We start from the raw sequence: 72,089 nt of genomic DNA on the forward strand, positions 1-72,089 counted from the left end.
GTCTTTTGTTTTTGTTTTGAACGGCCAGTGTCGGTTGGTCACAGTCAGTGTGCTCCCTGCCGCCGTTGGATAAGCAGCTGCAGCAGCAAGTCGTATACTCCTAGCTCACTCATTTCTTACATAGTTTAATTCTTAATTTCTTTGCGTGTTTTTGGTACTTGCATTGTTTGATACATAAATTTCGGGCGTATTATAGTATTTGAGAGTTGTAGCATCGCGTTTTAGTACCTGAATAGTGTAAAATCGCGTAGTCTCCTTCCGCTGCCGAGCAGTGTGTCAACAGTGCGTTAGTAGCAGCATTACTGCATTTACTAGGCAATCTTGTATTTTAATAACCGTTTAAATTTTGTCGATTTGTTTGCGCTCTCTGTAGATTAGTTCAGACGTTCCTTGCAAAACAGTTTTTAGCATGGATAGGGACTGCAACTGCTGTGTTCGGATGCAGGCTGAGTTGGCATCCCTTCGCTCCCAGCTTCAGGCAGTGTTGGCTTCGGTCACACAGCGTGAGGCTGTTGCCAATGGGCATCACTGTGGGGGTCCGGATGGGGGTTTGTCGGGGACGGCCAGCTCGTCCCACGCATCCCCCGATCGGACTAAGACTGTGGTTGCCCGGGATACTGCCCGCATTGAGGCTGATCCCTCACCTGTGGTAGAGTGGGAGGTAGTCTCAAGGTGTGGCAGGGGGCGAAAGACATTCCGGAGGGCTGAACGGAAGGCCTCTCCAGTTTGTCTGACGAACCGGTATCAGGTTCTGTCTCAGGCTGATACTGATCTTCGGCCTGACATGGCTGCTTGTCCTGTTCCAGAGGTTGCCCCTCAGTCTGCAAGATCCGGGCGGTCGCAGAGGGTGGGCTTACTGGTAGTTGGGAGCTCCAACATCAGGCGCGTAATGGGGCCACTTAGAGAAATGGCAGCAAGAGAGGGGAAGAAAACCAATGTGCACTCCGTGTGCATACCGGGGGGAGTCATTCCAGATGTGGAAAGGGTCCTTCCGGATGCCATGAAGGGTACAGGGTGCACCCATCTGCAGGTGGTCGCTCATGTCGGCACCAATGATGTGTGTCGCTATGGATCGGAGGAAATCCTCTCTGGCTTCCGACGGCTATCTGATTTGGTGAAGACTGCCAGTCTCGCTAGCGGGATGAAAGCAGAGCTCACCATCTGCAGCATCGTCGACAGGACTGACTGCGGACCTTTGGTACAGAGCCGAGTGGAGGGTCTGAATCAGAGGCTGAGACGGTTCTGCGACCATGTGGGCTGCAGATTCCTCGACTTGCGCCATAGGGTGGTGGGGTTTCGGGTTCCGCTGGATAGGTCAGGAGTCCACTACACGCAGCAAGCGGCTACACGGGTAGCAGGGGTTGTGTGGCGTGGACTGGGCGGTTTTTTAGGTTAGATGGCCTCGGGCAAGTACAGAAAGGGCAACAGCCTCAAAGGGTGCGGAGCAAAGTCAGGACATGCGGGGACCAAGCAGCAATCGGTATTGTAATTGTAAACTGTCGAAGCTGCGTTGGTAAAGTACCGGAACTTCAAGCGCTGATAGAAGGCACCGAAGCTGAAATCGTTATAGGTACAGAGAGCTGGCTTAAGCCAGAGATAAATTCTGCCGAAATTTTTACAGAGGTACAGACGGTGTTTAGGAAGGATAGATTGCATGCAATCGGTGGTGGAGTGTTTGTCGCTGTTAGTAGTAGTTTATCCTGTAGTGAAGTAGAAGTGGATGGTTCCTGTGAATTATTATGGGTGGAGGTTACACTCAACAACCGAGCTGGGTTAATAATTGGCTCCTTTTACCGACCTCCCGACTCAGCAGCGTTAGTGGCAGAACAACTGAGAGAAAATTTGGAATACATTTCGCATAAATTTCCTCAGCATGTTATAGTCTTAGGTGGAGATTTCAATTTACCAGATATAGACTGGGACACTCAGATGTTTAGGACGGGTTGTAGGGACAGAGCATCGAGTGACATTATACTGAGTGCACTATCCGAAAATTACCTCGAGCAATTAAACAGAGAACCGGCTCGTGGAGATAACATCTTGGACCTACTGATAACAAACAGACCCGAACTTTTCGACTCTGTAAGTGCAGAACAGGGAATCAGTGATCATAAGGCCGTTGTAGCATCCCTGAATATGGAAGATAATAGGAATATAAAAAAAGGGAGGAAGGTTTATCTGTTTAGCAAGAGTAATAGAAGGCAGATTTCAGACCACCTAACAGATCAAAACGAAAATTTCTGTTCCGACACTGACAATGTTGAGTGTTTATGGAAAAAGTTCAAGGCAATCGTAAAATGCGTTTTAGACAGGTACGTGCCGAGTAAAACTGTGAGGGACGGGAAAAACCCACCGTGGTACAACAACAAAGTTAGGAAACTACTGCGAAAGCAAAGAGAGCTTCACTCCAAGTTTAAACGCAGCCAAAACCTCTCAGACAAACAGAAGCTAAGCGATGTCAAAGTTAGCGTAAGGAGGGCTATGCGAGAAGCGTTCAGTGAATTCGAAAGTAAAATTCTATGTACAGACTTGACAGAAAATTCTAGGAAGTTCTGGTCTTACGTTAAACCAGTAAGTGGCTCGAAACAGCATATCCAGACACTCCGGGATGATGATGGCATTGAAACAGAGGATGACACGCGTAAAGCTGAAATACTAAACACCTTTTTCCAAAGCTGTTTCACAGAGGAAGACCGCACTGCAGTTCCTTCTCTAAATCCTCGCACAAACGAAAAAATGGCTGACATCGAAATAAGTGTCCAAGGAATAGAAAAGCAACTGGAATCACTCAACAGAGGAAAGTCCACTGGACCTGACGGGATACCAATTCGATTCTACACAGAGTACGCGAAAGAACTTGCCCCCCTTCTAACAGCCGTGTACCGCAAGTCTCTAGAGGAACGGAGGGTTCCAAATGATTGGAAAAGAGCACAGGTAGTCCCAGTCTTCAAGAAGGGTCGTCGAGCAGATGCGCAAAACTATAGACCTATATCTCTGATGTCGATCTGTTGTAGAATTTTAGAACATGTTTTTTGCTCGAGTATCATGTCGTTTTTGGAAACCCAGAATCTACTATGTAGGAATCAACATGGATTCCGGAAACAGCGATCGTGTGAGACCCAACTCGTGTTATTTGTTCATGAGACCCAGAAAATATTAGATACAGGCTCCCAGGTAGATGCTATTTTTCTTGACTTCCGGAAGGCGTTCGATACAGTTCCGCACTGTCGCCTGATAAACAAAGTAAGATCCTACGGAATATCAGACCAGCTGTGTGGCTGGATTGAAGATTTTTTAGCAAACAGAACACAGCATGTTGTTATCAATGGAGAGACGTCTACAGACGTTAAGGTAACCTCTGGCGTGCCACAGGGGAGTGTTATGGGACCATTGCTTTTCACAATATATATAAATGACCTAGTAGATAGTGTCGGAAGTTCCATGCGGCTTTTCGCGGATGATGCTGTAGTATACAGAGAAGTTGCAGCATTAGAAAATTGTAGCGAAATGCAGGAAGATATGCAGCGGATAGGCACTTGGTGCAGGGAGTGGCAACTGTCCCTTAACACAGACAAATGTAATGTATTGCGAATACATAGAAAGAAGGATCCTTTATTGTATGATTATATGATAGCGGAACAAACACTGGTAGCAGTTACTTCTGTAAAATATCTGGGAGTATGCGTGCGGAACGATTTGAAGTGGAATGATCATATAAAATTAATTGTTGGTAAGGCGGGTACCAGGTTCAGATTCATTGGGAGAGTGCTTAGAAAATGTAGTCCAGCAATAAAGGAGGTGGCTTACAAAACACTCGTTCGACCTATACTTGAGTATTGCTCATCAGTGTTGGATCCGTACCAGATCGGGTTGACGGAGGAGATAGAGAAGATCAAAAGAAGAGCGGCGCGTTTCGTCACAGGGTTATTTGGTAACAGTGATAGCGTTACGGAGATGTTTAATACACTCAAGTGGCAGACTCTGCAAGAGAGGCGCTCTGCATCGCGGTGTAGCTTGCTCGCCAGGTTTCGAGAGGGTGCGTTTCTGGATGAGGTATCGAGTACATTGCTTCCCCCTACTTATACCTCCCGAGGAGATCACGAATGTAAAATTAGAGAGATTAGAGCGCGCATGGAGGCTTTCAGACAGTCGTTCTTCCCGCGAACCATACGCGAGTGGAACAGGAAAGGGAGGTAATGACAGTGGCACGTAAAGTGCCCTCCGCCACACACCGTTGGGTGGCTTGCGGAGTATGAATGTAGATGTAGATGTAGAATTTCTGTGTTTCATCGTCAATGTGAAGGTCCATGGAATACAGTAAACCTGAAGTGAAGCATCGGAATCTAAAACTGGTCTCACAGGAACGGCTCAAAGCAGAGACAATAAGAAGAGTCAGTCTTCTTGTACTTAAGTCGGCATTGTGCCTTTCATATTTAATTCCGATGCAATTTCTGTGTTTCATCGTCAATGTGAAGGTCCATGGAATACAGTAAACCTGAAGTGAAGCACCGGTATCCAAAACTGGTCTCACAGGAAAGGCTCTAAACATAGACAGTAAGAAGTGTCAGTCCTCTTGAACTTAAGTCGGCATTGTGACTTTTGTAATTCATTCCGATGCAATTTCTGTGTTTCATCGTCAATGTGTAGCCCCAAGGGATACAGTAAACCTGATGTGAAGCATCGGAATCTAAAACTGGTCTCACAGAAAGGCTCAAAACATAGACATTAAGAAGAGTCAGCCTCCTTGTACTTCAGTCGGCATTGTGCCATTTGTATTTAATTCCGAAGCAATTTCTGTGTTTCATCGTCAATGTGCAGGGTCCAAGTAATACAGTAAACCTCAAGTGAAGCATGGGAATCTAAAAATGGTTTCACAGGAAAGGCTCAAAACATAGACGGTAAGAAGAGTCAGTCTTCTTGTACTTAAGTCGACATTGTGCCTTTTGTATTTAATTCCGATGCAACTTCTGTGTTTCATCGTTAATGTGAAGGTCCATGGAATACAGTAAACCTGAAGTGCACCATCGGAATCTAAAACCGGTCTCACAGGAAAGGCTCAAATCATAGACAGTAAGAAGAGTCAGTCCTCTTGAACTTAAGTCGGCATTGTGACTTTTGTATTTCATTCCGATGCAATTTCTGTGTTTCATCGTCAATGTGAAGGTCCAAGTAATACAGTAAACCTCAAATGAAGCATGGGAATCTGAAACTGGTCTCACAGGAAAGGCTCAAAACATAGACACTAAGGAGATTCAGTCTTCTTGTACTTACATCGGTATTGAGGCTTTCGTATTTAATTCCGATGCAATTTCTGTGTTTCATCGTAATGAAAAGTTCCAAAGGATACAGTAAACCTGAAGTGAAGCATAGGATTCTAAAACTGGTCTCACAGGAAAGGCTCTAAACATAGACAGTAAGAAGAGTCAGTCTCCTTGTACTTAAGTCGACATTGTGCCTTTTGTATTTAATTCCGATGCAATTTCTGCGTTTGATTGTCAATGCTAAGGTCCATGGAATACAGTAAACCTGAAGTGAAGCATCGGGGTCTAAAACTGGTCTCACAGGAACGGCTCAAATCATAGACAGTAAGAAGAGTCAGTCTTCTTGTACTTTCGTCGGCATTGTGTCTTTCATATTTAATTCCGATGCAATTTCTGTGTTTGATCGTCAATGTGAAGGTCCATGGAATACAGTAAACCTGATGTGAAGCATCGGTATCCAAAACTGGTCTCAGAGGAAAGGCTCTAAACATAGACAGTAAGAAGTGTCAGTCCTCTTGAACTTAAGTCGGCATTGTGACTTTTGTATTTCATTCCGATGCAATTTCTGTGTTTCATCGTCAATGTGTAGCTCCAAGGGATACAGTAAACCTGATGTGAAGCATCGGAATCTAAAACTGGTCTCACAGGAAAGGCTCAAAACATAGACACTAAGGTGATTCAGTCTTCTTGTACTTACATCGGTATTGTGGCTTTCGTATTTAATTCCGATGCAATTTCTGTGTTTCATCGTAATGTGAAGTTCCAAAGGATACAGTAAACATGAAGTGAAGCATAGGATTCTAAAACTGGTCTCACAGGAAAGGCTCTAAACATAGACAGTAAGAAGAGTCTGTCTCCTTGTACTTAAGTCGACATTGTGCCTTTTGTATTTAATTCCGATGCAATTTCTGCGTTTGATTGTCAATGTAAAGGTCCATGGAATACAGTAAACGTGAAGTGAAGCATCGGAATCTAAAACTGGTCTCACAGGAACGGCTCAAAGCATAGACAGTAAGAAGAGTCAGTCTTCTTGTACTTTCGTCGGCATTGTGTCTTTCATATTTAATTCCGATGCAATTTCTGTGTTTTATCGTCAATGTGAAGGTCCATGGAATACAGTAAACCTGAAGTGAAGCATCGGTATCCAAAACTGGTCTCACAGGAAAGGCTCTAAACGTAGACAGTAAGAAGTGTCAGTCCTCTTGAACTTAAGTCGGCATTGTGACTTTTGTATTTCATTCCGATACAATTTCTGTGTTTCATCGTCAATGTGTAGCTGCAAGGGATACAGTAAACCTGATGTGAAGCATCGGAATCTAAAACTGGTCTCACAGGAAAGGCTCAAAACATAGACACTAAGGAGAATCAGTCTTCTTGTAATTACATCGGTATTGTGGCTTTCGTATTTAATTCCGATGCAATTTCTGTGTTTCATCGTAATGTGAAGGTCCAAAGCATACAGTAAACCTGAAGTGACGCATAGGAATCTAAAACTGGTCTCACAGGAAAGGCTCTAAACATAGACAGTAAGAAGAGTCAGTCTCCTTGTACTTAAGCCGACATTGTGCCTTTTGTATTTAATTCCGATGCAATTTCTGTGTTTCATCGTCAATGTGAAGGTCCATGGAATACAGTAAACCTGAAGTGAAGCATCGGAATCTAAAACTGGTCTCACAGGAACGGCTCAAAGCATAGACAGTAAGAAGAGTCAGTCTTCTTGTACTTAAGTCGGCATTGTGCCTTTCATATTTAATTCCGATGCAACTTCTGTGTTTCATCGTTAATGTGAAGGTCCAAGGGATACAGTAAACCTGAAGTGAACCATCGGAATCTAAAACTAGTCTCACAGGAAAGGCTCAAAACATAGACAGTAAGAAGAGTCAGTCCTCTTGAACTTAAGTCGCCATTGTGACTATTGTATTTCATTCCGATGCAATTTCTGTGTTTCATCGTCAATGTGTAGCTCCAAGGGATACAGTAAACCTGATGTGAAGAAACGGAATCTAAAACTGGTCTCACAGGAAAGGCTCAAAACATAGACACTAAGGAGATTCAGTCTTCTTGTACTTACATCGGTATTGTGGCTTTCGTATTTAATTCCGATGCAATTTCTGTGTTTCATCGTAATGTGAAGGTCCTTAGGATACAGTAAACCTGAAGTGAAGCCTAGGAATTTAAAACTGGTCTCACAGGAAAGGCTGAAAAACATAGACAGTAAGGAGAGTCAGTCTTCTTTTACTTAAGTCGGCATTGTGCCTTTTGTACTTAATTCAGATGCAATTTCTGTATTTCATCGTCAATGTGAAGGTCCAAGGGATACAGTAAACCTGAAGTGAAGCATCGGAATCTAAAACTGGTCTCACAGGACAGTCTCAGAACATGGACAGTAAGAAGAGTCACTCTTCTTGTACTTTAGTCGGCATTGTGTATTTTGTATTTAATTCCGATGTAATTTCTGTGTTTCATCGTCAATGTGAATGTCCAAGGGATACAGTAAACCTGATGTGAAGCATCAGAATCTATGACTGATCTCACAGGAAAGGCTCTAAACATAGACAGTAAGAAGAGTCAGTCTTCTTGTACATAAGTCAGAATTGTGCCTTTTGATTTTAATTCCTGTGCAATTTCTGTGTTTCATCGACAATGTGAAGATCCAAGGAATACAGTAAACCTGAAGTGAAGCATCGGAATCTAAAACTGGTCTCACAGGAAAGTCTCAGAACATGGATAGTAAGAAGTGTCAGATTTAGTGTACTTAAGTCAGCATTGTGCTTTTTGTACTTAATTCCGATGCAATTTCTGTGTTTCATTGGCAATGCGAAGGTCCAAGGGATACAGTAAACCTGAAGTGAAGCATCGGAATCTAAAACTGGTTTCGCAGGCAAGGCTCCAAACAGAGACAGTAAGAAGAGTCAGTCATGTTATACTTAAGTCGGCATTGTGCCTTTTGTACTTAATTCCAAAGCAATTTCTGTCTTTCATCGTCAATGTGAAGGTCCAACGGCATATATTAAACCTGAAGTGAAGCATCGGAATCCAAAACTGGTCTCACAGGAAGAAGAGTAAGTCTTATTTTGTTTTATGTCGGCATTGTGCTTTTTGTATTGAATTCCAATGCAATTTCTGTGATTCATCGCCAGTGTGAAGGTCCAAGGGAGACAGTAAACATGAAGTGAAGCATCGGAATCTTAAACTGGTCTCCCAGGAAAGGCTCAAAACATGGACAGTAAGAAGAGTCAGTCTTCTTGTACTTAAGTCGGCATTGTGCATTTTGTATTTAATTCCGGTGTAATTTCTGTCTTTCATTGTCAGTGTGAAGGTCCAAGGGATACAGTAAACCTGAAGTGAAGCATCGGGATCTAAAACTGGTCTCGCAGGAAAGGCTCAAAGCAGAGACAGTAGGAAGAGTCCGTCTTGTTATACTTAAGTCGTCATTGTGCCTTTTGTACTTAATTCCGATTCAATTTCTTTCGTTCATCGTCAATGTGATGGTTCAATGGATACATTAAACCTAAAGTGAAGCATCGGATTCTAAAACTGGTTCCCCAGGAGGGGCTCAAACATAGACAGTAAGAAGAGTCAGTCTTCTTTTGCGTTAAGTCGGCATTGTGCCTTTTGTATTTAATTACAATGCAATTTCTGTATTTCATCGTCAATGTGAAGTATCAAGGGATACAATAAGCCAGACGTGAAGCATCGGAAGATAAAAATGGTCTCACAGGAGAGGTCTAAAACATAGACAGTAAGAGGAGTCAGTCTTCTGTTGCTTTAAGTCGGCATTGTGCATTTTGTATTTAATTCCAATGCAATTTCTGTGTTTGATCGTCAATGTGAAGGTCCATGGAATATAAAAAACCTGACGTGAAGCATCGGATCTAAAACTGGTCTCACAGGAAAGGCTCCAAATATAGACACTAAGGAGAGTCAGTCTTCTTGTAGTTAAGTCAGTATTGAGCCTTTCGTATTTAATTCGGATGCAATTTCTGTGTTTCATCGACAATGTGAATGTCCAAGGGATACAGTAACCCTGAAGTGAAGCATCGGAATCTAAAACTGGTCTCACAGGAAAGGCTGAAAAACATATACAGGAAGAAGAGTCAGTCTTCTTGTACTTAAGTCGGTATTGTGCCTTTTGTATTTAATTCCGAAGCAAGTCTTCTTTTGCTTTAAGTCAGCATTGTGCATTTTGTATTTCATTACAATGCAATTTCTGTATTTCATCGTCAATGTGATATTTCAAGGGGAACAGTAAACCTGAAGTGATCGGAATCTAAAACTGGTCTCACAGGAAAGGCTCCAAATATAGACACTAAGGAGAGTCAGTCTTCTTGTAGTTAAGTCGGCATTGAGCCTTTCGTATTTAATTCGTATGCAATTTCTGTGTTTCATCGTTAATTTGAAGGTCCTAGGGATACAGTAAACCTGAAGTGAAGCATCGGAATCTGAATCTGGTCTCACAGGAGAGGGTCAAAATATAGACAGTAAGTAGAGTCAGTCTTCTTTTGCTTTAAGTCAGCATTGTGCATTTTGTATTTCATTACGATGCAATTTCTGTATTTCATCGTCAATGTGATATTTCAAGGGGAACAGTAAACCTGAAGTGATCGGAATCTAAAACTGGTCTCACAGGAAAGGCTCCAAATATAGACACTAAGGAGAGTCAGTCTTCTTGTAGTTAAGTCGGCATTGAGCCTTTCGTATTTAATTCGTATGCAATTTCTGTGTTTCATCGTCAATGTAATGGTCCAAGGGATACAATAAACCTGAATTGAAGCATCGGAATCTAAAACTGGTCTCACAGGAAAGGCTCAAAACAGCGACAGTAAGAAGAGCCACTGTATTTGGACTTAGGTCGGTATTGTTCCTTTTATAGTTAATTCCGATGCAATTTCTGTGTATCATCGACAATGTGAAGGTCCAACGGATGCAGTAAACCTGAAGTGAAGCATCGGAATCTAGTAAACCTGAAGTGAAGCATCGGAATCTAAAACTGGTCTCACAGGAAAGTCTCAAAACATGGACAGTAAGAAGAGTAAGTTCTATTTTCTTTAACACGGCATTGTTAATTTTTATTTAATTTCAATTCAATTTCTCTGTTTCTTCGTCATGTGTAGGTCCAAGTTATACAATAAACGTGAAATGAAGCATCTGAATCTAAAACTGGTCTCCCAGGAAAGGCTCAAAACGTGGACAGTAAGAACCGTCAGTCTTCTTGTACTTAAGTCGGCATTGTGCATTTTGTATTTAATTCCGATGTAATTTCTGTGTTTCATCGTCAGTGTGAGGGTCCAAGGGATACAGTAAACCTTAACTGAAGCATCGGAATCTAAAACTGGTCTCATAAGAAAGGTTCAAAACGTAGACAGTAAGCAGAGTCAGTCTCCTTGTACTTTAGTTGGCATTGTGCCTTTCGTATTTAATTCCGATGTAATTTCTGTGTTTCATCGTCAATGTGAAGGTCCAAGTGATACAGTAAACCTGAAGTGCAGCATCGGAATCTAAAACTGGTCTCACAGGAAAGGCTCAAAACATAGACGGTAAGAAGAGTCAGTCTTCTTGTACTTAAGTCGGCATTGTGCCTTTTGTATTTATTCCGATGCAAATTCTGTGCCTCATCGTCATTGTGATGGTACAAGGGGTACAGTAAACCTGAAGTGAAGCATCGGAATCTAAAACTGGTCTCACAGGAGAGACTCAAATCATAGACATTAAGAAGAGTAAGTCTTATTTTGCTTTAACTCTGCATTGTGAATTTTTTAGTTAATTTCGTTTCAATTTCTCTGTTTCTTCGTCAATGAGTAGGTCCAAGTTATACAATAAACGTGAAATGAAGCATCTGAATCTAAAACTGGTTTCCCAGGAAAGGCCCAAAACATGGACAGTAAGAAGAGTCAGTCTTCTTGTACTTAAATCGGCATTGTGCATTTTGTATTTAATTCCGGTATAATTTCTGTGTTTCATCGTCAATGTGAAGTTCCAAGGGATACAGTAAACCTGATGTGAAGCATCGGAATCTAAAACTGTTCTGATAAGAAAGGCTCAAAACGTAGACAGTAAGAAGAGTCAGTCTCCTTGTACTTTAGTCGGCATTGTGCCTTTCGTATTTAATTCCGATGTAATTTCTGTGTTTCATCGTCAATGTGAAGGTCCGAGGACTACATTAAACCTAAAGTGAAGCATCGGTATCAGGTCTCATAAGAAAGGCTCAAGTCGTAGACAGTAAGAAGAGTCAGTCTCCTTGTACTTATGTCTGCATTGTGCCTTTTATATTTAATTCCGATGCAATTTCTGTGTTACATCGTCAATGTATCCCTTGGGATACAGTAAACATGAAGTGAAGCATCAGAATCTAAAACTTGTCTCACAGGAAAGGATCAAGATATAGACAGTAAGAAGAGTCACTCTTCTTGTACTTAGGTCGGCATTGTGCATTTTGTATTTAATTCCAATGCTATTTCCGTGTTTCATCATCAATGTGAAGGTCCAAATGAAACACTAAACCTGAAGTGAAGCATCGGAATCTAAAACTGGTCTCACAGGAAAGGCTCAAAACAGAGACAGTAAGAAGAGTCAGTCTTCTTGTACTTATGTCGGCATTGTGCCTTTTGTATTTAATTTCGATGCAATTACTGTCTTTCATCGTCAATGTGAAGGTCCAAGGCATACAGTAAACCTGAAGTGAAGCATCGGATCTATAAATAACCTCACGGGAGAGGGTGAAAATATAGACAGTAAGAAGGGTCACTCTTCTTGTACTTAAGTCGGCATTGAGCCTTTTGTATTTAATTCCGATGCAATACCTGTATATCTTTGTCAATGTGAAGGTCCAAGGGATACAGTAAACCTCAAGTTAAGCATCAGTATCTAAAACTGGTCTCACACGAAAGGCTCAAAACATAGACACTAAGGAGAGTCAGTCTTCTTGTTTTTAAGTCGCCATTGAGCCTTTCGTATTTAATTCGGATGCCATTTCTGCGTTTCATCGTCAATGTAATGGTCCAAGCGATACAGTAAAACTGAAGTGAAGCATCGGAATGTAAAACTGGTCTCACAGGAAAGGCTCAAAACAGAGGCAGTAAGAAGAGCCACTGTACTTGGACTTAGGTCGGTATTATTCATTTTATACTTAATTCCGATGCAATTTCTGTGTTTCATCGTCTATGTGAAGGTCCAAGGAATACAGTAAACCTGCAGTGAAGCATCGGAATCTAAAACTGGTCTCACAGGAATGGCTCAAAACATAGACAGTAAGAAGGGTCAATCTTCTTGTACTTAGGTCGGCATTCTGCCTTTTGTATTTAATTCCGATGTAATATCTGTCTTTCATCGTCAGTGTGAGGGTCCAAGGGATACAGTAAATCTGAAGTGAAGCATCGGAATCTAAAACTGGTCTCATAAGAAAAGCTCAAAACATAGACACCAAGGAGAGTCAGTCTTCTTGTATTTATGTCGGCATTGAGACTTTCGTATTTAATTCCGATTTAATTTCTTTGTTTCATCGTCAATGTGAAGGTCCAGGGGATACATTAGACCTAAAGTGAAGCATCGCAATCTAAAAGTGGTCTCACAGGAGAGGCTCAAAACATAGACAGTAGGAAGGGTCAGTCTTCTTTTGCTTTAAGTCGGCATTGTGCATTTTGTGTTTAATTACGATGCAATTTCTCTATTTCATCGTCAATGTGAAGGTCCAAGGGATACAGTGAACCTGAAGTGAAGCATCGGAATCTAGTAAACCTGAAGTGAAGCATCGGAATCTAAAACTGGTCTCACAGGAAAGTCTCAAAACATGGAGAGTAAGAAGAGTCAGTCTTATTTTGCTTTAACTCGGCATTGTGCAATTTGTATTTAATTCCAATGATATTTCTGTATTTCATCGTCAATGGAAAGGTCCAAGGGATACAGTAAAAGTGAAGTGAAGCTTCAGAATCTAAAACTGGTCTCACAGGAAAGTCTCAAAACATGGACAGTAAGAAGAGACAGTCTAATTTTGCTTTAAGTCGGCATTGTGCATTTTGCATTCAATTCCGATGAAATTTCTTTCTTTCATCGTCAGTGTGAAGGTCCGAAGAAAACAGTAAACCTATAGTGAAGCATCAGAATCTAAAACTGGCCTCACAAGAAAGGCTCAAAACATAGACAGTAAGAAGAGCACACTTCTTGTACATAAGTCGGCATTGTGCTTTTTGTATTTAATTCCAATGCAATTTCTGTGTTTAATAGTCAATGTGATGGTCCAAGGGATACAGTAAACCTAAAGTGAAGCATTGGAATCTAAAACTGGTCTCACAGGAAAGTCTCAAAACATGGACAGTAAGAAGAGACAGTCTTATTTTGCTTTAAGTTGGCATTGTGCATTTTGCATTCAATTCCGATGAAATTTCTTTCTTTCATCGTCAATGTGAAGGTCCGAAGAATACAGTAAACCTGAAGGGAAGGATCGGAATCTAAAACTGGTCTCACAGGAAAGGCTCAAAACATAGACAGTAAGAAGAATCACTCTTCTTGTACTTAAGTCCGCATTGTGCTTTTTGTATTTAATTCCGATGCAATTTCTGTGTTTCATCATCAATGTGAAGGTCCAAGATATACAGTAAACCTGAAGCATCGGAATCTAAAACTGGTCTCATAAGAAAAGCTCAAAACATAGACACCAAGGAGAGTCAGTCTTCTTGTACTTATGTCGGCATTGAGACTTTCGTATTTAATTCCGATGCAATATCTGTGTTTTATCGTCAATGTGAAGGTCCAAGGGATACAGTAAACCTGAAGTGAAGCATCAGAATCTAAAACTGGTCTCACAGGAAAGGCTCAAAACATAGGCAGTAAGAAGAGCACACTTCTTGTACATAAGTAGGCATTGTGGATTTTGTATTTAATTCCAATGCAATTTCTGTGTTTAATAGTCAATGTGAAGGTCCAAGGGATACAGTAAACCTAAAGTGAAGCATTGGAATCTAAAACTGGTCTCACAGGAAAGTCTCAAAACATGGACAGTAAGAAAAGACAGTCTTATTTTGCTTTAAGTCGGCATTGTGCATTTTGCATTCAATTCCGATGAAATTTCTTTTTTTCATGGTCAATGTGAAGGTCCGAAGGATACAGTGAACCTAAAGTGAAGCATCGGAATCTGTAACTGGTCTCACAGGAAAGGCTCAAAACATAGACAGTAAGAAGAATCACTCTTCTTGTACTTAAGTCCGCATTGTCCTTTTTGTATTTAATTCCGATGCAATTTCTGTGTTTCATCATCAATGTGAAGGTCCAAGATATACAGTAAACCTGAAGCATCGGAATCTAAAACTGGTCTCATAAGAAAAGCTCAAAACATAGACACCAAGGAGAGTCAGTCTTCTTGTATTTATGTCGGCATTGAGACTTTCGTATTTAATTCCGATGCAATATCTGTGTTTTATCGTCAATGTGAAGGTCCAAGGGATACAGTAAACCTGAAGTGAAGCATCGGAATCTAAAACAGGTCTCACAGGAAAGGCTCTAAACATAGACAGTAAGAAGAGTCACTGTACTTGTACTTTAGTCGGCATTGTTCCTTTTGTATCTAATTCCGATGCAATTTCTGTGTTTCCTCGTCAATGTGAAAGTCCAAGGAATACAGTAAACCTGAAGTGAAGCATCGGAATCTAAAACTGGTCTCACAGGAAAGGCTCAAACCATAGACAGGAAGAAGAGTCAGTCTTCTTGTACTAAAGTCGGCATTGTGCCTTTTGTATTTAATTCCGATGCAATACCTCTATTTCATTGTCAATGTGAAGGTCCAAGGGATACAGTAAACCTGAAGCTTCGGAATCTAAAACTGGTTTCACAGGTAAGGCTCAAAACATAGTCAGTAAGAAGAGTCAGTCTTCTTGTACTTATGTCATCATTGTGCCTTTTGTATTTAATTCCGGTGCAATTTCTGTGTTTCATCGACAAAGTGAAGGTCCAAGGGATTCGGTAACCTGAAGTGAAGCATCGGAATCTGAAACTGGTCTCACAGGAATGGCTCAAAACATAGACAGTAAGAACAGTCAGTCTTATTGTACTTAAGTCATCATTGCGCATTTTGTATTTAATTCCGATGCTATTTCTTTCTTTCATCGTCGATGTGAAGGTCCAAGGGATACAGTAAACCTAAAGTGAAGCATTGGAATCTAAAACTGGTCTCACAGGAAAGTCTCAAAACATGGACAGTAAGAAGAGACAGTCTTATTTTGCTTTAAGTCGGCATTATGCATTTTGGAATCAATTCCGATGAAATTTCTTTCTTTCATCGTCAATGTGAAGGTCCGAAGAATACAGTAAACCTAAAGTGAAGCATCGGAATCCAAAACTGGCCTCACAGGAAAGGCTCAAAGCATAGACAGTAAGAAGAGCACACGTCTTGTACATAAGTCGGCATTGTGCATTTTGTACTTAATTCCAATGCAATTTCTGTGTTTCATCGTCAATGTGAAGGTCCAAGGGATACAGTAAACCTAAAGTGAAGCATTGGAATCTAAAACTGGTCTCACAGGAAAGTCTCAAAACATGGACAGTAAGAAGAGACAGTCTTATTTTGCTTTAAGTTGGCATTGTGCATTTTGCATTCAATTCCGATGAAATTTCTTTCTTTCATCGTCAATGTGAAGGTCCGAAGAATACAGTAAACCTAAAGTGAAGCATCGGAATCGAAAACTGGTCTCACAGGAAAGGCTCAAAACATAGACAGTAAGAAGAATCACTCTTCTTGTACTTAAGTCCGCATTGTGCTTTTTGTATTTAATTCCGATGCAATTTCTGTGTTTCATCATCAATGTGAAGGTCCAAGATATACAGTAAACCTGAAGCATCGGAATCTAAAACTGGTCTCATAAGAAAATCCCAAAACGTAGACACCAAGGAGAGTCAGTCTTCTTGTATTTATGCCGGCATTCAGACTTTCGTATTTAATTCCGTTGCAATATCTGTGTTTTATCGTCAGTGTGAAGGTCCAAGGGATACAGTAAACCTGGGAGTGAAGCATCGGAATCTAAAACTGGTCTCACAGGAATGGCTCTAAACATAGACAGTAAGAAGAGTCACTGTACTTGTACTTTAGTCGGCATTGTTCCTTTTGCATTTAATTCCGATGCAATTTCAGTGTTTCCTCGTCAATGTGAAGGTCCAAGGGATACAGTAAACCTGAAGTGAAGCTTCGGAATCTAAAACTGGTCTCACAGGAAAGGCTCAAAACATAGTCAGTAAGAAGAGTCAGTCTTCTTGTACTTATGTCATCATTGGCCTTTTGTATTTAATTCCGGTGCAATTTCTGTGTTTCATCGAGAAAGTGAAGGTCCAAGGGAGTCGGTAACCTGAAGTGAAGCATCGGAATCTGAAACTGGTCTCAAAGGAATGGCTCAAAACATAGACAGTAAGAAGAGTCAGTCTTATTGTACTTAAGTCGGCATTGCGCATTTTGTATTTAATTCCGATGCTATTTCTTTCTTTCATCGTCAATGTGAAGGTCCGAGGGATACAGTAAACCTAAAGTGAAGCATTGGAATCTAAAACTGGTCTCACAGGAAAGTCTCAAAACATGGACAGTAAGAAGAGACAGTCTTATTTTGCTTTAAGTCGGCATTTTGCATTTTGCATTCAATTCCGATGTAATTTCCTTCTTTCATCGTCAATGTGAAGGTCCGAAGAATACAGTAAACCTAAAGTGAAGCATCAGAATCTAACACTGGCCTCAGAGGAAAGGCTCAAAACATAGACAGTAAGAAGAGCACACTTCTTGTACATAAGTAGGCATTGTGCATTTTGTATTTAATTCCAATGCAATTTCTGTGTTTAATAGTCAATGTGAAGGTCCAAGGGATACAGTAAACCTAAAGTGAAGCATTGGAATCTAAAACTGGTCTCACAGGAAAGTCTCAAAACATGGACAGTAAGAAAAGACAGTCTTATTTTGCTTTAAGTCGGCATTGTGCATTTTGCATTCAATTCCGATGAAATTTCTTTTTTTCATCGTCAATGTGAAGGTCCGAAGGATACAGTAAACCTAAAGTGAAGCATCGGAATCTAAAACTGGTCTCACAGGAAAGGCTCAAAACATAGACAGTAAGAAGAGTCAGGCTTCTTGTACTTATGTCATCATTGTGCACTTTGTATTTAATTCCAATGCAATTTCTGTGTTTCATCGACAATGTGAAGGAGCGTGGGATACAGTAAACCTGAAGTGAAGCATCGGAATCTAATACTGGTTTCAAAGGAAAGGCTCTAAACATAGACAGTAAGAAGAGACACTGTGCTTGTACTTTAGTCGGCATTGTTCCTTTTGCATTTAATTCCGATGCAATTTCAGTGTTTTCTCGTCAATGTGAAGGTCCAAGGAATACAGTAAACCAGAAGTGAAGCATCGGAATCTAAAACTGGTCTCACAGGAAAGGCTCAAAACATAGACAGTAAGAAGAGCCAATCTTCTTGTACTTAAGTCGGGATTGTGCATTTTGTATTTCATTACAATGCAATTTCTGTGTTTCATCGTCAATGTGAAGGTCCAAGGGATACAGTAAACCTGAAGTGAAGCATCGGAATCTAAAACTGGTCTCACAGGAAAGTCTCAAACCAAGGACAGTAAGAAGAGTCAGCCTTATTTTCCTCTAAGTCGGCATTGTGCTTTTTGTATTTAATTACGATGCAATCTCTGTGTTTCACCGTCAATGTGAAGGTCCAAGGGATACAGTAAACCTGAAGTGAAGCATCGGAATCTAAAACTGGTCTCACAGGAAAAGCTCAAAGCATGGACAGTAAGAAGAGCCAATCTTCTTGTACTTAAGTCGGGATTGTGCATTTTGTATTTCATTACAATGCAATTTCAGTGTTTCATCGTCAATGTGAAGGTCCAAGGGATACAGTAAACCTGAAGTGAAGCATCGGAATCTAAAACTGGTCTCACAGGAAAAGCTCAAAGCATGGACAGTAAGAAGAGCCAATCTTCTTGTACTTAAGTCGGGATTGTGCATTTTGTATTTAATTCAGATGCAATTTACATGTTTCATCGTCAATGTGAGGATCCAAGGGGGACAGTAAACCTGAAGTGAAGCATCGGAATCTAAAACTGGTCCCACACGAAAGGCTCAAAACATAGACAGAAGAAGAGTCACTCTTCTTGTACTAATGCCGGCATAGTGCATTTTGTATTTAATTACGATGCAATTTCTGTGTTTCATCATCAATGTGAAGGTCCAAGGGATACAGTAAACCTGAAGTGAAGCATCGGAATCTAAAACTGGTCTCACAGGAGAGTGTCAAAACATACACAGTAAGAAGAATCAGTCTTCTCTTGCTTTAAGTCAGTATTGTGCATTTTGAATTTCATTACGATGCAATTTCTGTATCTAATCGTCCATGTAAAATTCCAAGCGGTACAGTAAACCTGAAGTGAAGTATCGGAATCTAAAACTGGTCTCACAGGAAAAGCTCAATGCATGGACAGTAAGAAGAGTCACTCTTCTTGTAGTTATGTCGGCATTGTGCATTTTGTATTTAATTACGATGTAATTTCTGTGTTTCATCGTCAATGTGAAGGTCCAAGGGATACAGTAAACCTGAAGTGAAGCATCGGAATCTAAAACTAGTCTCACAGGAAAGGGTCTAAACCTAGACAGTAAGAGGAGTCACTGTACTTGTACTTAGGTCGGCATTGTTCGTTTTGTAATAAATTCCGATGCAATTTCTATGTTTCATCGTCAATGTGATGGTCCAAGGGATACAGTAAAATTGAAGTGAAGCATCGGAATCTAAAAGTGGTCTCACAGGTTAGGCTCAAAACAGGGACGGTAAGAAGAGTCAGTCTTATTTTGCTTTAAGTCGGCATTGTGCGTTTTGTATTTAATTCCAATGCAATTTCTGGGTTTCATCGTCAATGTGAAGGTCCGAGGGGTACAGTAAACCTGAAGTGAAGCATCGGAATCTAAAACTGGTCTCACAGGAAAGGCTATAAACAGAGACAGTAAGAAGAGTCATTCTTCTTGTACTTATGTCGGAATTGTCCCTTTTGTATTTATTTCCGATGCAACTATTGTGCTTCATCGTCAATGTGAAGGTCCAAGGGATACGGTAAAATTGAAGTGAAGCATCGGAATCTAAAACTAGTCTCACAGGAGAGGGTCTAAACATAGACAGTAAGAAGAATCAGCCTTCTTTTGCTTTATGTCGGCATTGTGCATTTTGTATTTAATTCCAATGCTATATCTGTGTTTCATCGTCAATGTGAAGGCCCAAGGGATACAATAAATCTGATGTAAAGCATCGGAATCTAAAACTGGTCTCACAGGAAAGGCTCAAAACAGAGAGAGTAAGAAGAGTACCTCTTCTTGTACTTATGTCGGCATTGTGCCTTTTGTATTTAATTACGATGCAATTTCTGTGTTTCATCGTCAATGTGAAGGTCCAAGGGATACAGTAAACCTGAAGTGAAGCATCGGAATCTAAAACTGGTCTCACATCAAATGCTCAAAGCATGGACAGTAAGAACAGTCAGTCTTATTTTGCTTTAAGTCGGCATTGTGACTTTTGTATTTAATTCCAATGCAAATTCGGTGCTTCATTGTCAATGTGAAGGACCAAGGGATACAGTAAACCTGAAGTGAAGCATCGGAATCTAAAACTGGTCTCACAGGAGAGGGTCAAAACATTTACAGTAAGAAGAATCAGTCTTCTTTTGCTTTATGTCGGCATTGTGCATTTTCTATTTAATTCCAATGCTATATCTGTGTTTCATCGTCAATGTCAAGGTCCAAGGGATACAGTAAATCTGAAGTAAAGCATCGGAATCTGAAACTGGTCTCACATCAAAGGCTCAAAGCATGAACAGTAAGACGAGTTAGTCTTCTTGTACTTATGTCGGTATTGTGCTTTTTGTATTTAATTCCGATGCAATTTCTGTGTTTCATCGTCATTGTGAAGGTCCAAGGGATACAGTAAACCTGAAGTGAAGTATCGGAATCTAAAACTGGTCTCACAGTAAAAGCTCAAAGCATGGACAGTAAGAAGAGTCACTCTTCTTGTACTTATGTCGGCATTGTCCCTTTTGTAATTAATTCCGATGCAATTTCTGTGTTTCATCGTCAATGTGAATGTCCAAGCGATACAGTAAACCTGATGTGAAGCATCGCAATCTAAAACCGGTCTCACAGAAAAAGGCTGAAAACATAGACGGTAAGAAGAGTCAGTCTTCTTGTACTTAAGTCAGCATTGTGCCTTATGTATTTCATTTCGAAGCAATTTCTGTGTTTCACCGTCAATGTGAAGGTCCAAGGGATACAGTTAAATTGACTTGAAGCATCGGAATATAAAACTAGTCTCACAGGAAAGGCTCAATGCATCGACAGTAAGAACAGTCTGTCTTCTTTTGCTTTCAGTCGGCATTGTGCATCTTGTATTTAATTCCGATGCAATTTCTGTGTTTCATCGTTAATGTGAAGGTCCAAGGGATACAGTAAACCTGAAGTGAAGCGTCGGAATCTAAAAATGGTCTCACAGGAAAGGCTCAAAACATAGACAGTAAGAAGAGTCAGTCTTCTATAGCTTTAAGTCGGCATTGTGCATCTTGTATTTAATTCCGATGCAATTTCTGTGTTTCATCGTTAATGTGAAGGTCCAAGGGATTCAGTAAACCTGAAGTGAAGCGTCGGAATCTAAAAATGGTCTCACAGCAAAGGCTCAAAACATACACAGTAAGAAGAGTCAGTCTTCTTTTACTTAAGTCGGCATTGTGCCTTTTGTATTTAATTCCGATGCAATTTATGTGTTTCATTGTCAATGTGAAGGTCCAAGGGATACAGTAAACCTGAAGTGAAGCATTAGAATCTAAAACTGGTCCCACAGGAAAGGCTCAAAACATAGACAGTAAGAAGAGTCAGTCTTCTTGTACTTAAGCCGGCATTGTGCCTATTGTATTTAATTCCGATGCAATTTATGTCTTTCATCGTCAATGTGAAGGTCCAAGTGACACCGTAAACCTGAAGTGAAGTATCGGTATCGGAAACTGGTCTCACAGGAAAGTCTCAAAATAGGGACAGTATGAAGAGTCGGTCTTATTTTGCTTTAAGTCGGCATTGTGCATTTTGTATTTAATTCCAATGCAATTTGTGTGTTTCATCGTCAATGTGAAGGTCCAAGGGATACAGTAAACCTGAAGTGAAGCATCGTAATCTAAAACTGGTCTCACAGGAATGGCTCAAATCATAGACAGTAAGAAGAGTCAGCCTTCTTGTACTTAAGTCGGCATTGTGCCTTTTGTATTTAATTCCGATGCAATTTATGTGTTTCATTGTCAATGTGAAGGTCCAAGGGATACAGTAAACCTGAAGTGAAGCATTGGAATCTGAAACTGACTTACAGGAGAGGGTCAAAACATGGACAGTAAGAATAGTCAGTGTTCTTTGCTTTAAGCCAGCATTGTGCATTTTGATTTTCATTACGATGAAATTTCTGTATTTAATCGTCAATGTGAAGGCCCAAGGGATACAGTAAACCTGAAGTGCAGTCTCGGAATCTCAAACTGATCTCACAGGAAAGGCTCATAACAAGGACAGTAAGAAGAGTCATTCTTATTTTGCTTTTAGTCGGCATTGTGCATTTTGGATTTCATTCCGATGCAATTTCTGTGTTTCATCGTCAATGTGATGGTCCAAGGGATACAGTAAAACTGAAGTGAAGCATCGGAATCTAAAACTCGTCTCACAGGAGAGGTTAAAAACATAGACAGTAAGAAGAGTCATTCTTCTTTTGCTTTAAGTCAGCATTGGTCATTTTGTATTTCATTAGGATGCAATTTCTGTATTTCATCGTCAATGTGAAGGTCCAAGTGATACCGTAAACCTGAAGTGAAGCATCGGGGTGTGAAACTGGTCTCACAGAAAGTCTCAAAATAGGGACAGTAAGAAGAGTCAGTCTTATTTTGCTTGAAGTCGGCATTGTGCATTTTGTATTTCATTACGATGCAATTTCTGTATTTCATCGTCAACGTGAAGGTCCAAGTGACACCGTAAACCTGAAGTGAATTATCGGTATCGGAAACTGGTGTCACAGGAAAGTCGTATAGTAGGGACAGTAAGAAGGGTCAGTCTTATTTTGCTTTTACTCGGCATTGTGCATTTTGTATTTAATTCCAATGTAATTTCTGTGTTTCATCGTCAATGTGAAGGTCCAAGGGATACAGTAAACCTGAAGTGAAGCATCGGAATCTAAAACTGGTCTCACAGGAAAGCCTCAAAGCATGGACAGTAAGAAGAGTCAGTCCTCTTGTACTTAATTCGGCATTGTCCTTTTGTATTTAATTCCGATGCAATTTCCGTCTTTCATCGTCAATGTGAAGGTCCAAGGGATACAGTAAACCTGAAGTGATCCCTTGGAATCTAAAACTGGTCTCACAGGAACGGCTCCAAACATAGAATGTAAGAAGAGTTAGACTTATTTCGCTTTAAGTCGGCATTGTGCATTTTGTATTTAATTTCGATGCAATTTCTGTGTTTCACCGTCAATATTATGGTCCAAGCAATACCGTAAACCTGAAGTGAAGCATCGTAATCTAAAACTGGTCTCACAGGAAAGGCTCAAAACATGGACAGTAAGAAGAGTCAGTCCTCTTGTACTTAATTCGGCATTGTGCCTTTTGTATTTAATACCGATGCAATTTCTGTCTTTCATCGTCAATGTGAAGGTCCAAGGGATACAGCAAACCTGAAGTGAAGCATCGGAATTTAAACTGGTCTCACGGGAGAGGTTCAAAACATTGTCAGTAACAAGGGTCAGTCTTCTTCTGCTTTAAGTCAGCATTGTGCATTTTGTATTTAATTCCAATGAAATTTCTGTATTTCATCGTCAATGTGAAGGTACAAGTGATACAGTAAACCTGCAGTGAAGTATCGGAATCTAAAACTGGTCTCACAGGAAAGTCTCAAAATAGGGACAGTAAGAAGAGTCAGTCTTATTTTGCTTTAAGTCGGCGTTGTGCATTTTGTATTTAATTCCAATGCAATATCTGTCTTTCATCGACAATGTGAAGGTCCAAGGGATACAGTAAACCTGAAGTGAAGCATCGGAATGTAAAACTGGTGTCACAGGAAAGGCTCAAAGCATGGACAGTAAGAAGAGTCAGTCTTCTTGTACTTAAGTCCGGATTATGCATTTTGTATTTAATTCAGATGCAATTTCTGTGTTTCATCGACAATATGAAGGTCCAAGGGAGACAGTAAACCTGAAGTGAAGCATCGGAATCTGAAACTGGTCTCACAGGAAAATCTCAAAGCATGGACATTAAGAAGGTTAGTCTTCTTGTACTTAAGTCGGGATTGTGCATTTTGTAATTCATTACGATGCAATTTCTGTATTTCATCGTCAATGTGAAGGTCAAAGTGATACAGTAAACCTGAAGTGAAGCATCGGAATCTGAACCTGGTTTCACAGGAAAATCTCAAATCATGGACATTAAGAAGGTTAGTCTTCTTGTACTTAAGTCGGGATTGTGCATTTTGTATTTCATTACGATGCAATTTCTGTATTTCATCGTCAATGTGAAGGTCAAAGTGATACCGTAAACCTGAAGTGAAGCATCAAAATCTAAAACTGGTCTCACAGGAAAGGCTCAAAACATAGACAGTAAGAAGAGTCAGTCTTCTTGTTCTTAAGTTGGCATTGTGCCTTTTGTATTTAATTCCGATGCAATTTCTGTCTTTCATCGTCAATGTGAAGGTCCAAGGGATACAGAAAACCTGAAGTGAAGCATCGGAATCAAAAACAGGTCTCACAGGACAGTGTCAAAACATAGACAGTAAGAAGAGTCCCCCTCCCTTTGCTTTAAGTCAGTATTGTGCATTTTGAATATCATTACGATGCAATTTCTGTATTTAATCATCAGTGTGAAGGTCCAAGGGATACTGTAAACCTGAAGTGAAGTATCGGAATCTAATACTGGTCTCACAGGAAAGTCTCAAAACATAGACAGTAAGAAGAGTCAGTCTCATTTTTTATTTAATTCCAATGCAATTTCGATGTTTCATCGTCAATGCGAAGGTCCAAGGGATACAGCATCGGAATCTAAAACTGGTCTCACAAGAAAGGCTCAAAACAGAGAAAGTAAGAAGAGTCACTCTTCTTGTGCTTATGTCGGCATTGTGCCTTTTGTATTTGATTCAGATGCAATTTCTGTGTTTCATCGACAATATGTAGGTCCAAGGGAGACAGTAAACCTGAAGTGAAGCATCGGAATCTAAAACCGGTCTCACAGGAAAGCCTCAAAACAGGGAGAGTAAGAAGAGTCAGTCTTATTTTGCTTTAAGTCGGCAGTGTGCATTTTGTATTTAATTGCAATGCAATATCTGTGTTTCATCGTCAATGTGAAGGTCAAAGTGATACCGTAAACCTGAAGTGAAGCATCAAAATCTAAAACTGGTCTCACTGGAAAGGCTCAAAACATGGACAGAAAGAAGAGTCAGTCTTCTTGTACTTAAGTCGGGATTGTTCATTTTGTATTTAATTCAGATGCAATTTATGTGTTTCATCGTCAATGTGAAGGTCCAAGTGATACAGTAAACATGAAGTGAAGCATCGAAATCAAAAACTGGTCTAACAGGAAAGGCTCTAAACATAGACAGTAAGTGGAGTCATTGTACTTGTAGTTAAGTCGGCATTTTGCCTTTTGTATTTAATTCCGATGCAATTTCTGTGTATCATCGTCAATATGATGGTCCAAGTGATACAGTAAACCTGCAGTGAAGTATCGGAATCTAAAACTGGTCTCACAGGAAAGGCTCAAAATAGGGACAGTAAGAAGAGTCAGTCTTACTTTGCTTTAAGTCGGCGTTGTGCATTTTGTATTTAATTCCAATGCAATATCTGTGTTTCATCGTCAATGTGAAGGTCCAAGGGATACAATAAACCTGAAGTAAAGCATCGGAATCTTAAACTGGTCTCACAGGATAGCCTCAATACATATACAGCAAGAAGTGTCAGTCTAATTATACTTTAGTCGGCATTGTGGCTTTTGAATTTAATTCCGATGCAATTTCTGTCTTTCATTGTCAATGTGAAGGTCCAAGGGATACAGTAATCCTGAAGAGAAGCATCGGAATCTAAAACTGGTCTCACAGGAGAGGCTCTAAACATAGACAGTAAGAAGAGTCACTGTACTTGTACTTAAGTCGGCATTTTGCCTCTTATATTTAATTCCGATGCAATTTCTGTGTTTCATCGTCAATGCGAAGGTCCAAGAGATACAGTAAACTTGAAGTGAAGCATCGGAATCTAAAACTGGTCTCACAAGAAAGGCTCAAAACAGAGACAGTAAGAAGAGTCACTCTTCCTGTACTTATGTCGGCATTGTGCCTTTTGTATTTAATTCCGATGCAAATTCTGTGTTTCTTCCGCAATGTGAAAGTCCAAGCGATACAGTAAACCTGATGTGAAGCATCGGAATCTAAAACTAGTCTCACAGAAAACGGCTCAAAAAATAGACGGTAAGAAGAGTCAGTCTTCTTGTACTTAAGTCGGCATTATGCCTTTTGTATTTGATTCCGTTGCAATTTCTGTGTTTCATCGTCAATGTGAAGGTCCAAGGGATACAGAAAACCTGAAGTGAAGCATCGGAATCTAAAACTGGCCTCACGTAAGGCTCAAAACATAGACAGTAAGAAGAGTCGCTCTCCTTGTACTTAAGTCGGCATTGTGCTTTTTGTATTTAATTCAGATGCAATTTCTGTGTTTCATCGACAATATGAAGGTCCAAGGGAGACAGTAAACCTGAAGTGAAGCATCGGAATCCAAAACCGGTCTCACAGGAAAGCCTCAAAACAGGGACAGTAGGAAGAGTCAGCCTTATTTTGCTTTAAGTCGGCATTGTGCATTTTGTATTTAATTCCAATGCAATTTCTGTGTTTCATCGTCAATGTGAAGGTCCAAGGGATACAGTAAACCGGAAGTGAAGCATCGGAATCTAAAACTGGTCTCACAGAAGAAGTTCAAACATGACAGTAAGAAGAGTCAGTCTTCTTTTGCTTTAAGTCAGCATTGTGCATTTTGTATTTAATTCCAATGCAATTTCTGTATTTCATCGTCAATGTGAAGGTCCAAGTGATACAGTAAACCCTCAGTGAAGTATCGGAATCTAAAACTGGTCTCACAGGAAAGTCTCAAAATAGGGGCAGTAAGAAGTGTCAGCCATATTTTGCTTTAAGTCGGCATTGTGCATTTTGTATTTAATTCAGATGCAATTTCTGTGTTTCATCGTCAATATGAAGGTCCAAGGGAGACAGTAAACCCGAAGTGAAGCATCGGAATCTGAAACTGGTGTCACAGTAAAAGCTCAAAGCATGGACATTAAGAAGGTTAGTCTTCTTGTACTTAAGTCGGGATTGTGCATTTAGTATTTAACTCAGATGCAATTTCAGTGTTTCATCACAAATGTGAAGGTGCAAGGGATACAGAAAACCTGAAGTGAAGCATCGGAATCTAAAACTGGTCTCACAGGAAAGGCTCATAGACAGTAAGAGGGGTCACTCTTCTTGTACTTATGTCGGCATTGTGCCTTTTGTATTTAATTCCGATGCAAATTCTGTGTTTCATCAGCAATGTGAAAGTCCAAGGGATACAGTAAACCCGATGTGAAGCATCGGAATCTAAAACTAGTCTCACAGAAAAAAGGCTCAAAAAATAGACGGTAAGAAGAGTCAATCTTCTTGTACTGAAGTCGGCATTATGCCTTTTGTATTTAATTCCGATGCAATTTCTGTGTTTCATCGTCAATGTGAAGGTCCAAGGGATACAGAAAACCTGAAGTGAAGCATCGGAATCTAAAACTGGTCTCACAAAAGGCTCAAAACACAGACAGTAAGAAGAGTCACTCTCCTTGTACTTAAGTCGGCATTGTGCTTTTTGTATTTAATTCAGATGCAATTTCTGTGTTTCATCGACAATATGAAGTTCAAAGGGAGACAGTAAACCTGAAGTGAAGCATCGGAATCTAAAACCGGTCTAACAGGAAAGCCTCAAAACAGGGACAGTAGGAAGAGTCAGTCTTATTTTGCTTTAATTCGGCATTGTGCATTTTGTATTTAATTCCAATGCAATATCTGTGTTTCATCGTCAATGTGAACGTCCAAGGGATACAGTAAACCTGAAGTGAAGCATCGGAATCTAAAACTGGTCTCAGAGGAAAGGCTCAAAGCATGGACAGTAAAAAGAGTCAGTCTTCTTGTACTTAAGTCGGGATTATGCTTTTTGTATTTAATTCCGTTGTAATTTCTGTGATTCATTGTCAATGTGAAGGTCCAAGGGATACAGTAAACTAGAAGTGAAGCATCGGAATCTAAAACAGGTCTCACAGGAAAGGCTCAAAGCATGGACAGTAAGAAGAGTCAGTCTTCTTGTACTTAAGTCGGGATTTGCACTTTGTATTTAATTCCAATGCAATTTCTGTGTTTCATAGTTAATGTAATGGTCTAAGGGATACAGTAAACCTGAAGTGAAGCATCGTAATCCAAATCTGTTCTCACAGGAAAGGCTCAAAACATAGACAGTAAGAAGTGTCAGTCTTGTTGTACTAAAGTCGGCATTGTTCCTTATGTATTTAATTCCTATGCAATAACTGTATTTCATTGTGCATGTGAAGGTCCAAGGGATACAGTAAACCTAAAGTGAAGCATCGGAATCTAAAACTGGTCTCACAGGAAAGGCTCAAAACATAGACAGTAAGAGTAGTCAGTCTTCTTGTACCAAAGTCGGCATTGTGCCTTATGTATTTAATTCCTATGCAATACCTGTATTTCATTGTCAATGTGAAGGTCCAAGGGATACAGAAAACCTGAAGTGAAGCATGGGAATCTAAAATTGGTCTCACAGGAATGGCGCTAACATAGACTGTAAGAAGAGTCAGTCGTCTTGTACTTATGTCGGCATTGTGCCTTTTGTATTTATTCCGATGCAAATTCTGTGTTTCATCGTCAATGTGAAGTTCCAAGGGATGCAGTAAACCTAAAGTGAAGCATCGGAATCTAAAACTGGTCTCACAGGAAAGGCTCAAAACATAGACACTAAGAGGGGTCAGTCCTCTTGTACTTAAGTCGGCATTGTGCATTTCGTATTTAATTCCAATGCAATTTCTGTGTTTCATAGTTAATGTGATGGTCCAAGGGATACAGTAAACCTGAAGTGAAGCATCGTAATCCTAATCTGGTCTCACAGGAAAGGCTCAAAACATAGACAGTAAGAAGAGTCTGTCTTGTTGTACTTAAGTCGGCATTGTGCCTTATGTTTTTAATTCCTATGCAATACCTGTATTTCATTGTCAATGTGAAGGTCCAAGGGATACAGTAAACCTGAAGTGAAGCATCGGAATCTAAAACTGGTCTCACAGGAAAGTCTCAAAACATGGAAAGTAAGAAGAGTCAGTCTTATTTTGCTTTTAAGTCGGCATTGTGCATTTTGTATTTAATTCCTATGTAATTTCTGTGTTTCATTGTCAATGTGAAGGTCCAAGGGATACAGTAAACCTGAAGTGAGGCATCGGAATCTAAAACTGGTCTCAAAGGAAAGGCTCTAAACATAGACAGTAGGAAGAGTCACTGTACTTGTACTTAAGGCGGCATTTTGCCTCTTGTATTAAATTCCGATGCAATTTCTGTGTTTCATCGTCAATATGATGGTCCAAGCAATACAGAAAAAAGGAAGTGAAGCATCGGAATCTACAACTGGTCTCACAGGAGAGGCTCAAAACATAGACAGTAAGAAGAGTCTGTCTTATTTTGCTTTAAGTCGGCATTGTGCATTTTGTATTTAATTCCAATGGAATTTCTGTGTTTCATCGTCAGTGTGAAGGTCCAATGGATACAGAAAACCTGACGTGAAGCATTGGAATCTAAAACTGGTCTCACAGTAAAGGCTCTAAACATAGACAGTAAGAAGAGTCACTGTACTTGTACTTAAGTCGGCATTGTTCCTTTTGTATTTAATTTCGGTGCACTTTCTGTGTTTCATCGTCAATGTGAAGTTCCAAGGGATGCAGTAAACCTGAAGTAACGCATCGGAATCTAAAACTGGTGTCACAGGAAAGGATCAAAACATAGACAGAAAGAAGAGTCAGACTTCTTGTACGTAAGTCGGCACTGTGCAATATGCATTTAATTCCGATGCCATTTCTGTGTTTCATCGTCTATGTGAAGGTCCAAGGGATACAGTACACCTGAAGTGAAGCATCGGAATCTAAAACTGGTCTCACAGGAAAGGCCCAAATCATTGACACTAAGGAGAGTAAGTCTTCTTATACTTAAGTCGGCATTGTGCATTTTGAATTTCATTCCCATGCAATTTCTGTGTTTCATCGTCAATTTGAAGGTCCAAGGGATTCAGTAAACGTGATGTGAAGGATCGGATCTATAATTGGTCTCACAGCAAAGGCTCAAACCATAGACAGTAAGAAGAGTCAGACTTCTTGTACTTAAGTCGGCACTGTGCCATTTGCATTTAATTCCGTTGCCATTTCTGTGTTTCATCGTGAATGTGAAGGTCCAAGGGATACAGTAAACCTGAAGTGAAGCATCGGAATCTAAAACTGGTCTCGCAGGAAAGGATCAAAACATAGACAGTAAGACGAGTCAGACTTCAAGTCGGCACTGTGCCATTTGCATTTAATTCCGATGCCATTTCTGTGTTTCATCGTTAATGTGAAGGTCCAAGGGATACAGTAAACCTGATGTGAAGCATCGGAATCTAAAACTAGTCTCACAGAAAAAGGCTCAAAAATAGACGGTAAGAAGAGTCAGTCTTCTTGTACTTAAGTCGGCATTATGCCTTAAGAATTTAATTCCGATGCAATTTCTGTGTTTCATCGTCAATGTGAAGGTCCAAGGGTTACAGAAAACCTGAAGTGAAGCATCGGAATCTAAAACTGGTCTCACAAAAGGTTTAAAACATAGACTGTAAGAAGAGTCACTCTCTTTGTACTTAACTCGGCATTGTGCTTTTTGTATTTAATTCAGATGCAATTTCTGTGCTTCATCGACAATATGTAGGTCCAAGGGAGACAGTAAACCTGAAGTGAAGCATCGGAATCTAAAACCGGTCTCACAGGAAAGCCTCAAAACAGGGAGAGTAAGAAGAGTCAGTCTTATTTTGCTTTAAGTCGGCAGTGTGCATTTTGTATTTAATTGCAATGCAATATCTGTGTTTCATCGTCAATGTGAAGGTCAAAGTGATACCGTAAACCTGAAGTGAAGCATCAAAATCTAAAACTGGTCTCACAGGAAAGGCTCAAAACATGGACAGAAAGAAGAGTCAGTCTTCTTGTACTTAAGTCGGGATTGTTCATTTTGTATTTAATTCAGATGCAATTTATGTTTTTCATCGTCAATGAGAAGGTCCAAGTGATACAGTAAACATGAAGTGAAGCATCGAAATAAAAAACTGGTCTCACAGGAAAGGCTCTAAACATAGACAGTAAGTGGAGTCATTGTACTTGTAGTTAAGTCGGCATTTTGCCTTTTGTATTTAATTCCGATGCAATTTCTGTGTATCATCGTCAATATGATGGTCCAAGTGATTCAGTAAACCTGCAGTGAAGTATCGGAATCTAAAACTGGTCTCACAGGAAAGGCTCAAAATAGGGACAGTAAGAAGAGTCAGTCTTACTTTGCTTTAAGTCGGCGTTGTGCATTTTGTATTTAATTCCAATGCAATATCTGTGTTTCATCGTCAATGTGAAGGTCAAAGTGATACAGTAATCCTGAAGAGAAGCATCGGAATCTAAAACTGGTCTCACAGGAGAGGCTCTAAACATAGACAGTAAGAAGAGTCACTGTACTTGTACTTAAGTCGGCATTTTGCCTCTTATATTTAATACCGATGCAATTTCTGTGTTTCATCGTCAATATGATGGTCCAAGAGATACAGAAAACCTGAAGTGAAGCATCGGAATCAAAAACTGGTCTCACAGGACAGTGTCAAAACATAGACAGTAAGAAGAGTCCCCCTCCGTTTGCTTTAAGTCAGTATTGTGCATTTTGAATATCATTACGATGCAATTTCTGTATTTAATCATCAATGTGAATGTCCAAGGGATACTGTAAACCTGAAGTGAAGTATCGGAATCTAAAACTGGTCTCACAGGAAAGTCTCAAAACATAGGCAGTAAGAAGAGTCAGTCTCATTTTGTATTTAATTCCAATGCAATTTCGGTGTTTCGTCGTCAATGCGAAGGTCCAAGGGATATAGTAAACTTGAAGTGAAGCATCGGAATCTAAAACTGGTCTCACAGAAGAAGTTCAAAGCATAGACAGTAAGAAGAGTCAGTCTTCTTTTGCTTTAAGTCAGCATTGTGAATTTTGTATTTAATTCCAATGCAATGTCTGTGATTCATCGTCAATGTGAAGGTCCAAGGGATACAGTAAACCTGAAGTGAAGTATCGGAATCTAATACTGGGTCTCACAGGAAAGTCTCAAAACATAGGCAGTAAGAAGAGTCAGTCTCATTTTGTATTTAATTCCAATGCAATTTCGGTGTTTCATCATCAATGCGAAGGTCCAAGGGATACAGTAAACTTGAAGTGAAGCATCGGAATCTAAAACTGGTCTCACAAGAAAGGGTAAAAACAGAGACAGTAAGAAGAGTCACTCTTCTTGTACTTATGTCGGCATTGTGCCTTTTGTATTTAATTCCGATGCAATTTCTGTGTTTCATCGGCAATGTGAAAGTCCAAGGGATACAGTAAACCTGATGTGAAGCATCGGAATCTAATACTAGTCTCACAGAAAAAGGCTCAAAAATAGACGGTAAGAAGAGTCAGTCTTCTTGTACTTAAGTCGGCATTATGCCTTATGAATTTAATTCCGATGCAATGTCTGTGTTTCATCGTCAATGTGAAGTCCAAGGGTTACAGAAAACCTGAAGTGAAGCATCGGAAGCTAAAACTGGTCTCACAAAAGGCTTAAAACATAGACTGTAAGAAGAGTCACTCTCCTTGTACTTAAGTCGGCATTGTGCTTTTTGTATTTAATTCAGATGCAGTTTCTGTGTTTCATCGACTATATGTAGGTCCAAGGGAGACAGTAAACCTGAAGTGAAGCATCGGACTCTAAAACCGGTTTCACAGGAAAGCCTCAAAACAGGGAGAGTAAGAAGAGTCAGTCTTATTTTGCTTTAAGTCGGCCGTGTGCTTTTTGTATTTAATTGCAATGCAATTTCTGTATTTCATCGTCAATGTGAAGGTCCAAGTGATACAGTAAACCTGCAGTGAAGTATCGGAATTTAAAATTGGTCTCACAGGAAGGTCTCAAAATAGGGACAGTAACAAGAGTCAGTCTTATTTTGCTTTAAGTCGGCATTGTGCATTTTGTATTTAATTGCAATGCAATATTTGTGTTTCATCGTCAATGTGAAGGTCCAAGGGATACAGTAAACCTGAAGTGAAGCATCGGAATCTAAAACTGGTGTCACAGGAAAGGCTCAAAGCATGGACAGTAAGAAGAGTCAGTCTTCTTGTACTTAAGTCCGGATTATGCATTTTGTATTTAATTCAGATGCAATTTCTGTGTTTCATCGACAATATGAAGATCCAAGGGAGACAGTAAACCTGAAGTGAAGCATCGGAATCTGAAACTGGTCTCACAGGAAAAGCTCAAAGCATGGACATTAAAAAGGTTAGTCTTCTTGTACTTACGTCGGGATTGTGCCTTATGAACTTAATTCCGATGCAATGTCTGTGTTTCATCGTCAATGTGAAGGTCCAATGGTTACAGAAAACCTGAAGTGAAGCATCGGAATCTAAAACTGGTCTCACAAAAGGCTTAAAACATAGACTGTAAGAAGAGTCACTCTCCTTGTACTTAACTCGGCATTGTGCTTTTTGTATTTAATTCAGATGCAATTTCTGTGTTTCATCGACTATATGTAGGTCCAAGGGAGACAGTAAACTTGAAGTGAAGCATCGGAATCTAAAACTGGTCTCACAGAAGAAGTTCAAAGCATAGACAGTAAGAAGAGTCAGACTTCTTTTGCTTGAAGTCAGCATTGTGTATTTTGTATTTAATTCCAATGCAATTTCAGTATTTCATCGTCAATGTGAAGGTCCAAGTGATACAGTAAACCTGCAGTGAAGTATCGGAATCTAAAATTGGTCTCACAGGAAAGTCTCAAAATAGGGACAGTAAGAAGAGTCAGTCTTATTTTGCTTTAAGTCGGCATTGTGCATTTTGTATTTAATAGCAATGCAATATCTGTGTTTCATCGCCAATGTGAAGGTCCAAGGGATACAGTAAACCTGAAGTGAAGCATCGGAATCTAAAACTGGTGTCACAGGAAAGGCTCAAAGCATGGACAGTAAGAAGAGTCAGTCTTCTTCTACTTAAGTCCGGATTATGCATTTTGTAATTAATTCAGATGCAATTTCTGTGTTTCATCGACAATATGAAGATTCAAGGGAGATAGTAAACCTGAAGTGAAGCATCGGAATCTGAAACTGGTCTCACAGGAAAAGCTCAAAGCATGGACATTACGAAGGTTAGTCTTCTTGTACTTAAGTCGGGATTGTGCATTTTGTATTTCATTACGTTGCAATTTCTGTATTTCATCGTCAATGTGAAGGTCAAAGTGATACCGTAAACCTGAAGTGAAGCATCAAAATCTAAAACTGGTCTCACAGGAAAGGCTCAAAACATGGACAGAAAGAAGAGCCAGTCTTCTTGTACTTAAGTCGGCATTGTGCCTTTTGTATTTAATTCCGATGCAATTTCTGTCTTTCATCGTCAATGTGAAGGTCCAAGGGATACAGAAAACCTGAAGTGAAGCATCGGAATCTAAAACTGGTCTCACAGGACAGTGTCAAAACATAGACAGTAAGAAGAGTCAGCTGCGTTTTGCTTTAAGTCAGTATTGTGCATTTTGAATATCATTACGATGCAATTTCTGTATTTAATCATCAATGTGAAAGTCCAAGGGATACTGTAAACCTGAAGTGAAGTATCGGAATCTAAAATTGGTTTCACAGGAAACTCTCAAAACATAGACAGTAAGAAGAGTCAGTCTCATTTTGTATTTAATTCCAATGCAATTTCTGTGTTTCATCGTCAATGCGAAGGTCCAAGGGATACAGTAAACTTGAAGTGAAGCATCGGAATCTAAAACTGGTCTCACAAGAAAGGCTCAAAACAGAGACAGTAAGAAGAGTCACTCTTCCTGTACTTATGTCGGCATTGTGCCTTTTGTATTTAATTCCGATGCAAATTCTGTGTTTCTTCGGCAATGTGAAAGTCCAAGCGATACAGTAAACCTGATGTGAAGCATCGGAATCTAAAACTAGTCTCACAGAAAACGGCTCAAAAAATAGACGGTAAGAAGGGTCAGTCTTCTTGTACTTAAGTCGGCATTATGCCTTTTGTATTTAATTCCGTTGCAATTTCTGTGTTTCATCGTCAATGTGAAGGTCCAAGGGATACAGAAAACCTGAAGTGAAGCATCGGAATCTAAAACTGGCCTCACGTAAGGCTCAAAACATAGACAGTAAGAAGAGTCGCTCTCCTTGTACTTAAGTCGGCATTGTGCTTTTTGTATTTAATTCAGATGCAATTTCTGTGTTTCATCGACAATATGAAGGTCCAAGGGAGACAGTAAACCTGAAGTGAAGCATCGGAATCCAAAACCGGTCTCACAGGAAAGCCTCAAAACAGGGACAGTAGGAAGAGTCAGTCTTATTTTGCTTTAAGTCGGCTTTGTGCATTTTGTATTTAATTCCAATGCAATTTCTGTGTTTCATCGTCAATGTGAAGGTCCAAGGGATACAGTAAACCGGAAGTGAAGCATCGGAATCTAAAACTGGTCTCACAGAAGAAGTTCAAACATGACAGTAAGAAGAGTCAGTCTTCTTTTGCTTTAAGTCAGCATTGTGCATTTTGTATTTAATTCCAATGCAATTTCTGTATTTAATCGTCAATGTGAAGGTCCAAGGGATACAGTAAACCGGAAGTGAAGCATCGGAATCTAAAACTGGTCTCACAGAAGAAGTTCAAACATGACAGTAAGAAGAGTCAGTCTTATTTTGCTTTAAGTCGGCATTGTGCATTTTGTATTTGATTCCAATGCAGTATCTGTGTTTCATCGCCAATATGAAGGTCCAAGGGAGACAGTAAACCTGAAGTGAAGCATCGTAATCTAAAACTGGTCTCACAGGAAAGGCTCAAAGCATGAACAGTAAGAAGAGTCAGTCTTCTTGTACTTAAGTAGGGATTATGCATTTTGTATTTAATTCAGATGCAATTTCTGTGTTTCATCGTCAATATGAAGGTCCAAGGGAGACAGTAAACCCGAAGTGAAGCATCGGAATCTGAAACTGGTGTCACAGTAAAAGCTCAAAGCATGGACATTAAGAAGGTTAGTCTTCTTGTACTTAAGTCGGGATTGTGCATTTAGTATTTAACTCAGATGCAATTTCAGTGTTTCATCACAAATGTGAAGGTGCAAGGGATACAGAAAACCTGAAGTGAAGCATCGGAATCTAAAACTGGTCTCACAGGAAAGGCTCAAACATAGACACTAAGAGGAGTCACTCTTCTTGTACTTATGTCGGCATTGTGCCTTTTGTATTTAATTCCGATGCAAATTCTGTGTTTCATCAGCAATGTGAAAGTCCAAGGGATACAGTAAACCCGATGTGAAGCATCGGAATCTAAAACTAGTCTCACAGAAAAAAGGCTCAAAAAATAGACGGTAAGAAGAGTCAGTCTTCTTGTACTGAAGTCGGCATTATGCCTTTTGTATTTAATTCAGATGCAATTTCTGTGTTTCATCGTCAATGTGAAGGTCCAAGGGATACAGAAAACCTGAAGTGAAGCATCGGAATCGAAAACTGGTCTCACAAAAGGCTCAAAACACAGACAGTACGAAGAGTCACTCTCCTTGTACATAAGTCGGCATTGTGCTTTTTGTATTTAATTCAGATGCAATTTCTATGTTTCATCGACAATATGAAGGTCAAAGGGAGACAGTAAACCTGAAGTGAAGCATCGGAATCTAAAACCGGTCTAACAGGAAAGCCTCAAAACAGGGACAGTAGGAAGAGTCAGTCTTATTTTGCTTTAAGTCGGCATTGTGCATTTTGTATTTAATTCCGATGCAATTTCTGTGTTTCATCGACAATATGAAGGTCCAGGGAGACAGTAAATCCGAAGTGAAGCATCGGAATCTGAAACTGGTGTCACAGGAAAGGCTCAAAGCATGGACAGTAAGAAGAGTCAGTCTTCTTGTACTTAAGTCGGCATTGTGCATTTTGTATTTAATTCCGTTGTAATTACTGATTTCATCGTCAATGTGAAGGTCGAAGGGATACAGTAAACCGGAAGTGAAGCATCGGAATCTAAAACTGGTCTCACAGGAAAGTCTCAAAATACTGACAGTAAGAAGAGTCAGTCTTATTTTGCTTTAATTCGGCATTGTGCATTTTGTATTTAATTCCAATGCAATATCTGTGTTTCATCGTCAATGTGAACGTCCAAGGGATACAGTAAACCTGAAGTGAAGCATCGGAATCTAAAACTGGTCTCAGAGGAAAGGCTCAAAGCATGGACAGTAAGAAGAGTCAGTCTTCTTGTGCTTAAGTCGGGATTTGCACTTTGTATTTAATTCCAATGCAATTTCTGTGTTTCATAGTTAATGTGATGGTCCAAGGGATACAGTAAACCTGAAGTGAAGCATCGTAATCCAAATCTGGTCTCACAGGAAAGGCTCAAAACATAGACAGTAAGAAGTGTCAGTCTTGTTGTACTAAAGTCGGCATTGTGCCTTATGTATTTAATTCCTATGCAATAACTGTATTTCATTGTGCATGTGAAGGTCCAAGGGATACAGTAAACCTAAAGTGAAGCATCGGAATCTAAAACTGGTCTCACAGGAAAGGCTCAAAACATAGACAGTAAGAGTAGTCAGTCTTCTTGTACCAAAGTCGGCATTGTGCCATATGTATTTAATTCCTATGCAATACCTGTATTTCATTGTCAATGTGAAGTTCCAAGGGATGCAGTAAACCTAAAGTGAAGCATCGGAATCTAAAACTGGTCTCACAGGAAAGGCTCAAAACATAGACACTAAGAGGGGTCAGTCTTCTTGTACTTAAGTCGGCATTGTGCATTTCGTATTTAATTCCAATGCAATTTCTGTGTTTCATAGTTAATGTGATGGTCCAAGGGATACAGAAAACCTGACGTGAAGCATTGGAATCTAAAACTGGTCTCACAGGAAAGGCTCAAATCATTGACACTAAGGAGAGTAAGTCTTCTTATACTTAAGTCGGCATTGTGCATTTTGAATTTCATTCCCATGCAATTTTTTTGTTTCATCGTCAATTTGTTGGTCCAAGGGATTCAGTAAACGTGATGTGAAGGATCGGATCTATAATTGGTCTCACAGCAAAGGCTCAAACCATAGACAGTAAGAAGTGTCAGTCTTATTGTACTTAAGAAGGCATTGTTCCTTTTATACTTAATTCCGATTCAATTTCTGTCTTTCATCGTCAATGTGAAAGTCCAAGGGATACAGTAAACCTGAAGTGAAGCATCGGAAACTAAAACTTGTCTCACTGGAAAGGCTCTAAACAGAGACAGAAAGAAGAGTCACTCTTCTTGTACTTAAGTCGGCACTGTGCAATTTGCATTTAACTCCGATGCCATTTATTGTGTTTCATGGTCAATGTGAAGGTCCAAGTGATACAGTGAACCTGCAGTGAAGTATCGGAATCTAAAACTGGTCTCACAGGAAAGGCTCAAAATAGGGACAGTAAGAAGAGTCAGTCTTATTTTGCTTTAAGTCGCCGTTGTGCATTTTGTATTTAATTCCAATGCAATATCTGTGATTCATCGTCAATGTGAAGGTCCAAGGGATACTGTAAACCTGAAGTGAAGCATCGGAATCTAAAACTGGTCTCACAGGATAGCCACAATACATATACAGCAAGAAGTGTCAGTCTAATTATACTTTAGTCGGCATTGTGCCTTTTGAATTTAATTCCGATGCAATTTCTGTCTTTCATTGTCAATGTGAAGGTCCAAGGGATACAGTAATCCTGAAGAGAAGCATCGGAATCTAAAACTGGTCTCACAGGAGAGGCTCTAAACATAGACAGTAAGAAGAGTCACTGTACTTGTACTTAAGTCGGCATTTTGCCTCTTATATTTAATTCCGATGCAATTTCTGTGTTTCATCGTCAATATGATGGTCCAAGAGATACAGTAAACATGAAGTGAAGCATCGGAATCAAAAACTGGTCTCACAGCAAAGGCTCAAAACATAGACAGTAAGAAGAGTCAGTCTTCTTGTACTTAAGTCGGCATTGTTCCTTTTGTATTTAATTCCGATGCAATTTCTGTCTTTCATCGTCAATGTGAAAGTCCAAGGGATACAGTAAACCCGATGTGAAGCATCGGAATCTAAAACTAGTCTCACAGAAAAAAGGCTCAAAAAATAGACGGTAAGAAGAGTCAGTCTTCTTGTACTGAAGTCGGCATTATGCCTTTTGTATTTAATTCAGATGCAATTTCTGTGTTTCATCGTCAATGTGAAGGTCCAAGGGATACAGAAAACCTGAAGTGAAGCATCGGAATCGAAAACTGGTCTCACAAAAGGCTCAAAACACAGACAGTACGAAGAGTCACTCTCCTTGTACATAAGTCGGCATTGTGCTTTTTGTATTTAATTCAGATGCAATTTCTATGTTTCATCGACAATATGAAGGTCAAAGGGAGACAGTAAACCTGAAGTGAAGCATCGGAATCTAAAACCGGTCTAACAGGAAAGCCTCAAAACAGGGACAGTAGGAAGAGTCAGTCTTATTTTGCTTTAAGTCGGCATTGTGCATTTTGTATTTAATTCCGATGCAATTTCTGTGTTTCATCGACAATATGAAGGTCCAGGGAGACAGTAAATCCGAAGTGAAGCATCGGAATCTGAAACTGGTGTCACAGGAAAGGCTCAAAGCATGGACAGTAAGAAGAGTCAGTCTTCTTGTACTTAAGTCGGCATTGTGCATTTTGTATTTAATTCCGTTGTAATTACTGATTTCATCGTCAATGTGAAGGTCGAAGGGATACAGTAAACCGGAAGTGAAGCATCGGAATCTAAAACTGGTCTCACAGGAAAGTCTCAAAATACTGACAGTAAGAAGAGTCAGTCTTATTTTGCTTTAATTCGGCATTGTGCATTTTGTATTTAATTCCAATGCAATATCTGTGTTTCATCGTCAATGTGAACGTCCTAGGGATACAGAAAACCTGAAGTGAAGCATCGGAATCAAAAACTGGTCTCACAGGACAGTGTCAAAACATAGACAGTAAGAAGAGTCCCCCTCCTTTTGCTTTAAGTCAGTATTGTGCATTTTGAATATCATTACGATGCAATTTCTGTATTTAATCATCAATGTGAAGGTCCAAGGGATACTGTAAACCTGAAGTGAAGTATCGGAATCTAATACTGGTCTCACAGGAAAGTCTCAAAACATAGGCAGTAAGAAGAGTCAGTCTCATTTTGTATTTAATTCCAATGCAATTTCGGTGTTTCATCATCAATGCGAAGGTCCAGGGGATACAGTAAACTTGAAGTGAAGCATCGGAATCTAAAACTGGTCTCACAAGAAAGGGTAAAAACAGAGACAGTAAGAAGAGTCACTCTTCTTGTACTTATGTCGGCATTGTGCCTTTTGTATTTAATTCCGATGCAATTTCTGTGTTTCATCGGCAATGTGCAAGTCCAAGGGATACAGTAAACCTGATGTGAAGCATCGGAATCTAAAACTAGTCTCAGAAAAAGGCTCAAAAATAGACGGTAAGGAGAGTCAGTCTTCTTGTACTTAAGTCGGCAATATGCCTTATGAATTTAATTCCGATGCAATGTCTGTGTTTCATCGTCAATGTGAAGGTCCAAGGGTTACAGAAAACCTGAAGTGAAGCATCGGAATCTAAAACTGGTCTCACAAAAGGCTTAAAACATAGACTGTAAGAAGAGTCACTCTCCTTGTACTTAAGTCGGCATTGTGCTTTTTGTATTTAATTCAGATGCAGTTTCTGTGTTTCATCGACTATATGTAGGTCCAAGGGAGACAGTAAACCTGAAGTGAAGCATCGGAATCTAAAACCGGTCTCACAGGAAAGCCTCAAAACAGGGAGAGTAAGAAGAGTCAGTCTTATTTTGCTTTAAGTCGGCAGTGTGCTTTTTGTATTTAATTGCAATGCAATTTCTGTATTTCATCGTCAATGTGAAGGTCCAAGTGATACAGTAAACCTGCAGTGAAGTATCGGAATTTAAAATTGATCTCACAGGAAGGTCTCAAAATAGGGACAGTAAGAAGAGTCAGTCTTATTTTGCTTTAAGTCGGCATTGTGCATTTTGTATTTAATTGCAATGCAATATCTGTGTTTCATCGTCAATGTGAAGGTCCAAGGGATACAGTAAACCTGAAGTGAAGCATCGGAATCTAAAACTGGTGTCACAGGAAAGGCTCAAAGCATGGACAGTAAGAAGAGTCAGTCTTCTTGTACTTAAGTCCGGATTATGCATTTTGTAATTAATTCAGATGCAATTTCTGTGTTTCATCGACAATATGAAGATTCAAGGGAGACAGTAAACCTGAAGTGAAGCATCGGAATCTGAAACTGGTCTCACAGGAAAAGCTCAAAGCATGGACATTACGAAGGTTAGTCTTCTTGTACTTAAGTCGGGATTGTGCATTTTGTATTTCATTACGATGCAATTTCTGTATTTCATCGTCAATGTGAAGGTCAAAGTGATACCGTAAACCTGAAGTGAAGCATCAAAATCTAAAACTGGTCTCACAGGAAAGGCTCAAAACATGGACAGAAAGAAGAGCCAGTCTTCTTGTGCTTAAGTCGGCATTGTGCCTTTTGTATTTAATTCCGATGCAATTTCTGTCTTTCATCGTCAATGTGAAGGTCCAAGGGATACAGAAAACCTGAAGTGAAGCATCGGAATCTAAAACTGGTCTCACAGGACAGTGTCAAAACATAGACAGTAAGAAGAGTCAGCCGCGTTTTGCTTTAAGTCAGTATTGTGCATTTTGAATATCATTACGATGCAATTTCTGTATTTATTCATCAATGTGAAGGTCCAAGGGATACTGTAAACCTGAAGTGAAGTATCGGAATCTAAAATTGGTTTCACAGGAAAGTCTCAAAACATAGACAGTAAGAAGAGTCAGTCTCATTTTGTATTTAATTCCAATGCAATTTCTGTGTTTCATCGTCAATGCGAAGGTCCAAGGGATACAGTAAACTTGAAGTGAAGCATCGGAATCTAAAACTGGTCTCACAAGAAAGGCTCAAAACAGAGACAGTAAGAAGAGTCACTCTTCTTGTACTTATGTCGGCATTGTGCCTTTTGTATTTAATTCCGATGCAAATTCTGTGTTTCTTCGGCAATGTGAAAGTCCAAGCGATACAGTAAACCTGATGTGAAGCACCGGAATCTAAAACTAGTCTCACAGAAAACGGCTCAAAAAATAGACGGTAAGAAGAGTCAGTCTTCTTGTACTTAAGTCGGCATTATGCCTTTTGTATTTAATTCCGTTGCAATTTCTGTGTTTCATCGTCAATGTGAAGGTCCAAGGGATACAGAAAACCTGAAGTGAAGCATCGGAATCTAAAACTGGCCTCACGTAAGGCTCAAAATATAGACAGTTAGAAGAGTCGCTCTCCTTGTACTTAAGTCGGCATTGTGCTTTTTGTATTTAATTCAGATGCAATTTCTGTGTTTCATCGACAATATGAAGGTCCAAGGGAGACAGTAAACCTGAAGTGAAGCATCGGAATCCAAAACCGGTCTCACAGGAAAGCCTCAAAACAGGGACAGTAGGAAGAGTCAGTCTTATTTTGCTTTAAGTCGGCATTGTGCATTTTGTATTTAATTCCAATGCAATTTCTGTGTTTCATCGTCAATGTGAAGGTCCAAGGGATACAGTAAACCGGAAGTGAAGCATCCGAATCTAAAACTGGTCTCACAGAAGAAGTTCAAACATGACAGTAAGAAGAGTCAGTCTTCTTTTGCTTTAAGTCAGCATTGTGCATTTTGTATTTAATTCCAATGCAATTTCTGTATTTCATCGTCAATGTGAAGGTCCAAGTGATACAGTAAACCTTCAGTGAAGTATCGGAATCTAAAACTGGTCTCACAGGAAAGTCTCAAAATAGGGGCAGTAAGAAGAGTCAGACTTATTTTGCTTTAAGTCGGCATTGTGCATTTTGTATTTGATTCCAATGCAGTATCTGTGTTTCATCGCCAATATGAAGGTCCAAGGGAGACAGTAAACCAGAAGTGAAGCATCGGAATCTAAAACTGGTCTCACAGGAAAGGCTCAAAGCATGAACAGTAAGAAGAGTCAGTCTTCTTGTACTTAAGTAGGGATTATGCATTTTGTATTTAATTCAGATGCAATTTCTGTGTTTCATCGACAATATGAAGGTCCAAGGGAGACAGTAAACCTGAAGTGAAGCATCGGAATCCAAAACCGGTCTCACAGGAAAGCCTCAAAACAGGGACAGTAGGAAGAGTCAGTCTTATTTTGCTTTAAGTCGGCATTGTGCATTTTGTATTTAATTCCAATGCAATTTCTGTGTTTCATCGTCAATGTGAAGGTCCAAGGGATACAGTAAACCGGAAGTGAAGCATCCGAATCTAAAACTGGTCTCACAGAAGAAGTTCAAACATGACAGTAAGAAGAGTCAGTCTTATTTTGCTTTAAGTCGGCATTGTGCATTTTGTATTTGATTCCAATGCAGTATCTGTGTTTCATCGCCAATATGAAGGTCCAAGGGAGACAGTAAACCTGAAGTGAAGCATCGTAATCTAAAACTGGTCTCACAGGAAAGGCTCAAAGCATGAACAGTAAGAAGAGTCAGTCTTCTTGTACTTAAGTCGGCATTATGCCTTTTTTATTTAATTCCGTTGCAATTTCTGTGTTTAATCGTCAATGTGAAGGTCCAAGGGATACAGAAAACCTGAAGTGAAGCATTGGAATCTAAAACTGGTCTCACAAAAGGCTCAAAACACAGACAGTAAGAAGAGTCACTTTCCTTGTACTTAAGTCGGCATTGTCCTTTTTGTATTTAATTCAGATGCAATTTCTGTGTTTCATCGACAATATGAAGGTCAAAGGGAGACAGTAAACCTGAAGTGAGGCATCGGAATCTAAAACCGGTCTAACAGGAAAGCCTCAAAACAGGGACAGTAGGAAGAGTCAGTCTTATTTTGCTTTAAGTCGGCATTGTGCATTTTGTATTTAATTCCGATGCAATTTCTGTGTTTCATCGACAATATGAAGGTCCAGGGAGACAGCAAATCCGAAGTGAAGAATCGGAATCTGAAACTGGTGTCACAGGAAAGGCTCAAAGCATGGACAGTAAGAAGAGTCAGTCTTCTTGTACTTAAGTCGGCATTGTGCATTTTGTATTTAGTTCCGTTGTAATTACTGATTTCATCGTCAATGTGAAGGTCGAAGGGATACAGTAAACCTGAAGTGAAGCATCGGAATCTAAAACTGGTCTCAGAGGAAAGGCTCAAAGCATGGACAGTAAGAAGAGTCAGTCTTCTTGTACTTAAGTTGGGATTTGCACTTTGTATTTAATTCCAATGCAATTTCTGTGTTTCATAGTTAATGTGATGGTCCAAGGGATACAGTAAACCTGAAGTGAAGCATCGTAATCCAAATCTGGTCTCACAGGAAAGGCTCAAAACATAGGCAGTAAGAAGTGTCAGTCTTGTTGTACTAAAGTCGGCATTGTGCCTTATGTATTTAATTCCTATGCAATAACTGTATTTCATTGTGCATGTGAAGGTCCAAGGGATACAGCAAACCTAAAGTGAAGCATCGGAATCTAAAACTGGTCTCACAGGAAAGGCTCAAAACATAGACAGTAAGAGTAGTCAGTCTTCTTGTACCAAAGTCGGCATTGTGCCTTATGTATTTAATTCCTATGTAATACCTGTATTTCATTGTCAATGTGAAGGTCCAAGGGATACAGAAAACCTGAAGTGAAGCATCGGAATCTAAAACTGGTCTCACAGGAAAGGCTCAAAACATAGACACTAAGAGGGGTCAGTCTTCTTGTACTTAAGTCGGCATTGTGCATTTCGTATTTAATTCCAATGCAATTTCTGTGTTTCATAGTTAATGTGATGGTCCAAGGGATACAGAAAACCTGACGTGAAGCATTGGAATCTAAAACTGGTCTCACAGGAAAGGCCCAAATCATTGACACTAAGGAGAGTAAGTCTTCTTATACTTAAGTCGGCATTGTGCATTTTGAATTTCATTCCCATGCAATTTTTGTGTTTCATCTTCAATTTGTTGGTCCAAGGGATTCAGTAAACGTGATGTGAAGGATCGGATCTATAATTGGTCTCACAGCAAAGGCTCAAACCATAGACAGTAAGAAGAGTCAGACTTCTTGTACTTAAGTCGGCACTGTGCCATTTACATTTAATTCCGTTGCCATTTCTGTGTTTCATCGTGAATGTGAAGGTCCAAGGGATACAGTAAACCTGAAGCGAAGCATCGGAATCGAAAACTGGTCTCGCAGGAAAGGATCAAAACATAGACAGTAAGACCAGTCAGACTTCAAGTCGGCACTGTGCCATTTGCATTTAAATCCGATGCCATTTCTGTGTTTCATCGTTAATGTGAAGGTCCAAGGGATACAGTAAACCTGAAGTGAATCATCGGAATCTAAAACTGGTCTCACAGGAAAGGATCAAAACATAGACAGTAAGAAGAGTCAGACTTCTTGTACTTAAGTCGGCATTGTGCCATTTGCATTTAATTTCGATGCCATTTCTGTGTTTCATCGTTAATGGGAAGGTCCAAGGGATACAGTAAACCTGAAGTGAATCATCGGAATCTAAAACTGGTCTCACAGGAATGGCTCAAACATAGACAGTAAGAAGTGTCAATCTTATTGTACTTAAGAAGGCATTGTTCCTTTTATACTTAATTCCGATGCAATTTCTGTCTTTCATCGTCAATGTGAAAGTCCAAGGGATACAGTAAACCTGAAGTGAAGCATCGGAAACTAAAACTTGTCTCACTGGAAAGGCTCTAAACAGAGACAGAAAGAAGAGTCACTCTTCTTGTACTTAAGTCGGCACTGTGCCATTTGCATTTAACTCCGATGCCATTTATTGTGTTTCATGGTCAATGTGAAGGTCCAAGGGATACAGTAAACCTGAAGTGAAGCATCGGAATCTAAAACTGGTCTCACAGGAAAGGCTCAAATCATTGACACTAAGGAGAGTAGTCTTCTTATACTTAAGTCGGCACTGTGCCATTTGTATTTAATTCCGATGCAGTTTCTGTCTTTCATCGTGAATGTGAAGGTCAAAGGGATACAGTAATCCTGAGGTGAAGCATCGGAATCTAAAACTGGTCTCACAGCAAAGGATCAAATCATAGACAGTAAGAACAGTCAGACTTCTTGTACTTAAGTCGGAGCTGTGTCATTTGCATTTGATTCCGATGCCATTTTTGTGTTTCATCGTCAAAGTGAAGGTCCAAGGGATACAGTAAACCTGCCGTTAAGCATCGGAATCTTAAACAAGTCTCAGGAAAGGCTCAAAACTTAGACAGTAAGAAGAGTCAGTCTTCTTTTGCTTTAAGTCAGCATTGTGACTTTTGTATTTAATTCCGATGCAATTTCTGTGTTTCATTGTCAATGTGAATGTCCAATGGATACAGCAAACTGAAGTGAAGCATCGGAATATAATACTGGTCTCACATTAAAGGCTCAAAGCACGGACAGTAAGAAGAGTCGGACTTCTTGTACTTAAGTCGTCACTGTGCCATTTGCATTTAATTCCGATGCCATTTGTGTGTTTCATCGTCAATGTGAAGGTCCAAGGGATACAGTAAACCTGAAGTGAGGCATTGGAATCTAAAACTGGTCTCACAGGAAAGGATCAAAACATAGACAGTAAGAAGAGTCAGACTTCTTGTACTTAAGTCGGCACTGTGCCATTTGCATTTAATTCCGATGCCATTTCTGTGTTTCATCGTCAATGTGAAGGTCCAAGGGATACAGTAAACCTGAAGTGAAGCATCGGAATCTAAAACTGGTCTCACTGGAAAGGCTCAAATCATTGACACTAAGGAGAGTCAGACTTCTTGTACTTAGGTCGGCATTGAGCAATTTGAAGTTCATTCCCATGCAATTTCTGTGTTTCATCGTGATTGGGAAGGTCCAAGGGATACAGTTAACCTGAAGTGAAGCATCGGAATCTAAAACTGGTCTCACAGGAAAGGATCAAAACATAGACAGTAAGAAGAGTCAGACTTCTTGTACTTAAGTCGGCACTGTGCCATCTGCATTTAATTCCGATGCCATTTCTCTGTTTCATCGTCAATGTGAAGGTCCAAGGGATACAGTAAACCTGAAGTGAAGCATCGGAATCTAAAACTGGTCTCACAGGAAAGGCTCAAATCATTGACACTAAGGAGAGTAGTCTTCTTATACTTAAGTCGGCACTGTGCCATTTGTGTTTAATTCCGATGCAGTTTCTGTCTTTCATCGTGAATGTGAAGGTCAAAGGGATACAGTAATCCTGAGGTGAAGCATCGGAATCTAAAACTGGTCTCACAGGAAAAGATCAAATCATAGACAGTAAGAACAGTCAGACTTCTTGTACTTAAGTCGGAGCTGTGTCATTTGCATTTGATTCCGATGCCATTTTTGTGTTTCATCGTCAAAGTGAAGGTCCAAGGGATACAGTAAACCTGCCGTGAAGCATCGGAATCTTAAACAAGTCTCAGGAAAGGCTCAAAACTTAGACAGTAAGAAGAGTCAGTCTTCTTTTGCTTTAAGTCAGCATTGTGACTTTTGTATTTAATTCCGATGCAATTTCTGTGTTTCATTGTCAATGTGAATGTCCAATGGATACAGCAAACTGAAGTGAAGCATCGGAATATAATACTGGTCTCACATTAAAGGCTCAAAGCACGGACAGTAAGAAGAGTCAGACTTCTTGTACTTAAGTCGTCACTGTGCCATTTGCATTTAATTCCGATGCCATTTGTGTGTTTCATCGTCAATGTGAAGGTCCAAGGGATACAGTAAACCTGAAGTGAGGCATTGGAATCTAAAACTGGTCTCACAGGAAAGGATCAAAACATAGACAGTAAGAAGAGTCAGACTTCTTGTACCTAAGTCGGCACTGTGCCATTTGCATTTAATTCCGATGCCATTTCTGTGTTTCATCGTCAATGTGAAGGTCCAAGGGATACAGTAAACCTGAAGTGAAGCATCGGAATCTGAAACTGGTCTCACTGGAAAGGCTCAAATCATTGACACTAAGGAGAGTCAGACTTCTTGTACTTAGGTCGGCATTGAGCAATTTGAAGTTCATTCCCATGCAATTTCTGTGTTTCATCGTGATTGGGAAGGTCCAAGGGATACAGTTAACCTGAAGTGAAGCATCGGAAACTAAAACTGGTTTCACAGGAAAGGATCAAAACATAGACAGTAAGAAGAGTCAGACTTCTTGTACTTAAGTCGGCACTGTGCCATCTGCATTTAATTCTGATGCCATTTCTCTGTTTCATCGTCAATGTGAAGGTCCAAGGGATACAGTAAACCTGAAGTGAAGCATCGGAATCTAAAACTGGTCTCACAGGAAAGGCTCAAATCATTGACACTAAGGAGAGTAAGTCTTCTTATACTTAAGTCGGCATTGTGCATTTTGTATTTCATTCCCATGCAATTACTGTGTTTCATCGTCAATTTGAGGGTCCACGGGGTTCAGGAAACCTGATGTGAAGGATCGGATCTATAATTGGTCTCACAGGAACGGCTCAAAACATAGACAGTAAGAAGAGTCAGACTTCTAGTACTTAAGTCGGCACTGTGCCATTTGCATTTAATTCCGATGCCATTTCTGTGTTTCATCGTCAATGTGAAGGTCAAAGGGATACAGTAAACCTGTAGTGAAGCATCTTAATGTAAAACTGGTCTCACAGGAAAGGCTCAAATCATTGACACTAAGGAGAGTATGTCTTCTTATACTTAAGTCGGCATTGTGCATTTTGAATTTCATTCCGAATCAAATTCTGTGTTTCATCGTCAATTTGAAGGTCCAAGGGATGCAGTAAACCTGAAGTGAAGCATCGGAATCTAAAACTGGTCTCACAGGAAAGGCTCAAATCATTGACACTAAGGAGAGTATGTCTTCTTATACTTAAGACGGCATTGTGCATTTTGAATTTCATTCCCAATCAATTTCTGTGTTTCATCGTCAATTTGAAGGTCCAAGGGATACAGTAAACTTGATGTGAAGGATCGGATCTATAATTGGTCTCACAGGAAAGGCTCAAAACATAGACAGTAAGAAGAGTCAGACTTCTTATACTTAAGTCGGCACTGTGCCATTTGCATTTAATTCCGATGCTATTTCTGTGTTTCATCGTCAATATGAAGGTCCAAGGGATACAGTAAACCTGAAGTGGAGCATCGGAATCTAAAACTGGTCTCACAGGAAAGGATCAAAACATAGACAGTAAGAAGAGTCAGACTTCTTGTACTAAAGTCGGCACTGTGCCATTTGCATTTAATTCCGATGCCATTTCTGTGTCTCATCGTGAATGTGAAGGTCCAAGGGATACAGTAAACCTGAAGTGAAGCATCGCAATCTAAAACTGGTCTCACAGGAAAGGATCAAAACATAGACAGTATGAAGAGTCAGACTTCTTGTGCTTATGTCGGCACTGTGCCATTTGCATTTAATTCCGATGCCATTTCTGTGTTTCATCGTCAATGTGAAGGTCCAACGGATACAGTAAACCTGAAGTGAAGCATCGGAATCTAAAACTGGTCTCACAGGAAACGCTCAAATCATTGACACTAAGGAGAGTAAGTCTTATTATACTTAGTCGGCATTGTGCATTTTGAATTTCATTCCCATGCAATTTCTGTGTTTCGTCGTCAATTTGAAGGTCCAAGGGCTACAGTAAACCTGATGTGAAGGATCGGATCTATAATTGGTCTCACAGGAAAGGCTCAAAACATAGACAGTAAGAAGAGTCAGACTTCTTGTACTTAAGTCGGCACTGTGCCATTTGCATTTAATTCCGATGCCATTTCTGTGTTTCATCGTCAATGTGAAGGACCAAGGGATACAGTAAACCTGAAGTGAAGCATCGGTATCTAAAGCTGGTCTCACAGGAAAGGATCAAATCATAGACAGTAAGAAGAGTCAGACTTCTTGAACTTAAGTCGGCACTGTGCCATTTGCATTTAATTCCGATGCCATTTCTGTGTTTCATCGTCAATATGAAGGTCCAAGGGATACAGTAAACCTGAAGTGAAGCATCGGAATCTAAAACTGGTCTCACAGGAAAGGCTCAAATCATTAACACTAAGGAGAGTAAGTCTTCTTATACTTAAGTCGGCATTGTGCATTTTGAATTTCATTCCCATGCAATTTCTGTGTTTCATCGTCAATTTGAAGGTCCAAGGGATACAGTAAACCTGAAATGAAGCATCGGAATCTAAAACTGGTCTCACAGGAAAGGATCAAAACATAGACAGAAAGAAGAGTCAGACTTCTTGTACTAAAGTCGGCACTGTGCCATTTGCATTTAATTCCGAAGCCATTTCTGTGTTTCATCGTGAATGTGAAGGTCCAAGGAATACAGTAAACCTGAAGTGAAGCATCGGAATCTAAAACTGGTCTCACAGCAAAGGATCAAAACATAGACAGTAAGAAGAGTCAGACTTCTTGTACTTAAGTCGGCACTGTGCCATTTGCATTTAATTCCGATGCCATTTGTGTGTTTCATCGTGAATGTGAAGGTCCAAGGGATACAGTAAACCTGAAGTGAAGCATCGGAATCTAAAACTGGTCTCACAGGAAAGGATCAAAACGTAGACAGTAAGAAGAGTCAGACTTCTTGTACTTAAGTCGGCACTGTGCCATTTGCATTTAATTCCGATGCCATTTGTGTGTTTCATCGTGAATGTGAAGGTCCAAGGGATACAGTAAACCTGAAGTGAAGCGTCGGAATCTAAAACTGGTCTTACAGGAAAGGCTCAAATCATTGACACTAAGGAGAGTAAGTCTTCTTATACTTAAGTCGGCACTGTGCCATTTGCATTTAATTCCGATGCTATTTCTGTGTTTCATCGTCAATATAAAGGTCCAAGGGATACAGTAAACCTGAAGTGGAACATCGGAATCTAAAACTGGTCTCACAGGAAAGGATCAAATCATAGACAGTAAGAAGAGTCAGACTTCTTGTACTTAACTCGGCACTGTGCCATTTGCATTTAATTCCGATGCCATTTCTGTGTCTCATCGTGAATGTGAAGGTCCAAAGGATACAGTAAACCTGAAGTGAAGCATCGCAATCCAAAACTGGTCTCACAGGAAAGGATCAAAACATAGACAGTATGAAGAGTCAGACTTCTTGTGCTTAAGTCGGCACTGTGCCATTTGCATTTAATTCCGATGCCATTTCTGTGTTTCATCGTCAATGTGAAGGTCCAACGGATACAGTAAACCTGAAGTGAAGCATCGGAATCTAAAACTGGTCTCACAGGAAACGCTCCAATCATTGACACTAAGGAGAGTAAGTCTTCTTATACTTAAGTCGGCATTGTGCATTTCGAATTTCATTCCCATGCAATTTCTGTGTTTCATCGTCAATTTGAAGGTCCAAGGGATACAGTAAACCTGATGTGAAGGATCGGATCTATAATTGGTCTCACAGGAAAGGCTCAAAACATAGACAGTAAGAAGAGTCAGACTTCTTGTACTTAAGTTAGCACTGTGCCATTTGCATTTAATTCCGATGCCATTTCTGTGTTTCATCGTGAATGTGAAGGTCCAACGGATACAGTAAACCTGAAGTGAAGCATCGGAATCTAAAACTGGTCTCACAGCAAAGGCTCAAATCATTAACACTAAGGAGAGTAAGTCTTCTTATACTTAAGTCGACATTGTGCATTTTGTATTTCATTCCCATGCAATTTCTGTGTTTCATCGTCAATTTGAAGGTCCAAGGGATACAGTAAACCTGAAGTGAAGCATCGGAATCTAAAACTAGTCTCACAGGAAAGGCTCAAATCATTGACACTAAGGAGAGTCAGACTTCTTGTACTTAAGTCGGCACTGTGCCATTTGCATTTAATTCCGATGCCATTTCTGTGTTTCATCGTGAATGTGAAGGTCCAAGGAATACAGTAAACCTGAAGTGAAGCATCGGAAACTAAAACTGGTCTCACAGCAAAGGATCAAAACATAGACAGCAAGAAGAGCCAGACTTCTTGTACTGAAGTCGGCACTGTGCCTTTTGCATTTAATTCCGATGCCATTTGTGTGTTTCATCGTGAATGTGAAGGTCCATGGGATACAGTAAACCTGAAGTGAAGCATCGGAACCTATAACTGGTCTCACAGGAAAGGATCAAAACGTAGACAGTAAGAAGAGTCAGTCTTCTTGTACTTCAGTGGGCACTGTGCCATTTGCATTTAATTCCGATGGCATTTCTGTGTTTCATCGTGAATGTGAAGGTCCAAGGGATACAGTAAACCTGAAGTGAAGTATCGGAATCTAAAACTGGTCTCACAGGAAAGGCTCAAATCATTGACACTAAGGAGAGTCAGACTTCTTGTACTTAGGTCGGCATTGAGCACTTTGAAGTTCATTCCCATGCAATTTCTGTGTTTCATCGTCAATTTGAAGGTCCAAGGGATGGAGTAAACCTGATGTGAAGGATCTGATCTATAATTGGTCTCACAGGAAAGGCTCAAAACATAGACAGTAAGAAGAGTCTGACTTCTTGTACTTAAGTCGGCACTGTGCAATTTGCATATAATTCCGATTGCATTTCTGTGTTTCATCGTCAATGTGAAGGTCCAAGGGATACAGTAAACCTGAAGTGAAGCATCGGAATCTAAAACTGGTCTCACAGGAAACGATCAAAACGTAGACAGTAAGAAGAGTCAGTTTTCTTGTACTGAAGTCGGCACTGTGAAATTTGCATTTAATTCCGATGGCATTTCTGTGTTTCATCGTGAATGTGAAGGTCAAAGGGATACAGTAAACCTGAAGTGAAGCATCGGAATCTAAAACTGGTCTCACAGGAAAGGCTCAAATCATTGACACTAAGGAGAGTCAGACTTCTTGTACTTAGGTCGGCATTGAGCACTTTGAATTTCATTCCCATGCAATTTCTGTGTTTCATCGTCACTTTGAAGGTCCAAGGGATAGAGTAAACCTGATGTGAAGGATCTGATCTATAATTGGTCTCACAGGAAAGGCTCAAAACATAGACAGTAAGAAGAGTCTGACTTCTTGTACTTAAGTCGGCACTGTGCAATTTGCATATAATTCCGATTGCATTTCTGTGTTTCATCGTCAATGTGAAGGTCCAAGGGATACAGTAAACCTGAAGTGAAGCATCGGAATCTAAAACTGGTCTCACAGGAAACGATCAAAACGTAGACAGTAAGAAGAGTCAGTCTTCTTGTACTGAAGTCGGCACTGTGAAATTTGCATTTAATTCCGATGCCATTTCTGTGTTTCATCGTGAATGTGAAGGTCCAAGGGAGACAGTAAACCTGAAGTGAAGCATCGGAATCTACAACTGGTCTCACTGGAAAGGCTCAAATCATTGACACTAAGGAGAGTAAGTCTTCTTATACATAAGTCGGCACTGTGCCATTTGCATTTAATTCCAATGCTATTTCTGTGTTTCATCGTCAATGTGAAGGTCCAAGGGATACAGTAAACCTGAAGTGAAGCATCGGAATCTCAAACTGGTCTCACTGGAAAGGCTCAAATCATTGACACTAAGGAGAGTAAGTCTTCTTATACATAAGTCGGCATTGTGCATTTTGAATTTCATTCCCATGCAATTTCTGTGTTTCATCGTCTATTTGAAGGTCCAAGGGATTCAGTAAACCTGATGTGAAGGATCGGATCTATAATTGGTCTCACAGGAAAGGCTCAAAACATAGACAGTAGGAAGAGTCAGACTTCTTGTACTTAAGTCAGCACTGTGCCATTTGCATTTAATTCCGATGCCATTTCTGTGTTTCATCGTGAATGTGAAGGTCCAAGGGACACAGTAAACCTGAAGTGAAGCATCGGAATCTAAAACTGGTCTCACAGGAAAGGCTCAAATCATTGACACTAAGGGGAGTAAGTCTTCTTATACTTAAGTCGGCATTGTGCATTTTGAATTTCATTCCCATGCAATTTCTGTGTTTCATCGACAATTTGAAGGTCCAAGGGATACAGTAAACCTGAAGTGAAGCATCGGAATCTAAAACAGGTCTCACAGGAAAGGATCAAAACATAGACAGTAAGAAGAGTCAGACTTCTTGTACTTAAGTCGGCACTGTGCCATTTGCATTTAATTCCGATGCCATTTCTGTGTTTCATCGTGAATGTGAAGGTCCAAGGGATACAGTACACCTGAAGTGAAGCATCGGAATCTAAAACTGGTCTCACAGGAAAGGCCCAAATCATTGACACTAAGGAGAGTAAGTCTTGTTATACTTAAGTCCGCATTGTGTATTTTGAATTTCATTCCCATGCAATTTCTGTGTTTCATCGTCAATTTGAAGGTCCAAGGGATTCAGTAAACCTGATGTGAAGGTTCGGATCTATAATTGGTCTCACAGGAAAGGCTCAAAACATAGACAGTAAGAAGAGTCAGTCTTCTTGTACTTATGTCGGCACTGTGCCATTTGCATTTAGTTCCGATGCCATTTCTGTGTTTCATCGTGAATGTGAAGGTCCAAGGGATACAGTAAACCTGAAGTGAAGCATCGGAATCTAAAACTGGTCTCACAGGAAAGGATCAAAACGTAGACAGTAAGAAGAGTCAGACTTCTTGTACTTAAGTCGGCACTGTGCCATTTGCATTTAATTCCGATGCCATTTCTGTGTTTCATCGTGAATGTGAAGATCCAAGGAATACAGTAAACCTGAAGTGAAGCATCGGAATCTAATACTGGTCTCACAGCAAAGGATCAAAACATAGACAGTAAGAAGAGTCAGACTTCTTGTACTGAAGTCGGCACTGTGCCATTTGCATTTAATTCCGATGCCTTTTGTGTGTTTCATCGTGAATGTGAAGGTCCAAGGGATACAGTAAACCTGAAGTGAAGCATCGGAATCTAAAACTGGTCTCACAGTAGAGGATCAAAACATAGACAGTAAGAAGAGTCAGACTTCTTGTACTGAAGTCGGCACTGTGCCATTTGCATTTAATTCCGATGCCATTTGTGTGTTTCATCGTCAATGTGAAGGTCCAAGGGATACAGTAAAACTGAAGTGAAGCATCGGAATCTAAAACTGGTCTCACAGGAAAGGATCAAAACGTAGACAGTAAGAAGAGTCAGACTTCTTGTACTTAAGTCGGCACTGTGCCATTTGCATTTAATTCCGATGCCATTTCTGTGTTTCATCGTGAATGTGAAGGTCCAAGGGATACAGTAAACCAAAAGTGAAGCATCGGAATCTAAAACTGGTCTCACAGGAAAGGCTCAAATCATTGACACTAAGGAGAGTCAGACTTCTTGTACTTAGGTCGGCATTGAGCACTTTGAATTTCATTCCCATGCAATTTCTGTGTTTCATCGTCAATTTGAAGGTCCAAGGGATACAGTAAACCTGATGTGAAGGATCGGATCTATAATTGGTCTCACAGGAAAGGCTCAAAACATAGACAGTAAGAAGAGTCAGACTTCTTGTACTTAAGTCAGCACTGTGCCATTTGCATTTAATTCCGATGCCATTTCTGTGTTTCATCGTGAATGTGAAGGTCCAACGGATACAGTAAACCTGAAGTGAAGCATCGGAATCTAAAACTGGTCTCACAGGAAACTATCAAAACGTAGACAGTAAGAAGAGTCAGTCTTCTTGTACTTCAGTCGGCACTGTGAAATTTGCATTTAATTCCGATGGCATTTCTGTGTTTCATCGTGAATGTGAAGGTCAAAGGGATACAGTAAACCTGAAGTGAAGCATCGGAATCTAAAACTGGTCTCACAGGAAAGGCTCAAATCATTGACACTAAGGAGAGTCAGACTTCTTGTACTTAGGTCGGCATTGAGCACTTTGAATTTCATTCCCATGCAATTTCTGTGTTTCATCGTCAATATGAAGGTCCAAGGGATAGAGTAAACCTGATGTGAAGGATCTGATCTATAATTGGTCTCACAGGAAAGGCTCAAAACATAGACAGTAAGAAGAGTCTGACTTCTTGTACTTAAGTCGGCACTGTGCAATTTGCATTTAATTCCGATGCCATTTCTGTGTTTCATCGTGAATGTGAAGGTCCAAGGGAGACAGTAAACCTGAAGTGAAGCATCGGAATCTACAACTGGTCTCACTGGAAAGGCTCAAATCATTGACACTAAGGAGAGTAAGTCTTCTTATACATATGTCGGCACTGTGCCATTTGCATTTAATTCCAATGCTATTTCTGTGTTTCATCGTCAATGTGAAGGTCCAAGGGATACAGTAAACCTGAAGTGAAGCATCGGAATCTCAAACTGGTCTCACCGGAAAGGCTCAAATCATTGACACTAAGGAGAGTAAGTCTTCTTATACATAAGTCGGCATTGTGCATTTTGAATTTCATTCCCATGCAATTTCTGTGTTTCATCGACAATTTGAAGGTCCAAGGGATACAGTAAACCTGAAGTGAAGCATCGGAATCTAAAACAGGTCTCACAGGAAAGGATCAAAACATAGACAGTAAGAAGAGTCAGACTTCTTGTACCTAAGTCGGCACTGTGCCATTAGCATTTAATTCCGATGCCATTTCTGTGTTTCATCGTGAATGTGAAGGTCCAAGGGATACAGTACACCTGAAGTGAAGCATCGGAATCTAAAACTGGTCTCACAGGAAAGGCCCAAATCATTGACACTAAGGAGAGTAAGTCTTGTTATACTTAAGTCCGCATTGTGTATTTTGAATTTCATTCCCATGCAATTTCTGTGTTTCATCGTCAATTTGAAGGTCCAAGGGATTCAGTAAACCTGATGTGAAGGTTCGGATCTATAATTGGTCTCACAGGAAAGGCTCAAAACATAGACAGTAAGAAGAGTCAGTCTTCTTGTACTTATGTCGGCACTGTGCCATTTGCATTTAGTTCCGATGCCATTTCTGTGTTTCATCGTGAATGTGAAGGTCCAAGGGATACAGTAAACCTGAAGTGAAGCATCGGAATCTAAAACTGGTCTCACAGGAAAGGATCAAAACGTAGACAGTAAGAAGAGTCAGACTTCTTGTACTTAAGTCGGCACTGTGCCATTTGCATTTATTTCCGATGCCATTTCTGTGTTTCATCGTGAATGTGAAGATCCAAGGAATACAGTAAACCTGAAGTGAAGCATCGGAATCTAATACTGGTCTCACAGCAAAGGATCAAAACATAGACAGTAAGAAGAGTCAGACTTCTTGTACTGAAGTCGGCACTGTGCCATTTGCATTTAATTCCGATGCCATTTGTGTGTTTCATCGTGAATGTGAAGGTCCAAGGGATACAGTAAACCTGAAGTGAAGCATCGGAATCTAAAACTGGTCTCACAGTAGAGGATCAAAACATAGACAGTAAGAAGAGTCAGACTTCTTGTACTGAAGTCGGCACTGTGCCATTTGCATTTAATTCCGATGACATTTGTGTGTTTCATCGTCAATGTGAAGGTCCAAGGGATACAGTAAAACTGAAGTGAAGCATCGGAATCTAAAACTGGTCTCACAGGAAAGGATCAAAACGTAGACAGTAAGAAGAGTCAGACTTCTTGTACTTAAGTCGGCACTGTGCCATTTGCATTTAATTCCGATGCCATTTCTGTGTTTCATCGTGAATGTGAAGGTCCAAGGGATACAGTAAACCGAAAGTGAAGCATCGGATTCTAAAACTGGTCTCACAGGAAAGGCTCAAATCATTGACACTAAGGAGAGTCAGACTTCTTGTACTTAGGTCGGCATTGAGCACTTTGAATTTCATTCCCATGCAATTTCTGTGTTTCATCGTCAATTTGAAGGTCCAAGGGATAGAGTAAACCTGATGTGAAGGATCTGATCTATAATTGGTCTCACAGGAAAGGCTCAAAACATAGACAGTAAGAAGAGTCAGACTTCTTGTACTTAAGTCGGCACTGTGCTATTTGCATTTAATACCAATGCCATTTCTGTGTTTCATCGTCAATGTGAAGGTCCAAGGGATACAGTAAACCTGAAGTGAAGCATCGGAATGTAAAACTGGTCTCACAGGAAAGGATCAAATCATAGACAGTAAGAAGAGTCTGACTTCTTGTACTTAAGTCGGCACTGTGCTATTTGCATTAAATTCCGATGCCATTTCTGTGTTTCATCGTCAATGTGAAGGTCCAAGGGATACAGTAAACCTGAAGTGAAGCATCGGAATCTAAAACTGGTCTCACAGGAAAGGCTCAAATCATTGACACTAAGGGGAGTAAGTCTTCTTATACTTAAGTCGGCATTGTGCATTTTGAATATCATTCCCATGCAATTTCTGTGTTTCATCGTCAATTTGAAGGTCCAAGGGATACAGTAAACCTGAAGTGAAGCATCGGAATCTAAAACAGGTCTCACAGGAAAGGATCAAAACATAGACAGTAAGAAGAGTCAGACTTCTTGTACTTAAGTCGGAACTGTGCCATTTGCATTTAATACCGCTGCCATTTCTGTGTTTCATCGTGAATGTGAAGGTCCAAGGGATACAGTAAACCTGAAGTGAAGCATCGGAATCTAAAACTGGTCTCACAGGAAAGGCCCAAATCATTGACACTAAGGAGAGTAAGTCTTCTTATACTTAAGTCGGCATTGTGCATTTTGAATTTCATTCCCATGCAATTTCTGTGTTTCATCGTCAATTTGAAGGTCCAAGGGATTCAGTAAACCTGATGTGAAGGATCGGATCTATTATTGGTCTCACAGGAAAGGCTCAAAACATAGACAGTAAGAAGAGTCAGACTTCTTGTACTTAAGTCGGCACTGTGCCATTTGCATTTAATTCCGATGACATTTCTGTGTTTCATCGTGAATGTGAAGGTCCAAGGGAGACAGTAAACCTGAAGTGAAGCATCGGAATCTACAACTGGTCTCACTGGAAAGGCTCAAATCATTGACACTAAGGAGAGTAAGTCTTCTTATACATATGTCGGCACTGTGCCATTTGCATTTAATTCCAATGCTATTTCTGTGTTTCATCGTCAATGTGAAGGTCCAAGGGATACAGTAAACCTGAAGTGAAGCATCGGAATCTCAAACTGGTCTCACCGGAAAGGCTCAAATCATTGACACTAAGGAGAGTAAGTCTTCTTATACATAAGTCGGCATTGTGCATTTTGAATTTCATTCCCATGCAATTTCTGTGTTTCATCGTCTATTTGAAGGTCCAAGGGATTCAGTAAACCTGATGTGAAGGATCGGATCTATAATTGGTCTCACAGGAAAGGCTCAAAACATAGACAGTAAGATGAGTCAGACTTCTTGTACTTAAGTCAGCACTGTGCCATTTGCATTTAATTCCGATGCCATTTCTGTGTTTCATCGTGAATGTGAAGGTCCAAGGGACACAGTAAACCTGAAGTGAAGCATCGGAATCTAAAACTGGTCTCACAGGAAAGGCTCAAATCATTGACACTAAGGGGAGTAAGTCTTCTTATACTTAAGTCGGCATTGTGCATTTTGAATTTCATTCCCATGCAATTTCTGTGTTTCATCGACAATTTGAAGGTCCAAGGGATACAGTAAACCTGAAGTGAAGCATCGGAATCTAAAACAGGTCTCACAGGAAAGGATCAAAACATAGACAGTAAGAAGAGTCAGACTTCTTGTACTTAAGTCGGCACTGTGCCATTAGCATTTAATTCCGATGCCATTTCTGTGTTTCATCGTGAATGTGAAGGTCCAAGGGATACAGTACACCTGAAGTGAAGCATCGGAATCTAAAACTGGTCTCACAGGAAAGGCCCAAATCATTGACACTAAGGAGAGTAAGTCTTGTTATACTTACGTCCGCATTGTGTATTTTGAATTTCATTCCCATGCAATTTCTGTGTTTCATCGTCAATTTGAAGGTCCAAGGGATTCAGTAAACCTGATGTGAAGGTTCGGATCTATAATTGGTCTCACAGGAAAGGCTCAAAACATAGACAGTAAGAAGAGTCAGTCTTCTTGTACTTATGTCGGCACTGTGCCATTTGCATTTAGTTCCGATGCCATTTCTGTGTTTCATCGTGAATGTGAAGGTCCAAGGGATACAGTAAACCTGAAGTGAAGCATCGGAATCTAAAACTGGTCTCACAGGAAAGGATCAAAACGTAGACAGTAAGAAGAGTCAGACTTCTTGTACTTAAGTCGGCACTGTGCCATTTGCATTTATTTCCGATGCCATTTCTGTGTTTCATCGTGAATGTGAAGATCCAAGGAATACAGTAAACCTGAAGTGAAGCATCGGAATCTAATACTGGTCTCACAGCAAAGGATCAAAACATAGACAGTAAGAAGAGTCAGACTTCTTGTACTGAAGTCGGCACTGTGCCATTTGCATTTAATTCCGATGCCATTTGTGTGTTTCATCGTGAATGTGAAGGTCCAAGGGATACAGTAAACCTGAAGTGAAGCATCGGAATCTAAAACTGGTCTCACAGTAGAGGATCAAAACATAGACAGTAAGAAGAGTCAGACTTCTTGTACTGAAGTCGGCACTGTGCCATTTGCATTTAATTCCGATGCCATTTGTGTGTTTCATCGTCAATGTGAAGGTCCAAGGGATACAGTAAAACTGAAGTGAAGCATCGGAATCTAAAACTGGTCTCACAGGAAAGGATCAAAACGTAGACAGTAAGAAGAGTCAGACTTCTTGTACTTAAGTCGGCACTGTGCCATTTGCATTTAATTCCGATGCCATTTCTGTGTTTCATCGTGAATGTGAAGGTCCAAGGGATACAGTAAACCAAAAGTGAAGCATCGGATTCTAAAACTGGTCTCACAGGAAAGGCTCAAATCATTGACACTAAGGAGAGTCAGACTTCTTGTACTTAGGTCGGCATTGAGCACTTTGAATTTCATTCCCATGCAATTTCTGTGTTTCATCGTCAATTTGAAGGTCCAAGGGATAGAGTAAACCTGATGTGAAGGATCTGATCTATAATTGGTCTCACAGGAAAGGCTCAAAACATAGACAGTAAGAAGAGTCTGACTTCTTGTACTTAAGTCGGCACTGTGCTATTTGCATTTAATTCCGATGCCATTTCTGTGTTTCATCGTCAATGTGAAGGTCCAAGGGATACAGTAAACCTGAAGTGAAGCATCGGAATGTAAAACTGGTCTCACAGGAAAGGATCAAATCATAGACAGTAAGAAGAGTCTGACTTCTTGTACTTAAGTCGGCACTGTGCTATTTGCATTAAATTCCGATGCCATTTCTGTGTTTCATCGTCAATGTGAAGGTCCAAGGGATACAGTAAACCTGAAGTGAAGCATCGGAATCTAAAACTGGTCTCACAGGAAAGGCTCAAATCATTGACACTAAGGGGAGTAAGTCTTCTTATACTTAAGTCGGCATTGTGCATTTTGAATATCATTCCCATGCAATTTCTGTGTTTCATCGTCAATTTGAAGGTCCAAGGGATACAGTAAACCTGAAGTGAAGCATCGGAATCTAAAACAGGTCTCACAGAAAGGATCAAAACATAGACAGTAAGAAGAGTCAGACTTCTTGTACTTAAGTCGGAACTGTGCCATTTGCATTTAATACCGCTGCCATTTCTGTGTTTCATCGTGAATGTGAAGGTCCAAGGGATACAGTAAACCTGAAGTGAAGCATCGGAATCTAAAACTGGTCTCACAGGAAAGGCCCAAATCATTGACACTAAGGAGAGTAAGTCTTCTTATACTTAAGTCGGCATTGTGCATTTTGAATTTCATTCCCATGCAATTTCTGTGTTTCATCGTCAATTTGAAGGTCCAAGGGATTCAGTAAACCTGATGTGAAGGATCGGATCTATTATTGGTCTCACAGGAAAGGCTCAAAACATAGACAGTAAGAAGAGTCAGACTTCTTGTACTTAAGTCGGCACTGTGCCATTTGCATTTAATTCCGCTGACATTTCTGTGTTTCATCGTGAATGTGAAGGTCCAAGGGATACAGTAAACCTGAAGTGAAGCATCGGAATCTAAAACTGGTCTCACAGGAAAGGCTCAAAACATAGACAGTAAGAAGAGTCAGACTTCTTGTGCTTTAATTCCGATGCCATTTCTGTGTTTCCTCGTCAATGTGAAGGTCCAAGGGATACAGTAAACCTGAAGTGAAGCATCGGAGTCTAAAACTGGTCCCACAGGAAAGGATCAAAACATAGACAGTAAGAAGAGTCAGACTTCTTGTACTTAAGTCGGCATTGTGCCATTTGCATTTAATTCCGATGCAATTTCTGTGTTTCATCGTGAATGTGAAGGTCCAAGGGATACAGTAAACCTGAAGTGAAGCATCGGAATCTAAAGCTGGTCTCACAGGAAAGGCTCAAATCATTGACACTAAGGAGAGTCAGACTTCTTGTACATAGGTCGGCATTGGGCATTTTGAATTTCATTCCCATGCAATTTCTGTGTTTCATCGTCAATTTGAAGGTCCAAGGGATACAGTAAACCTGATGTGAAGGATCGGATTTATAATTGGTCTCACAGGAAAGGCTCTAATCATAGACAGAAAGAAAAGTCAGACTTCTTGTACTTAAGTCGGCACTGTGCCATTTGCATTTAATTCCGATGCCATTTCTGTGTTTCATCGTCAATGTGAAGGTCCAAGGGATACAGTAAACCTGAAGTGAAGCATCGGATACTAAAACTGATCTCACAGAAAAGGATCAAATCATAGATAGTAAGAAGAGTCAGACTTCTTGTACTTAAGTCGGCACTGTGCCACTTGCATTTAATTCCGATGCCATCTCTGTGTTTCATCATGAATGTGAAGGTCCAAGGGATACAGTAAAGCTGAAGTGAAGGATCGGATCTATAATTGTTCTCACAGGAAAGGATCAGAACATAGACAGTAAGAAGAGTCAGACTTCTTGTACTTATGTCGGCACTGTGCGATTTGCATTTAATACCGATGCCATTGCTGTGTTTCATCGTCTATGTGAAGGTCCTAGGGATACTGTAATACTGAAATAAAGCAGTGGAATCTAAAACTGGTCTCACAGGAAAGGATCAAAACATAGACAGTAAGGAGAGTCAGACTTAATGTACTTAAGTCAGCACTGTGCCATTTGCATTTAATTCCGATGCCATTTCTGTGTTTCATCGTGAATGTGAAGGTCCAAGGGATACAGTAAACCTTAAGTGAAACATCGGAATCTAAAACTGGTCTCACAGGTGTGGATCAAAACATAGACAGTAAGAAGAGTCAGACTTCTTGCACTGAAGTCGGCACTGTGCCATTTGCATTTCATTCCGATGCCATTTCTGTGTTTCATCGTCAATGTTACGGTCCAAGGGATACAGTAAACCTGAAGTGAAGCATCGGAGTCTAAAACCGGTCTCACAGGAAAGGATCAAAACACAGACAGTAAGAAGAGTCAGACTTCTTGTACTTAAGTCGGCACTGTGCCATTTCCATTTAATTCCGATGCCATTTGTGTGTTTCATCGTGAATGTGAAGGTCCAAGGGATACAGTAAACCTGATGTGAAGGATCGGATCTATAATTGGTCTCACAGGAAAGGCTCAAAACATAGACAATAAGAAGAGTCAGACTTCTTGTACTTAAGTCGGCACTGTGCCATTTGCATTTAATTCCGATGCCATTTCTGTGTTTCATCGTGAATGTGAAGGTCCAAGGGATACAGTAAACCTGAAGTGAAGCATCGGAATCTAAAACTGGTCTGACAGGAAAGGATCAAAACGTAGACAGTAAGAAGAGTCAGACTTCTTGTACTTAAGTCGGCACTGTGCCATTTGCATTTAATTCCGATGGCATTTCTGTGTTTCATCGTGAATGTGGAGGTCCAAGGGATACAGTAGACCTGAAGTGAAGCATCGGAATCTAAAACTGGTCTCACAGGAAAGGCTCAAATCATTGACACTAAGGAGAGTCAGACTTCTTGTACTTAGGTCGGCATTGAGCACTTTGAATTTCATTCCCATGCAATTTCTGTGTTTCATCGTCAATTTGAAGGTCCAAGGGATAGAGTAAACCTGATGTGATGGATCTGATCTATAATTGGTCTCACAGGAAAGGCTCAAAACATAGACAGTAAGAAGAGGCTGACTTCTTGTACTTAAGTCGGCACTGTGCAATTTGCATTTAATTCCGATGCCATTTCTGTGTTTCATCGTCAATGTGAAGTTCCAAGGGATACAGTAAACCTGAAGTGAAGCATCGGAATGTAAAACTGGTCTCACAGGAAAGGATCAAAACATAGACAGTAAGAAGAGTCAGACTTCTTGTACTTAAGTCGGCACTGTGCCATTTGCATTTAATTCCGATGCCATTTCTGTGTTTCATCGTAAATGTGAAGGTCCAAGGGATACAGTAAACCTGAAGTGAAGCATCGGAATCTAAAACTGGTCTCACAGGAAACGCTCAAATCATTGACACTTTGGAGAGTAAGTCTTGTTATACTTAAGTCGGCATTGTGCATTTTGAATTTCATTCCCATGCAATTTCTGTGTTTCATCGTCAATTTGAAGGTCCAAGGGATACAGTAAACCTAATGTGAAGGATCGGAGCTATAATTGGTCTCACAGGAAAGGCTCAAAACATAGACAATAAGAAGAGTCAGACTTGTTGTACTTAAGTCGGCACTGTGCCATTTGCATTTAATTCCGATGCCATTTCTGTGTTTCATCGTGAATCTGAAGGTCCAAGGGATACAGTAAACCTGAAGTGAAGCAACGGAATCTAAAACTGGTCTCACAGGAAAGGCTCAATTCATTGTCTCTAAGGAGAGTAAGTCTTCTTATACTTAAGTCGGCACTGTGCCAATTGCAATTAATTCCGATGCTATTTCTGTGTTTCATCGTCAATATGAAGGTCCAAGGGATACAGTAAACCTGAAGTGGAGCATCGAAATCTAAAACTGGTCTCACAGGAAAGGATCAAATCATAGACAGTAAGAAGAGTCAGACTTCTAGTACTTAACTCGGCACTGTGCCACTTGCATTTAATTCCGATGCCATTTCTGTGTCTCATCGTGAATGTGAAGGTCCAAGGGATACAGTAAACCTGAAGTGAAGCATCGCAATCTAAAACTGGTCTCACAGGAAAGGATCGAAACATAGACAGTATGAAGAGTCAGACTTCTTGTGCTTAAGTCGGCACTGTGCCATTTGCATTTAATTCCGATGCCATTTCTGTGTTTCATCGTCAATGTGAAGGTCCAACGGATACAGTAAACCTGAAGTGAAGCATCGGAATCTAAAACTGGTCTCACAGGAAAGGATCAAATCATAGACAGTAAGAAGAGTCAGACTTCTTGTACTTAAGTCGGCACTGTGCCATTTGCATTTAATTCCGATGCTATTTCTTTCATTGTCAATGTGATGGTGCAAGGGATACAGTAAACCTGAAGTGAAGCATCGGAATTAAAAACTGGTCTCACAGGAAAGGCTCAAATCATTGACACTAAGGAGAGTAAGTCTTCTTATACTTAAGTCGGCACTGTGCCATTTGCATTTAATTCCGATGCTATTACTGTGTTTCATCGTCAATATGAAGGTCCAAGGGATACAGTAAACCTGAAGTGGAGCATCGGAATCTAAAACTGGTCTCACAGGAAAGGATCAAATCATAGACAGTAAGAAGAGTCAGACGTCTTGTACTTAAGTCGGCACTGTGCCATTTGCATTTAATTCCGATGCCATTTCTGTGTTTCATCGTCAATGTGAAGGTCCAAGGGAGACAGTAAACCTGAAGTGAAGCATCGGAATCTAAAACTGGTCTCACTGGAAAGGCTCAAATCATTGACACTAAGGAGAGAAAGTCTTCTTATACATAAGTCGGCATTGTGCATTTTGAATTTCATTCCCATGCAATTTCTGTGTTTCATCGTCAATTTGAAGGTCCAAGGGATTCAGTAAACCTGATGTGAAGGATCGGATCTATAATTGGTCTCACAGGAAAGGCTCAAAACATAGACAGTAAGAAGAGTCAGACTTCTTGTACTTAAGTCGGCACTGTGCCATTTGCATTTAATTCCGATGCCATTTCTGTGTTTCATCGTCAATGTGAAGGTCCAAGGGATACAGTAAACCTGAAGTGAAGCATCGGAATCTAAAACTGGTCTCACTGGAAAGGCTCAAATCATTGACACTAAGGAGAGTAAGTCTTCTTATACATAAGTCGGCACTGTGCCATTTGCATTTAATTCCAATGCTATTTCTGTGTTTCATCGTCAATGTGAAGGTCCAAGGGATACAGTAAACCTGAAGTGAAGCATCGGAATCAAAAACTGGTCTCACTGGAAAGGCTCAAATCATTGACACTAAGGAGAGTCAGACTTCTTGTACTTAGGTCGGCATTGAGCACTTTGAATTTCATTCCCATGCAATTTCTGTGTTTCATCGTCAATATGAAGGTCCAGGGGATAGAGTAAACCTGATGTGAAGGATCTGATCTATAATTGGTCTCACAGGAAAGGCTCAAAACATAGACAGTAAGAAGAGTCTGACTTCTTGTACTTAAGTCGGCACTGTGCAATTTGCATATAATTCCGATTGCATTTCTGTGTTTCATCGTCAATGTGAAGGTCCAAGGGATACAGTAAACCTGAAGTGAAGCATCGGAATCTAAAACTGGTCTCACAGGAAACGATCAAAACGTAGACAGTAAGAAGAGTCAGTCTTCTTGTACTGAAGTCGGCACTGTGAAATTTGCATTTAATTCCGATGGCATTTCTGTGTTTCATCGTGAATGTGAAGGTCAAAGGGATACAGTAAAACTGAAGTGAAGCATCGGAATCTAAAACTGGTCTCACAGGAAAGGCTCAAATCATTGACACTAAGGAGAGTCAGACTTCTTGTACTTAGGTCGGCATTGAGCACTTTGAATTTCATTCCCATGCAATTTCTGTGTTTCATCGTCACTTTGAAGGTCCAAGGGATAGAGTAAACCTGATGTGAAGGATCTGATCTATAATTGGTCTCACAGGAAAGGCTCAAAACATAGACAGTAAGAAGAGTCTGACTTCTTATACTTAAGTCGGCACTGTGCAATTTGCATTTAATTCCGATGCCATTTCTGTGTTTCATCGTGAATGTTAAGGTCCAAGGGAGACAGTAAACCTGAAGTGAAGCATCGGAATCTACAACTGGTCTCACTGGAAAGGCTCAAATCATTGACACTAAGGAGAGTAAGTCTTCTTATACATAAGTCGGCACTGTGCCATTTGCATTTAATTCCGATGGCATTTCTGTGTTTCATCGTCAATGTGAAGGTCCAAGGGATACAGTAAACCTGAAGTGAAGCATCGGAATCTCAAACTGGTCTCACAGGAAAGGCTCAAATCATTGACACTAAGGGGAGTAAGTCTTCTTATACTTAAGTCGGCATTGTGCATTTTGAATTTCATTCCCATGCAATTTCTGTGTTTCATCGACAATTTGAAGGTCCAAGGGATACAGTAAACCTGAAGTGAAGCATCGGAATCTAAAACAGGTCTCACAGGAAAGGATCAAAACATAGACAGTAAGAAGAGTCAGACTTCTTGTACTTAAGTCGGCACTGTGCCATTTGCATTTAATTCCGATGCCATTTCTGTGTTTCATCGTGAATGTGAAGGTCCAAGGGATACAGTACACCTGAAGTGAAGCATCGGAATCTAAAACTGGTCTCACAGGAAAGGCCCAAATCATTGACACTAAGGAGAGTAAGTCTTGTTATACTTAAGTCCGCATTGTGTATTTTGAATTTCATTCCCATGCAATTTCTGTGTTTCATCGACAATTTGAAGGTCCAAGGGATACAGTAAACCTGAAGTGAAGCATCGGAATCTAAAACAGGTCTCACAGGAAAGGATCAAAACATAGACAGTAAGAAGAGTCAGACTTCTTGTACTTAAGTCGGCACTGTGCCATTTGTATTTAATTCCGATGCCATTTCTGTGTTTCATCGTGAATGTGAAGATCCAAGGAATACAGTAAACCTGAAGTGAAGCATCGGAATCTAATACTGGTCTCACAGCAAAGGATCAAAACATAGACAGTAAGAAGAGTCAGACTTCTTGTACTGAAGTCGGCACTGTGCCATTTGCATTTAATTCCGATGCCATTTGTGTGTTTCATCGTGAATGTGAAGGTCCAAGGGATACAGTAAACCTGAAGTGAAGCATCGGAATCTAAAACTGGTCTCACAGTAGAGGATCAAAACATAGACAGTAAGAAGAGTCAGACTTCTTGTACTGAAGTCGGCACTGTGCCATTTGCATTTAATTCCGATGCCATTTGTGTGTTTCATCGTCAATGTGAAGGTCCAAGGGATACAGTAAAACTGAAGTGAAGCATCGGAATCTAAAACTGGTCTCACAGGAAAGGATCAAAACGTAGACAGTAAGAAGAGTCAGACTTCTTGTACTTAAGTCGGCACTGTGCTATTTGCATTTAATTCCGATGCCATTTCTGTGTTTCATCGTCAATGTAAGGTCCAAGGGATACAGTAAACCTGAAGTGAAGCATCGGAATGTAAAACTGGTCTCACAGGAAAGGATCAAATCACAGCCAGTAAGAAGAGTCTGACTTCTTGTACTGAAGTCGGCACTGTGCTATTTGCATTAAATTCCGATGCCATTTCTGTGTTTCATCGTCAATGTGAAGGTCCAAGGGATACAGTAAACCTGAAGTGAAGCATCGGAATCTAAAACTGGTCTCACAGGAAAGGCTCAAATCATTGACACTAAGGGGAGTAAGTCTTCTTATACTTAAGTCGGCATTGTGCATTTTGAATATCATTCCCATGCAGTTTCTGTGTTTCATCGTCAATTTGAAGGTCCAAGGGATACAGTAAACCTGAAGTGAAGCATCGGAATCTAAAACAGGTCTCACAGGAAAGGATCAAAACATAGACAGTAAGAAGAGTCAGACTTCTTGTACTTAAGTCGGAGCTGTGCCATTTGCATTTAATACCGCTGCCATTTCTGTGTTTCATCGTGAATGTGAAGGTCCAAGGGATACAGTAAACCTGAAGTGACGCATCGGAATCTAAAACTGGTCTCACAGGAAAGGCCCAAATCATTGACACTAAGGAGAGTAAGTCTTCTTATACTTAAGTCGGCATTGTGCATTTTGAATTTCATTCCCATGCAATTTCTGAGTTTCATCGTCAATTTGAAGGTCCAAGGGATACAGTAAACCTGAAGTGAAGCATCGGAGTCTAAAACTGGTCCCACAGGAAAGGAATAAAACATAGACAGTAAGAAGAGTCAGACTTCTTGTACTTAAGTCGGCACTGTGCCATTTGCATTTAATTCCGATGCCATTTCTGTGTTTCATCGTGAATGTGAAGGTCCAAGGGATACAGTAAACCTGAAGTGAAGCATCGGAATCTAAAACTGGTCTCACAGGAAAGGCTCAAAACATAGACAGTAAGAAGGGTCAGACTTCTTGTACTTTAATTCCGATGCCATTTCTGTGTTTCCTCGTCAATGTGAAGGTCAAAGGGATACAGTAAACCTGAAGTGAAGCATCGGAGTCTAAAACTGGTCCCACAGGAACGGATCAAAACATAGACAGTAAGAAGAGTCAGACTTCTTGTACTTAAGTCGGCATTGTGCCATTTGCATTTAATTCCGATGCAATTTCTGTGTTTCATCGTGAATGTCAAGGTCCAAGGGATACAGTAAACCTGAAGTGAAGCATCGGAATCTAAAGCTGGTCTCACAGGAAAGGCTCAAATCATTGACACTAAGGAGAGTCAGACTTCTTGTACATAGGTCGGCATTGGGCATTTTGAATTTCATTCCCATGCAATTTCTGTGTTTCATTGTCAATTTGAAGGTCCAAGGGATACAGTAAACCTGATGTGAAGGATCGGATTTATAATTGGTCTCACAGGAAAGGCTCTAATCATAGACAGTAAGAAGAGTCAGACTTCTTGTACTTAAGTCGGCACTGTGCCATTTGCATTTAATTCCGATGCCATTTCTGTGTTTCATCGTCAATGTGAAGGTCCAAGGGATACAGTAAACCTGAAGTGAAGCATCGGATACTAAAACTGATCTCACAGGAAAGGACCAAAACATAGATAGTAAGAAGAGTCAGACTTCTTGTGCTTAAGTCGGCACTGTGCCACTTGCATTTAATTCCGATGCCATCTCTGTGTTTCATCATGAATGTGAAAGTCCAAGGGATACAGTAAAGCTGAAGTGAAGGATCGGATCTATAATTGTTCTCACAGGAAAGGATCAGAACATAGACAGTAAGAAGAGTCAGACTTCTTGTACTTATGTCGGCACTGTGCCATTTGCATTTAATACCGACGCCATTGCTGTGTTTCATCGTCTATGTGAAGGTCCAAGGGATACTGTAATACTGAAATAAAGCAGTGGAATCTAAAACTGGTCTCACAGGAAAGGATCAAAACATACACAGTAAGAAGAGTCAGACTTCATGTACTTATGTCAGCACTGTGCCATTTGTATTTAATTCCGATGCCATTTCTGTGTTTCATCGTGAATGTGAAGGTCCAAGGGATACAGTAAACCTTAAGTGAAGCATCGGAATCTAAAACTGGTCTCACAGGTGTGGATCAAAACATAGACAGTAAGAAGAGTCAGACTTCTTGCACTGAAGTCGGCACTGTGCCATTTGCATTTAATTCCGATGCCATTTGTGTGTTTCATCGTGAATGTGAAGGTCCAAGGGATACAGTAAACCTGATGTGAAGGATCGGATCTATAATTGGTCTCACAGGAAAGGCTCAAAACATAGACAATAAGAAGAGTCAGACTTCTTGTACTTAAGTCGGCACTGTGCCATTTGCATTTAATTCCGATGCCATTTCTGTGTTTCATCGTGAATGTGAAGGTCCAAGGGATACATTAAACCTGAAGTGAAGCATCGGAATCTAAAACTGGTCTCACAGGAAAGGATCAAAACGTAGACAGTAAGAAGAGTCAAACTTCTTGTACTTAAGTCGGCACTGTGCTATTTGCATTTAATTCCGATGGCATTTCTGTGTTTCATCGTGAATGTGGAGGTCCAAGGGATACAGTAGACCTGAAGTGAAGCATCGGAATCTAAAACTGGTCTCACAGGAAAGGCTCAAATCATTGACACTAAGGAGAGTCAGACTTCTTGTACTTAGGTCGGCATTGAGCACTTTGAATTTCATTCCCATGCAATTTCTGTGTTTCATCGTCAATTTGAAGGTCCAAGGGATAGAGTAAACCTGATGTGATGGATCTGATCTATAATTGGTCTCACAGGAAAGGCTCAAAACATAGACAGTAAGAAGAGTCTGACTTCTTGTACTTAAGTCGGCACTGTGCAATTTGCATTTAATTCCGATGCCATTTCTGTGTTTCATCGTCAATGTGAAGGTCCAAGGGATACAGTAAACCTGAAGTGATGCATCGGAATGTAAAACTGGTCTCATAGGAAAGGATCAAAACATAGACAGTAAGAAGAGTCAGACTTCTTGTACTTAAGACGGCACTGTGCCATTTGCATTTAATTCCGATGCCATTTCTGTGTTTCATCGTAAATGTGAAGGTCCAAGGGATACAGTAAACCTGAAGTGAAGCATCGGAATCTACAACTGGTCTCACAGGAAACGCTCAAATCATTGACACTTTGGAGAGTAAGTCTTGTTATACTTAAGTCGGCATTGTGCATTTTGAATTTCATTCCCATGCAATTTCTGTGTTTCATCGTCAATTTGAAGGTCCAAGGGATACAGTAAACCTGAAGTGAAGCATCGGAATCTAAAACTGGTCTCTCAGGAAAGGCTCAAATCATTGACACTAAGGAGAGTCAGATTCCTTGTACTTAAGTCGGCACTGTGCCATTTGCATTTAATTCCGATGCCGTTTCTGTGTTTCATCGTGAATGTGAAGGTCCAAGGGATACAGTAAACCTGAAGTGAAGCTTCGGAATCTAAAACTGGTCTCACAGGAAAGGATCAAAACATAGACAGAAAGAAGAGTCAGACTTCTTGTACTAAAGGCGGCACTGTGCCATTTGCATTTAATTCCGATGCCATTTGTGTGTTTCATCGTGAATGTGAAGGTCCAAGGGATACAGTAAACCTGAAGTGAAGCATCGGAATCTAAAACTGGTCTCACAGGAAAGGATCAAAACGTAGACAGTAAGAAGAGTCAGACTTCTTGTACTTAAGTCGGCACTGTGCCATTTGCATTTAATTCCGATGGCATTTCTGTGTTTCATCGTCAATGTGAAGGTCCAAGGGATACAGTAAACCTGAAGTGAAGCATCGGAATCTAAAACTGGTCTCACAGGAAAGGCTCAAATCATTGACACTAAGGAGAGTAAGTCTTCTTATACTTAAGTGGGCACTGTGCCATTTGCATTTAATTCCGATGGCATTTCTGTGTTTCATCGTCAATATGAAGGTCCAAGGGATACAGTAAACCTGAAGTGGAGCATCGAAATCTAAAACTGGTCTCACAGGAAAGGATCAAATCATAGACAGTATGAAGAGTCAGACTTCTTGTGCTTAAGTCGGCACTGTGCCATTTGCATTTAATTCCGATGCCATTTCTGTGTTTCATCGTCAATGTGAAGGTCCAACGGATACAGTAAACCTGAAGTGAAGCATCGGAATCTAAAACTGGTCTCACAGGAAA

Source organism: Schistocerca nitens, chromosome 9 (assembly GCF_023898315.1).
Source record: "Schistocerca nitens isolate TAMUIC-IGC-003100 chromosome 9, iqSchNite1.1, whole genome shotgun sequence".
Taxonomy (NCBI): Eukaryota; Metazoa; Arthropoda; class Insecta; order Orthoptera; family Acrididae; genus Schistocerca; species Schistocerca nitens.